The sequence below is a fragment of the Teleopsis dalmanni genome, chromosome X (genome assembly GCF_002237135.1).
Source record: "Teleopsis dalmanni isolate 2A chromosome X, ASM223713v2, whole genome shotgun sequence".
NCBI classification, from domain to species: domain Eukaryota; kingdom Metazoa; phylum Arthropoda; class Insecta; order Diptera; family Diopsidae; genus Teleopsis; species Teleopsis dalmanni.
Window position 1 is genome coordinate 24,734,121 of NC_051848.1, and position 72,089 is coordinate 24,806,209.

Sequence of the window (72,089 nt, forward strand, 5' to 3'; positions counted from 1 at the left end):
AGATTTCGTTAGAGAATTAGAAACAAAAAATTTGAACATATTTTTGTTGTTGTTGTCGTATTCCTCTATGACTTGCTTGCGAAGTCCTTTTGGGAGGCGTTGAACGGCACTTGGTCGTCTGGCGACAAGTGTCTCCGGGACGTAGACCCCACCGTTCTTGGAACCGAAACAACATCATCATCTGCAACGTATATATTTTATAATGATTAATAATAAATTTTTATAGCCCGATATATGAAATAAACTACAATCTATAGTTACATTGGAACAACGATTTTTCCCACAATTAGCGTTAACTGTAGTGACAACCTATGTATTATATACAGGTTTGATCACCCTGTATATGTTTAAAACATGTTTTCTGTTTAAACAAAGTAATCTGATATTAATTTGTAATGTAAAATATTGATATAAAATTTTTATTTAATATTTTTTATTTTGTTGACAAATGCGATATCCTTTCAAGAATTACAAAATTTAACAGCTTTTTGGACTGACTGAAATTTAAGTAATCTTGAACCATTTTTACCAAATTTTGAATTGAGCAATTTGATAGAATGTGGGGTGCGAGTGACATTGATACTAAAGAGAAGCCACATCGCCAAACCTTTCCTATGCATAGGGAACTATCTGGTGATGCTGGAAGTTTGAGGATTATTCCTGCAAGTCGGCCGATCTTTACAGAGGAACGCTTAACAGAAATTATTAAATTAACCCAACCTAAAAAGTACTTTTTTAGTGCGTTGAAAGGTAACAACTTCGTTTCCATAGTAAATGAGGCAATAAATAATAATAAATAATTTTCGCAGAGTTAGCTATTTTGACATTAAAGGTGTTTATCGTAGAGCCAATCACAAAGATATTTAAGAGCATATATCGGCCAATAGAATTTATTTGGATGGTAATGGAAAGAGTGGAGCAACGCGTAGAGACCATCGAACGCCTTGAGCGCGAAGCTGAAGAATATTACAACCAAATACACGTAAGTTTAGTTAATAATTATTTTATTCTTTGATTGAGACTATTTAAAAACAATTTTTTTCGATTTAAGTTACTCACACAACAATAAAAAGAAACCTTTCCATTATGCATATATACCTTAGTTATATATGCATAAACTCAAGATAATACTAAATGCCGACTTTCACACAAAAACATGGGACTTTTTTAAACTCTTCTATATTCTATATTAAAAAATAACAAGTAAGTTGATATTAAAGCATTAAAATTAAAATGTTAATAAATAAATATGGATAAAAATATATATTATATATTTGATTAAAAGAGTCTATGCACCAACAAATCGTTTCAGAAATAGAACACCACAAAGGCTCCTTTAGTTGAAAATCAATATGAATTAATGGATATTATTGTAGAAAAAAAAATGTGGATATGTGGATATGTGGGTAGGTCCATTCGTGGCATTAGTAGAATTAAAATAAAATCTTCCATTGCAGGGCTTCTAAAGTATAAATAATTGGAGATTAGATACTATACATTTAAATAAATTATTTGTTTTGTGAAGATGATGCACTTCAACTTTGACATACATTTCTTGATGGACTAAATTAGAAATATTAAAGTTTTTATTGGCTCTAATCAAATATATTTCGGACTTGGATTGATATTCTTTAAATGTGACAAACTAAAAATAGAAAACTATTTACTTCTTGTGGAAGAATATATTTTGGATTTTTAAGACAATGATATTAAAAAATGCTATGAAAAACATTATTGTATATATATATAACTGTTCTCAAAATATTAATTATTATAAAAAGATAAAAATTTCATTAAAATGTGCGAAGAAAAATATCTATGATTTTATATGTGTGTGTAAAATATTAAAATAAATTCGAAATAAAATATTGAAACTGCTATTTTTGCTAATATTATTTAAATTTGCTCTAGTCGAGTTAGAAAAAATTATGTCATTTTTAAGAAATGATTATTGCATTAAACTTACATTCCTTATGTAAATCATAATTGGTTCCAAAAATAATAAACGTGAGATAGCAAAGATAGCCAAGCCAACTGAAGCCAATTATTTGCTAATGCTATATCCAAAATAATACATACTGCCTTAAGTCAAGGGAAGCAATTCTCAACTGGTATAATACAGATGTCTTCCGTTTAAAGCAAAAAAATACTTTCATTAAAGTAATTAATATCAAGAAATAAGTTTTTAGGTGGATATTTTTTTGACAGTTTACCAGACTGTTTATCGGTAATGACAATAGAACTATTAAATTATCAATATTGGACGAGATGGATGTAGTCTATATTCTTTTATCTTAAGGGTTCTTACGAGGGATGTAGTGGCAAAACGGCGAAAAATGGTTAATTGAGGTACATGAAAAGTTATCTGATTGCAAGAAGTTATAGTTTAAAGTCCAACCTTTCTATTCTGTTAAATTGATTAGTCAACTTTAAACTTTATTGATCGACTACTCTAAATAGCAGTTGTCAAAGCTATACTCTAAAATACAAACTTCCTGTTCATAGGTATAGTTTGATGATCCAATCCATACCTTTTTAGAAGAGTTTGTTAACCGAGCAGTTATTAGAGGTAATCAGTGTATTATTGTTTTAGTTCACGAAGTTCTGTTCAAAGACTTGATATAAAATTTTAATAGAGCAAAATCAATCCAAATGGATTTGAGGAATAAAGTATTACTTTAATCACCGTATGTTGAGCATTTTTTTTTCTGTTTTTTGTGATTACAACATTTCGATTTGGTTCACAGCAATGAAAATTCGCAATCAGCAATTGTCAAATAAATCCCCTAATAAAATACGACCACAGATTAAACACGCAATCATAACATAAAATACTTCCCAGAACGACCGCAATGTTGGCATAATATAGCAATTTCATTGTAAATCATTCTAATTGAATTGATTGGATTAATTGAGATTATTAATTTTTTATTACTATAATATTTAAATTAAAAACTAATAAAGTCACTTCATTACTGTAATTACTCTGCAATATGCTATATGTTTTCCCGCTTGATTCGAATAATGCAATTAATGAAATTAAGCATTCTTCACATTTTACGAAGATATGCCTCAACGATCTTTTTAAGCAAAAGCAGTGCCATATAATATCATTATTTCAAATGCTTAATTTTATTGTCAATAAATTGACACTTCTTTAAATGTTCCACTCAAACATCCTTCGACATCATGCTTTTAGGGTCTAAACTGTTCTGACTATTTGAACATTCGAATATGCGAAAAATGCTTGTTCTGTTGCACAATCTTCGAATGTGAATAGACTAAATAATGACCGACTTCGAATGGTGAAAAATAAACACATTAGAAAACAATTTTCATTTCAAGAAGAATTAATCAAAACGAAAGGGTTTTGTAGGTGGAAAGTATCGATGATCGCAGTGTGAGACTTGAACCCACTAAAACCCCCTCTTAGGAATGAAAATGGAAAATTGCAGCCGCCTGTAGCGGATGGAACCCGATTTCAGTAATCAAGTGCAAAGAGAGACCAGAAAAACTTAATATTTGATTTGATAATTATATCTCTGGAGAAAATATTTCAATATATATGTTATAAATACAAACCTCATTATAGTTTTAACCAATATCATATCTCTTGGATAATTGCAGTTAAGACTATGTTATAGAAATTATTTGCAAGAAAATTGTTGAAATTAGCTCTCGTTACTAAGCAAGTTTTATAGGTGCATACTTGATCTTCAGCCATTAGCTCACATTTTGCTATCCCTACCAACGGGAGTTTCCAATCGAAAATTGCCGTTGGCGTACAGTTAGAAAAGAAAATAGAGTATCCGAATCCGAAGAGTGTTAGAAATTGTTTTAAAGGATTAACATTTTCATTATTACACATAATGCTAATATTAATGGAATGAAATTCATAATGAAATTTAGGTATTAAAAATAAAAATATAATTAATTAATATAATTATTCTTCAGTTGGTTTATGATTTCGTTTCCATTAGAATAGAACACGATAAATGAATTCAATAAGGAATTTTCACAGTAAATTAACAAAACTCTAAGTTAAAACATATAGCTCAACTACGATTTTGGGTCATTTCGATAATGAACACTGACTCTGAGCTTCAAATTTGACAGGGCATTCCTCAATTACTTACTATATTAATATCTACATAAAACTCAAAACAAAACAGAATTCACTAGTTATCACTACCAGAAAGTTATTTATATACGTATATCACTTATAACGTAATACTCAAAAGTGATAACAAAAAGCAGAAAAATATAATTTTAAAGCTAATTTTTTTTTCTCATAATTAAGGACGGATCTTGACAGATCTAGAACAACAGTGAAACATCGCATATATTCACTTCGTATGTATATAGCTTTCTATGCATACCCGTATACTCACATGACTTCCATTTACCTTCGGCTCAAAAAGTATCCGGATTTTGTTGTTTGTTACTACTCCTTACGTAATAGACCTTTTTCAAAAACTATTTTGTTATGTTGGTACACTCTTTCTTGACATATGATACAAATTTGAACGGCATCTCATCAAACACTTACCACTGTCATCGTTCAGGCACCATATTCGCCAGATCTGGCGCCGTACGACTTTTTCCTGTTCCCGAAACTCAAATTGCCCCTTCGTGGTAAGCGTTTTGAGTCGATTAAATCGGTAAAAGAGAATTCGCTGAAGAAACTAAAACCCATACCTTCACGGGTCTACGAAAAATGTATGGAAAATTGGGTTAAGCGTTGGCATATATGTATCACTTCAGAAGGAGCATATTTTGAAGGAGATAAAATAAATTTGGAATAAAATTTATATTTGTGTGTTTTATTTACAAAATCCGAGTACTTTTTGAGCTGGAGGTATTATACTTTCCGCATTTATACACTGTTTTGAAATGATATTTTAATAAGATTTAGACTTGACTTGAGCAAGTCAAGTGTCACTAATACTTGCACTATTAACAATTGTTGCTGACTTAGAACTTCAATAGCTGGTAATGTTCGCATCTGCTAATTAAAGAACTTTTTAAGCCGCACTATTTGTTAGCGCAGAAAAAGTATTTTTCATTTTTATGAGAAGTTTTCAGTTTTTCACAAAAGAAATTTTTATTTCCTGGTGAACTTAAGCCGCATTTTTAGTTGTGTTCTCTTAATGCTATTAAAAATTTCATTCTTACCTATTCAAACTAATATTCTGCTTTTAACTATTTCACATGTTGGAGTTCCCATGTTCCAAGCAAAGACTTCTCAGAGAATAAAACTTCTTTGTTAAATTGAATACAATTGAAAAATGTTTCGTAAGTTTTTCATGTAACAAAACATTTCATATTTTCATCACTTTTTATTTTTAAATAAGTAGTTTTACTTAAACAATGTACTTAATACGTTGAGAGAAGACAGATTTTTTATGCTGCTGAGTGTAGTTCTTCATTATTTCATTATTCAAATGCAAATATACGAAGAAATAAGTAGAGAAACTTACTTCTAATAGAATAAATAATACTCGCAGCAAATTAAAATGGCTTATTGTGATCTATATGCTAAGAGTCCATTTTCTGAAATAATCATATTAATGTATATCACACTTGTCCACGTCTAAATTCACCAAATTATGGTGACAAATGACTTAAGCTGTTTAACTTGGTTACCTGATGCGAAAATTCTGGGAGATCAATAGTGTACAAAACAGCAAAATGTCACCAAAACACTCAACAAGTTTCAGAGACTAGCGTGTGTAAGTATAACAATGCGAACATGTCCTACATCATCAACGAAAATATTTTTAGAACTCACACCTCTACACATCCATGTGCATTCACAGGCGAAGAGGGCTGTTCTAGAAGTAATTACAAACAAGATGACAGGTCATAGGCCCAATAGTGAGAAACTTAATATTCTGGCTAAACAAATCCCAAAAGCTGAAATGCCAACAAACAGGATATACTTAAATTATAACCTTAAAAAAAACTTCAAAACTAAACAGAATTGGGAAGGCTTGCCTAAAAACCAAATAATGAAGAAAAAGGTGATACACAGACGGAACTGGATCTGGTGTATATGGACTAGGCAAAAGATACTCGGAAGCTTTAGGAATAAATGTAACCATCTTTTAAGGGGAAATATACGCGTTAGATAGATGCGCATGCTTCAACCTTTAACGCAACTACCGGAATCGTAGAATTACAATACTGACTGACAGCCAAGCAGCTTTAATGACACTCATGTCCTATCAGGTGATATCCAAACTGGTATGGGAGTGCATTGACAAGCTGAACATACGTGGGTAAAACAATCGGGTGTACTTAATATGGATTCTTGGGACTGCTGAAATCCAAAGCAATGAAATAGCAGACAAACTCGTAAGCATAGACACGGCTTTAATAATGATAGGCCCAGAATCTTTCTGCGACCTAGGCAAAGAAATTCTATTGCTTTTTATGAATGGCGCAGAGGAAAAGGAAGAAGAACTCTATTGGAAAGACCTACCGAGACTATCACAATCTAAAGTGCTTTTAGGAACTAAGAACAAACAAAGAATAACATAATAATTATTACTGAACTACTAAGCGGTCACTGTAGATTGAATAATCACCTAACAAAATCTGGAATCCAATTCAACTCAGACTGCAGATACTGACAGATGAGAGAGAAACTGCATACAAGCGAAAGAAACACCTAGGGGGGTATTTTATGGAACATAAGGATACAAGGCTACGGAAAATAGGCTGTATATTGTATTTCTTAAAGAGATCGGACTTGGAGAAACACTCTTACCCGACTAAGTGGTAAAACACATCTTCGTTTTTCATAATAATAATATAATGAAAAAGGGACAGACATTTATAAGAAATATACACACTACACTTGATTAGTGGCTTGATTAGTGTTTTTTTTTATACTCCATAAGGACATTTCTTTTATAAGTCTTATATCGGGTGTTTATCAGCTACGCTTTCTTTGTATGGTGACAAAAAAGCTTTATTTAAAATTTAGAAAGTTTTTCGAATAGCAAAGAAAGAAATAAAGGACAAACACAAAAATTTTTATTTAATTTTTATTGAAATTTGGCTGACCATACAACGCTGTTTCGAGTATTTCCAAGTACTCTTCATCAGTGGTCTTAGGAAATAATCGAATTTTTATTTAATTAGTTTATAGCAGGGACCGTAACAGTTATCATAAAAAAAATAAAAATCATCTTATAACTGTTATCATATGCATTTTAAAATAAAACTCAAAAAATAATAATTAAATAAATAATAATTATTATATGCCTTTTATTTTTTTCGCGCAGCAATAACTCTTAAAATTTGCTTCTTATTTTAAAACGCACAAATAACTGGTATACTTGCGTTATATAATATAAAAAGCAAGAGTATCGCGCAAATTCTGCGCGATATTTTTAAAATGAAAATATAAAATGCAATTTTCATACAAGGTAGTTTTTGCAATTCCATAGAAAATGTTTGAAAAGGTTGGTGCAGGTAAAGATTTAGTTCAGTTTTTTTGTTTTTGTATTTTGCATTTATATTTTGTATTTACATTCGTATTTTGTAGGAGAACAAATTTGTATGTAAAATACAAAAACAAAAAACTGAACTAAATCTTTACCTACACCAACCTTTTCAAACATTTTCTATGGAATTGCAAAAACAACTACCTTGTATGAAAATTGCATTTTATATTTTCATTTTAAAAATATCGCGCAGAATTTGCGCGATACTCTTGCTTTTTATATTATATAACGCAAGTATACCAGTTATTTGTGCGTTTTAAAATAAGAAGCAAATTTTAAGAGTTATTTCTGCGCGAAAAAAATAAAAAGCATATAATAATTATTATTTTTGATGAATATAATAAAAATCAAATTTAATTATTATTTTTTGAGTTTTATTTTAAAAAGCTCATATATAAAAAGCATGCATAATATTAAGGATAAAAGTTATTAGAATGATAACTATTTACTTAAATAAGAGTTTAGACAACTTTTTGTTGCTGCTTTTTTTCATAAAAAATTTTAAAATAACTGTTATTTTCGGTCCCTGGTTTATAGTCCGTATATAATTTGTTTGGACTGCAAGTGCCAGGCTTAGAACTCGTGCCTGTCAAATTAGTAGCGATGACTAATCGTGTTTATATATGTAAATACATATATAATTAATATATAATCTAATATATTATAAATATATTAATATATTTAAATATATATATGTTACATATTATATAAATTAAATATATAATATATATTATATATATTAATATGTAATTTATTATTATGTTGAAGTTGTTTGAGCCAGTGCACTTGAACACTATCACTCTTTCTTAACTCGAGGTATTTTCAAAACCCCTCTTAACACCTTAACTACATTATTGTTTATCACTTCATCACACTAAGCAATAATTGACTGCAGATCTGCATACCTCGCCGAGTAGCAAGCATTTTGTGACCATTTCGAGATTTGATAACGCGATGTTGGTAAGTCTGGCAGTTTTCGCAAATAATTTCAGAGCACTCTCCTTTATGTATTTTTTGATGGAATCAATCTTGATGTCTCTGAGGATGTCATTCGTCCTCATACAATTTTCTATTGTACGCAAACTGAACTTTTTGTGGTGATTAGCTATGGGTTTCAGTGTTTTAGAAAGTTTTTATAAAACTTTTTTGAATTTTATTTCACATTATATTATAATCATTATAATCATATACATTTGGACTCTTCCAACGGATTCCCAGTTCAACATAGCATTAAACTTTAATTTGTCAATGAAATCAACTTTCCGTTGGGTGAATCGTTGCAGTTATTTATATGCATTTGCGTCAGGTTAAAGGTGAAGAAGCACTTAAATGCAAATGTCAGGCAATCATAACTCAAAGTAGAGCTTAACTGTTGACATTTGACATGCAACTCAAAACATGAACACATTAAAATTATACGCAAACACACACAGGCAAACACACACACACACACACACACACAGACACACATTTGTGCACGCCTAAATGTAGACATCGGAAAGCAAACACACGGCCCCACTAATAAGGACACATTTCAATGCATATTTGCTGAAGTATTACAAGTGCATTGCTACTTCACACAAGGAAGCAGAAAAAATGTAGTAAAAGGAAATAATTTGCATTTACAGATTTAAAAATTTAGCTTTTAATGGTTCTCTCCTTGCCTTGCCGGCTTGTATGTTTGCTATTTGAAAATGTTAATTTTAAATCATAACAACTGCACGAAGCGTTAAGTTTATTTAGTGACGGTAAAAGCGTTAATTTAAAGCCAACTCAAAAAATTTATATGAGAACCAAAAAAGAAAAAAACCAACTTAGTTAAAAGTAGAATTTCATATTTTTTTATTGTTTATTTTTTTTTTTTCATTTTTCATTTTTAAACCAATTTTACAGGCCACTGCTTAACAAGGACACTAATTGGCACTGCATTACAATGTCTAAGTGAGGCTGAGTGTGTGTGCATTGGTGGGTTGCGATGGGTCATGGCGGATTGCGGTGAACTGCTTATTTCACAATTTTCCAGGTTCGAATGTGCACTGGGGTTGAGTTACTGTGAAAGTCTCCAATATGGAGGTCTCATTTTCCATATATATTTTTTTTTTCGTTTTGAAATTTACGTCAATATTTGCGTGACCTTTTTTGTAAAATGTGTATAATTTCCCATATTTATTTTGCTTTAATTGTGAATTTGAGAATAATATTCTTAAATGTGAAAATATCTAAAAACAACAGATTTTAAAATTTACTGAGAACAAAGGTTCTCAGTAATAATATCGCATAAAATATATTTGTTGTGCGTTGAAAATTTAATTCATTTTTCAACAAACAATTTACCTATCAATCTGAAGATCATCACCATCATCCGTCCATGTAGGACCTTTATAATTGGCTTCTAGCTTTCAGTTGATGACACTTAAATCGGTCAACTCTTTTCGAATACGGTCACTCCATCTCTTTCTTTCCTTCTCTTTGTTTTAACCTCACTCTCGAACTTGTCCTACCCACTTCAAACGTTGCTTTTTTATGTGCTTGATTATTGTGTCAACTTTCATCATTTGATCGAGTTCATCATTATATCTTGTGTGATATTCTTTGTTTTTTTGCACTGGTTTAACTACTTTTGTCATAATCCTACTTTCAAATACCACCAGTTGGTTTCATTCGTCATCAATTAATCTCCAAATTTCACTCTCATAAGTGTCTACAGGCTGTATAATTCAAAGATTAAATTGGACAAAAAATGCACCAGCCCACTGCTTCAATTAGACGTAACATGATTAGCACTAAGGTATCGGTGCTGACGGGTCAATGCATGATAGGTAGGCATGCTATGAAACTGGGTATATCCTATAATAACTTTTGTCGAGATTGTGACTAAGCGGATGAGAGGGAGACTGTGTTTAACCTTGTGTGTCGGTATTTGGGACACCTTTTCTCATAAACCTAACTGAGCCATCTTCCTGCAAAATTAGGGATTTAGCCATATTTATAGAATTGTCACGTTGATTTATCTCTACCTAATAGGTAAACCGTACCTTTCGACGTTGCTCGTACACTGATCTCTAGTCTACGTATATATAATGTGCAATATAGTGTGCCAATAAGACGATAGAATTAAGAGGCTGACGCAGGTATAGTTGTAGTAATATTGATTTATGTTAAATCGTGATCCTGATGATGACTCTCAAGAAGAGTCGAAAAATATAGTATAATAAAAAATATTAAACGTTGAATCAATATTTTAGTTTCTCGCTCATTGCAGTGATTTTGATTTATATACTCAAAGATAATATTATTAAGTCGTAAAGGATTTTTTATTAAAAGAAATGATAGAATATACTAAAGTAGAAGAATAATTAAAAAGTTTCTTTTCCTGTTAATTTAATCTACATTTACCTTATTTTGCGATTTCTTAAAGAAAACTTTGGAATAAAGCTTGAATAAAATAATGAATTTAGTTGTGAAATTAATTATGAAAGACATAAAAACTTACAACTCCCACCATTTATGTGCTTAACTAGTATTGAGTGCAGTTAATACATAAATTTATATAGAAAAATAATAAATTTAAAGCAATTAACTTTTTTATCCTGCAACAGCAACAGTCGACTAAAAAACGTGGGAGGATTACTTTTTAGTTGGACCGTCATATCCACAATTAAGAGCTATAGAAAAAAATACAAGTTGAATGAAAACAGCAAAATATGGAAAAAAAATTCTTAAACAACTGGACCTAGCACCTAATACGTTTAAAAAGGGTTCTGATCTTAAAAATTAGCAACTGCTAATTTCGCACAGTGTGGTATCATTAAAATTATACGATTAAAATTCAGTATTTTATGAACCAGTAAAGATAGTTAAATAAAATTAATTATTAATAACCATATCTTAAAGAACTTAAAAAATCATCATTTTAATGTAGTAAAAAGTAGTAAACAATTAATAAAGGTTTGCAGTTGGCCCACTTTTCACAAAAACTTGATTTCGCTAAAATTTCATAAAATTGCAAACAATTTAAAACCTAAGAAGCGGACTATATCATGTTCACACTGCAGCTAAAAATGCATTAGTATGTGTGTATTAGAAAAGACATTATAGCCCCTTTAAGCTCTTTTAAGTATACGTCATGTATCGACGTTAAGGCCCTTATTCTGCCCCTGTAAAAGGATCAGAATCCTGAAAGTCTCTATGATCTGAGAGTTGGGAAAACACCACACTCCGATCCGTGAGTAAGATATTTTAGTTTACTCTGTGGCGCACAATGAGGCTCGTGCCAATTGAAGGCTGCTCTTCTTTCATATGTTGAAGTATTATTTGTGTTCATTTTTATACCCACGAGTAAGGGAGAAAGTCGGTCCACCGCACCAATGTCACCTTGACGCAGTAAGGCACTTGTTAAAATAGGGTCTTGCCCGGGCATCCCAAATTCGCATATTAGTGACAAGATATCCTCTAGCCATTCATCCATCGGTATTTGCTGTTCCACCTTAGATTTGGTATTTGTGTAAAGTTTTCTCTGTTTGTCCAACTATATTAGGCACGCTCTCCGCAGAGACATGATCAAGGCTGAAAAGCGTGTTATTGGGGAGCACCGCGTGAACGTCGTACTTCAATTAGCCTAGCAGTTAGGGTACAGAAGTGATACAACCACTGTGTTATTTCATATACATAGGCTAATGACAACTTATAACATATATAGGTACATATATATATTTGTGTAAAACCAAAAATAATGTTATTATTTTTGTGTTCATCTAATATTGTAGGCTAGGGTAATAGATATGTATCTTATTGTCGAAACCATGAGACTTTCAATAAAGGGTTTCTCTTCGCTATGACTTCCTACTCCATTTATCAAACAGAGTAGAAGTGGACTTAAGAAAGCACATGAAAAGTTAAAAGCGCAACTAAATTACGCGACAAACCTACTTAAATAAGAAGAAAATCAGAGAAGGGTCTCACTGCGATGGGTGAAATTATGTAAAAAATTAGAGAGAACACATTGTGAGTATAGGGGAAGCCAGCATTATTACAGGCACTTGCGATTATATAAACGTTTTGCTTTGTTTTTGTTATTGTTTTTTTTTTTTTTGTAACTATGTCTGGCAAATGCCATTCCAGTTTTATATCCGTGGTACGAACTGAAAGAGCATGTGAAAGGCTTATTAAGTTCACATAATAGAAACTGTGAGAAACGTCTAAACACTGATGAAGCCACTTCAGCTTTTGTGCATTTATGCAATTTCGTTTGTGTATTCTGCATATAATTTGAACCCACAACGAAAAAGCCCTCAAATCCTTTATGCCTCATTTTTTTTTTTTGCTTATTCAGTAACTGTTTTATTTTTAATTCAGAGCTGTAATTTTATTGTTATGAGTTGTCACTGTCATTGTTGCTACTTCGCATTAGTGTAGGTGGAACTGACAGCAGCTGACTGGAGTTTTTATAAAGAAATTTTTAATGTAAACTTTTATTGGTGCAGAATTCCGAAGTAAAGAAAACAAGAGGTTGGAAATTACAAGGAAATTCACAACATCATGAAGAACTAAAGACGTAGACAAATGATATTATTCAGAGAATTAGACTACAAAAACAAATAATTGTTAATGAAAAATAATTATAAAAAAACTATTTCAAAGCTATAATCAATATAATCGAAACTGATGCTGATATTCATATTTTCTAATAGTCTGTTTTCCAGAAACTGCTGACTTATTTAATCGATTTCTATTTTCATATCAACATTCAGAATAGCATTGGACACTAAGGGTACACTTTCTTAAGAAGACACCTTAATCTTAGCCTTATCTTGAAAGACGACACGGATTAAGTTTAACTGTCTCTTGGAAAACATAGCATATTAAGTTTAACCATCTCTTGAAAGAGGAGATACTCATTATGTTTACTCGTCTCTAGAAAGATGAATCATATTAATCTAATTTAATTAGCTCCATTACTCTTATTGTCCATTACTTCATTACTTTATGCGGACAAATATTAAATAGTTTCATGTTTCCACTGCAGATCAAATTGCTTATTTTAATGAAATTAGGATTTCATCGTTTCCATTGACATAAGCTGATTTATGTAAGTGAAATTTAATTTGCTTCTCTTAGCTACTAAAGTCGTTAGTTGTGCTTATAAGTTTGCAGCTCACATTACCACACATTTCTTTCAAATTTCATCTCTTTTCTTTTAGCTGTTACTGCAGCGAATAATAACCGCTTTGTGTGCGGAGTAACTGACCGCACATTTATACGTTGCAAGTGTGTTCGATTGAGTTTGATCACTACATAATCATGTATGGTTCTACGTACAAACTGTTTTGTTTGATATTATAAGTTATATGTGAAAAGTTGTATTTATTCCATATTGATATAATATTAAACTTACATATAAATTATTAATTTAATTTGTTTAATAAGTTTATTTTGTTAATGAATTGTTAATATTATATTGTGAATATATTGTTGCCTAATGTAATATATCATTTTTAATTTAAGCATATATGTTCAAAAAAAATTTTAGAACGGCCGCACACCCTTCAAGATAGGGTACGCGTCGTCACTGGTGCCTATATAACAATGAGAATCACCTTCCATTAGCGAAATGATTCTATTGGAAAACCAACAACATGTAGATACACTATCTTGTGTGATTTGTATGCTCTATATGTCACATTTTATTCAAATTTCAAAGTGTTCAGTAAATACGGCAAATTTTGTTAAAGATAAAGAACCTCATACTTTAAACAACATTGGCGTCCTTTAATATACATATGACGTCAATATATTAATCTAATTCTAAGATCTAATTATTTCTATATACGCGTCTGCATGTGACATGAAACCAAAAAAATTATTCATTAAAAAAGTCCTTAAAAGCAGTAATTCACTTTACTACGCTATTTTATAGGATAAATCAAATCAAAATGCAGTTTTTATTTATTTTTTTTTTAAATATATATTTCATTTGTTTTTTCACCTTAAAGCCATTTTGCGGAATTCAATGTTTAGAAACATTAGTGCATTTTTAATGCGATTTACTACAAAAGATTTATTATAAGCAAATAAGCACAGATAGTATGAAAGCAAAATAAACCTTGTAAGTGTTAAGAAAAATAAAGCGATTAAGGTTTTCCTTGAATTATTTCCAACACTGCTTTTCTTTTAATATTTTATTATCGTTTTTTGAAATTAAGTTTCAAGTGTGATGAAGACATCCTACTAAGTCGACATTGTACTAAGTCAGCAGTTTTCTGACTATTCTTTAATCAGTGTGCAGGGTAACCTGATTGTACTTCCAACCAATAGGTCAATTTCCATATGTTGGGAACTGATCGCAACATAACAAATACAAATACATATATTCGAAATATATTCGAAAAATTTCTTTTTTTTTTGTGATCGTATGAGTTTTGACTTCAAATAAAACAAGTATATTCGAAATACGTTCGAAAAATTTATTTCTATTTTTCGAATTTCATAAATTTTGACTCATAAGTTTTTGACTGAAATATATTCGAGAAATGTTTAATTTTGTTGATTTCATGAATTTTGATTTCAAATAAAAAAATGTGGCACTTGCAGTCCAAACAAATTAAATAACGACTATAAACTAATTAAATAAAAAAATCGAATATTTTCTAAGATCACTGGTGAGCCAAATTTCAATAAATTAACTAAATTTTTGTTCTTGTCGTTAATTTTTTATTCAAATCCGCTTAAATTTTAAATAGTTTCTTTTCGTTGTAAAGACGGATCACTATCGGCAAGAAAAAATTGACATAAAAAATATAATCGTGGTATTCTAAAGTCTTGACTTTATATATAACAAGTATATTTTAATATAATCTATATTTCGACTCTCCTTGAGAGTCATCATCAGGATCACGATCTAACATAAATTAATATTAATAAAACTATATAGACGTCATCCTCTTTATTCTCTTATCTATATGACTACATATTCTAAGCCTCTATATATATTGAGTGCAGTATAGACCTTAAAATAAAAAGAAAGAATTTTAACCAGAAAAAATATATATAAAAACAATTATAAAAAACAGATCGATAAATAAATTCAAAAAACAAGTACATTTAAAACAAGTACATTTTAAATTTATTCGAAAAATTGTTTAATTGTTTAATATAAAACATACTATATTCGATATATAATCGAAAAATGTTTCATTTTTTACTGATTTCATCAGTTTTCACTTCAAATAAGAAAAGTAAATTCAAAATATATTCGAAGCGTTTCTCATTTCTTTTTTACTGACTCCATGACTTTTAACTTCAAGTAAAACAGGTATATTCGAACTCAATTCAAAGTTTATTCGAAAATTGTCTTACTTTTGTTATATATTCGAAAAATATATATATATATTTTTGCTCATTTTATAAGTTTCAACTTGAAATAAAACAAATATACTATATACAAGATATATTCGAAGCGTTTCTCATTTTATTTTTGCTGATTCTATAGATTTTAACTTCAAATAAAACAAGTATATTCGAACTTTATTCAAACTTTATTCGAAAAATTTCTTATTATATATTTGAAAAAGTTATATATATTCTTGCCCATTTTATAGGCTTTAACTTGAAATAAAACAAATATACTATATTCAAGATATATTCAAACCATTTCTCTTTTTTTTCGTGCTGACTCAATGAGTTTTAACTTCAAATAAAAAAGTATATTCGAACTTTATTCAAAATGTATTCAAAAAATTTCTTATTTTTATTATATATTCGAAAAAGTTATATATATTTTTGCCCAGTTTATAGGCTTTAACTTGAAATAAAACATAAATAAATTTCCAAAAACTTTAAGCTCAATTCGATCACCCTGTACTTAATCTAAGATACCGTGGTAAGGGGTCGAGATATGACACACAAAACATACGAATATTCTTGTAGTTGCTTAAGTTGTTGTTCTCTTCGCCGTTAACATAGAATTATAAACAACAACATTAATTTCACTTAACAGCTAAGAAGGAGAATGAATGCATTTGTTGGTGCATGTGTGCCTATAAACGTATAACCTCTTCTGACAGCTGGTTTTATCTCCTAATGCCTTTGCCGAGCGAGGCTCATTTACTGCACAAACAATGACTTTGACTATAGTTTCTTTGAATTTTATGAAAGCTTGTGTTGTGTTGTGTTGTGCTGTGCTGTGTTGTGTGAAGTGGATTTTTTGCAGTTTTGCTTGCTAGTGTTAAGGCGTATAAAAAGTAGTGGGATGCTGCTTCTTGCTCTTGTATGGGTTGCTTATGATTATTTCTTTTATATTATTGTTTTGTATTATTTTTCATATTGCAAGCGCTGTTGTTGCAAATTGCAATGGTGTTGTTGTTGTTGTTGCTGTTGTTGTTGTTGCTGTTTTGATTTTATTGTTGTTCCCTGTAATCTATTTGCTTTGGTTGTAATTGATGCTGTTGGTTTGTCGGTTGTTTGTGCCTTATTTATTGTGGTTGTAGAAGTTGTGGTTGTTGTAGTTGTAGTTGTAGCTGTACGTTGTACGTTGTACCTGTTTTTGTTTTTGTAATTCCGATAACTGCAGTAGAATACTCATATTGTATTGTTGTTGTAGCAGTTGTTATTGCAGTTGTTGTTTCGGTTCTTACCTGTACATGCATTGTTTTGTATTTCGATTATGATTTTGTATTGTTACTGTATTTTGTTTAGTTTTGTTGTACATTGCATTTCCGTTCGCATGATTAAATCAGAAAAATATACTTCTGTGCCTTATGTTTCCGGATTTGTTATTTTAAGCTAGTGTTATCCTTACTGCTTAGAGCTCAAATAACAAATGTTATATACTATCTCAGTTTAATGGTGTTGACGTTAGGTACAATTATTGCACTTTGCTCTTGCTTGCATAAACCTCTGATATTTTGATTTTTTTTGTTTTTATTTAAAACATACAATTGCAAATCTACGAATGAACTGCACTGGAAATACAAGATTTGCGGATTTCAATTTCAAACAAATAATTGCAACGTCATTGCTGTTGCTGAAAGCAATTTGAATAAAAATTTTTAGTTATAAAACGAGCTATTTGAAATATAGCAAATTGAGTTTGGATTGGATTTTATTAGGAATTTCATTTCTTCTTTCAACCTTTGTAGAATACAAATTCGCTCCACATTCATTGATCCAAACCAAATGCAATAATGCTGTTCAAATAAACTGTTCAACCATACGTGCGGATTATGAACTTTTTGCGGATTGTTAATTACAAATTATTAACGAATTACGTTAAAACAAAGTTTTTTGATATTTATCTAATGAAATAATTTAAAAAAAAAATTTTTTTGTACATTAAGCAATTATGTTATTTATTATTTTTCAAACAAATGCATAGGAATAAGAATAAACATGGTACCAGCTCCCAACGGAGCGGAGCACTGCGTTCATCGTTAATCTTTTGTGCTACAACAGACCCTAACCGAACAGAAGACATTCCGCCTTCCGAATGAAAGTTAGAATGTCGCTGTTGAGGATCTCCTAATGTAAGAAGGGCAGAGAAGTTCTCGACTCAGTGACCTCCTTCTGTCCCAGATCAATTTCCCTGCGGAGAGGGGAAAAGAATACTCCCGCGATTAGGATGGCCTGTCGTAAGAGGCGACTAATATCCCCCAGTGCCAGTCTGGCACTTATGCAAGAAGTGCGAATGGTAGTAAGTTGTGGGCGGCAACTTGCGACATCTGACCAGAGATGATACTATGTGGTACTTCGGGGGTCAGTGGCCCGACAGCTTCGGCTGTGCTGACCATTGGTGTTGGACTCGAAGTGGTTGTGGTTAATACCCAAAATTACGCGGAAAGAATGTTTTGCTTGTCATTCATTCGCCGTAGTGTGCGTTTCAAACCGGGTTCTGCAGCCCAAATTGTAGCAGAGGTCAGTAGGTAGGTCTCACATCTTACCAAGGTGGAAGTTATAACTTGCATGAATTGCTTCATTGGTACCGGCGGAATAGAAGCAGACTATTCCAATGGAGCGTTGATTGAGGCTTAAATTAATATGAGTATTGAGAGCACCGTGATGTTGAGCCAATTAGACAGGAAATCACGTAATACAAAAGAGACATCTGTTCCAGATCAATGCTGGGTAGTCACAAAGAATGTGACTGCAAGTTTCGTCTAGTTCTAAGCAGAGTCGACAATCGACAATCTAACGCAGTCCATGTTGACCCGTTAAATATCCCACTAGTATAGTAATATAGTAAATTATTATATACAATACAATAAGAAGCAATCTAACCTCAGTAGCGATATTTAAATATAAGTATAATATCTTAATTATGTAAAAAAAATTAATTTCACGAATCTGAATTTAGATTTTATTAATGAAAAGATTTATGATTCCAATATTTCTGTTTTAATTCTTACACTACATAAGGCCTCCACAAAAGAATAGTATTGAAGTTTAACCATTGAAAATATAATTAATTAATTTGATTAATCTAAAGCTGGTTTATTATTTCGTTCTAATATAAACACAGTTTACATATTGGCAAATGGACACTGACTCTGAGCTTAAAATTTGGCAGGGTACGAGTTTTACATTTCATACTTGCAATCTCAAAAAACTATTTACGAACATTTTTTTTTCTTGAGCAGGTGAAAAGCATTAAAAATCATAGTATGAGACTTTAAACTAATAAAACCACCTCTTTGGAATGGATATGGAAGACTACAACCTCATATAGCGGATGCAACCCAATTCCAATAATCAAGACAGAGAGATTAGAGCAAGAAGCTTAATATCTAGCGGACTAGGTTCATCTAAGTCAAAAAGCATGGGCGTGAAGCAGGAAGATTGGGGGGTGATAAAGATGGGTGGGGTTATCGCGCAAGCGCGGGAGTGCTTGTGGTGGACTCTGTGACCGCGATCACGAAAGCCGCGATTGAAGGGAGAAATGATGAAAGGATCGAAGTCCCACTCATCGAAATAATGGGAAAGATGTAGGGGGCATGTGACGTTAGGCCTAGGCAAAGTCCGCAGAGAAGGTGCTGGTGGCTGCTTATTTACGAATAAATATATATAAAAAATAATAATAAGACCACTGAGGATGAGTATATACTCAAGCCATAGTAAAAAAAATAATAAAAATTTTATTGTTGTGATATAATACTATTCGAAACATTTGATTTCATATAAAATCTTTTAACATTATTCATTTTTTATGTAAAACTAAAATAATTTAAACTTACATCTGCAAGGAGTTGATTAACATCGACTCAACCCACTGAGTTTCTCTAAGCTCTATTTCCTAGGCCTCCCAAATCCCTTGCTCACTACTACGACCGGTTAACTCGATTTCCCCATTCCATTCCGTTGTGCAATCGCGAATATTGTAACCAGCTCTTAAACGGGGGAGGGTCCCTTTCTCTAGACAATACTCTCTACAGTTAACGCTCACTAAGTTTTCGCCTCTAGCTTACATAAATTTATAACTACATATGTTGAGCTCCTTTTACCTTTTTGTTGTCATCCACTTAAAAAAAAAAACAAATAAAACAGTACAATATGCTATCTATTATACACAGTACCACACTATCAGCAGAAAAAATGTCTCTGATCTGATTTAGTTTAATTTCTTTTGCTTGTTGAAAATCCTAAAATAGTTTCGCCGAATCCAAGCAGATGCTTGGAGACGTTTATTTTTTATGAAAGCAAAAATATTATTTTAAAAATCATTACATTAGTCGAAATTTTGTGCCCCTGCAATGGCCTTAATCCGTTCAAAGCAATTTCTTCTTCAAAATTTCTCATAACCTCCACATGAGAATATGGCGTGTAACCATATTCTCTTCTTATGATTGATTGTAATTGTTGCAGTAATTGCTTGAAGTTTTTAAGATATTACAAGTTTATAAACCTTTTAGGAAATTATTATAAAATTGTTATTATTCCAAAAGTACTTCTACGTTTCTTTATAAGTGCAAATAGACGGAAAATAACCTATTTTTCTTAAATTGACCAAACTTCTTTGGACGTCATATCAATTTCTTATACATGCTTTGATGTTTTTGTCATTGTTAATGTTGTGGCTTTTGTGGCTTTTATGGTTATATACTTATTGAGATTTTGTGCTGATGTTGCTGATATGTCATGTACAGCAGCCACAGCCATAACAACAACATTCCAAAAAAAAAAAGGAACGGTAACACTGTCAACATGTACGTCATTGCCATTACTACTGAAATTGTATTGGATTTCTCTAACAAAGTTACTTCCGATTTTCTGCAACGTTTTTGTCAAACAGCAATTCTCCTTAAAATGCAATTTTCAAGATGTCTGTCTTTTTCCTACTTAACTCCTTTTATGATTTTACTCCTTTTTTTATTAGTTGTTAGCTTTGATTTGATTTTAGGTTCCAGGTTGCTAACTAGCTTCCATCGTTGTCAGTTCGGTTTGGTTTGGTTTGATTTTTCCACAAGTTTGTTTATTATTTGGTGTCTCTTAAGTGGAAATTTGTCCACCAACGTGTGTGTGCATATAAGTATGTCTCTCTATGGATTTTCTAAAGTTTAGGTATTTGTACGTTTACAGGTATTTCATGCATCCATTTATTGTATCTGCTCCCTCAGTGGAGTTTGTAGTGTGTTTAAGAGCTCCAACGTTCAATGGCAGTTTTGCAGGTAATGCGCTACTTGACTAAAATGGTGTGTGAAATTTTATGCTCAGTATCTTCGTAGTACTGTGCAAGACAATCACATAACATTTTGCCATAGTCGTACTGTACCTAATATGAAACGATGTGGAAAAAAGTGCTGATGTTATCGTTTTACAAAATTCAAAAAGGATTACGGTTAAAGCTGATTTTTATTATATCGGTCGGTGCAGTACGAGAAACTCGAAATAAAATTAAATTAGCCTTGGTTTTGAAAATATTTCAATAGTGTCTACTATACCATAACTATCTCTACACAGATAGTTATATATATTTTCAATTAATTATTTATTATTTATATTTATAATTTATTTTTTTAATTATTTTCTTTCAAATAGTCAATGCTTTTATGGTCAATACATTGTTATATTATTTTAAGAAGTGCATTTATAATTTCAGGAAGTGGGAATTCATGAATCATATCTTCAAATACAAATAAATTTGAAACATGATTTCACTGAAAAAATGTATCATTACTTTATTTAAATATGAAAGTGAAATAATAAAGTCAATAATAAAACCAAGTATTTTAACTATAGAACAAAATTTTCATATAGATATAGATATTTTATAAATGAAATGATTAATTCAACAAAAAATATAATGAAAAAAAATTATGAAAACAAATACTAAAAGACTTGTCCTGATATTGAGCTTTACCGCATATCCTCCCAACGAGCAGTGTCTCGTAATAATTCACACTATCTAAGATGTATTTTGCACAGGATAGGTTGATTAGTAACCGTAATCTTTTCTTACCAATTTCTGGCCAAAAATTCTCAGTTTTAATGCAGTTGGTCACTGTTGACCATCTTCTCCTAAAGATACAGTGTACCCATTTACCCAATTTTATTCGATGTCGATAGAAAGCAAGTGGTATAACCACACTTTCTTTTCCTAGAAGTATTTGTGCAGTCGTGACATGCCTGGCTAGTTCATCTGCCTTATAGTTGTTTTGCATGTCTCTGTCTTCAGGAACCCAAATAATTTATATTCGAAAATATTCAGCCATCGCCATGACTGATGTAAGACAATTTAGTACTAACCTCGAGTTTATGGTCGATTAGTTTAAAGAATTTATAGCTATCATGTTATTAATACGAGGGCGGTTTGAAAATGGAAAAAAGTGAATTTCGTATGCTGATTAAGCATTACTGGCCAAAATCCACGAATTGGGATACAAACTGCTACCCCATCCAGAATATTCTCCAGATTTAGCCCCCTGCGACTATTTTCTGTTTCCAAACCTAAAGAAATGGCTGAGCGGTAAGAAATTTCAGTCGGATGAAGAAGTCATTACCGAAACAGAGGGCTTTGAGAAAACCTATTATTTGGAGGAAATAAGAAAATTATAAAAACGCTGGACTAAAAGTATCAAGTTAAAAGGTGATTATGTAGAAAAATAAAATGTTTATTTGCCGAAAAAAATTTGTTTTATTCAAAAAGTCACTGACTTATTAACTGACCTCATATATTCTATGTAAAAATGTGCCTTATTATTAGCTACCAGTGATATCAATTACTATATAAGTATACTTAAACCTTGATTAATATTCAGTAAAAAGTGTTTTAAAATAAACAGAGAAAGAGAACAAAATAATATTTTATTATAAGTAATAAATGTTAAAATAAAAACAAAAAAACTTATTCTTTAAAAAAAGTGAATTTTAAGAGTGTCAAGATTTTTTTGAAAATATGCATTAAAATATATTTATGTATTTTACACTCCTTATATGATAAATGCAATTATTTTGTTGTTGTTTTAAAATTTAGTGGTTTGGTTTAATAATTGAGTTTCCGCCTCTTGTCCTTAAAAATATAATTGAGAATTAAACATTGTTTCTAATATAAACAAGACACTTTCGGTGTTGGTGTTCGAGCCTTGAGAGTATCTTAAATTTATGAAAATCAAAGGTAAATTTTGTGCATTTTACAGCATTTTAAATATGCAAATCTGCAAAACATTTTACAATTTTATGTCGTTGTCAACAATTGAAATTAGGAATAAATTGTTTAGGAATATTTACATTTACGTACTTACACACAACGGCACATGCAATATACCCGCTTGAGTATCTACAACACAGACAGTGGGTAAATTGTCGAGTATAAATGCATTTATTTGGTTATTTGTAATGCAATTTCTCACAACACACATGAGTATCTGAAATTTATTTTTATTGCATTTAACAATTTAAAATAATTTTACTTCTACTTCTTTATAGAAGAAAACTTACATTTTCCATGAAAAATTAAATTGCAAGCTCCAAACTTAAGTGTATAATTTAGGTTTCTTATACATAATATTATAAAACTTATTTCATTAATTATTTTCATAATTAATTAACCAATAAAAAGTAAAAAAAAACTATTTAATATAGTGAACATAAGGAAACATAACCTACTCATGTTACATTCACAAAGAGAGAAGACACCTGCCCGAAAATTGAACCTAATTATAAAATAATTCCGCAATCAAATAGCGCGACGTCTGACATCTGAAACACATATTTTTAACAAAAGAAAATCTTCTAGGATCCAATACCGAAAAATGTTTTGGCTACTGAATAACAAATCTTCAGTATTTTCAAAAAATAAACTTATTTTATACAAAAGTGTGCTAAAACTAGTATGGACCTATGGCATTCAACTATGGGGAACAGCCTTAACATCCAACATAAAAATTCAAAGATTTCAGTCTAAAACTCTACGAGAAATGATAAACACTCCATGTTATGTAGCTAACATTCAAATCTATCGGCACCTTAAAATAATCCCATTAAAAGACGAAGTAAAAAAGGGACCATAGCTAGAAAATACCATGAACGAATACAAATTCATCCCAATAGTCTTGCTTCGAATTTGATGTCCTGAAAAGAAAAAAGCCGCTTCAGATATTATAATTAAATCTTCATTTAAAAGACTTAAATACTAATTTATCAAAAATTGTAAAATGTCACAGTGTTATGTGACAGAATATATATTGATTTTAAATTAAATAAAAAAAAAATAATAAAAATAATTCATAAGGAAAGTATGTATCCTTTTCCTGATTGGAAATAAATTTTAAAAAAAAATGTGCTTTCCCAATATACTCACAGAGCATCTTTATAGTAAAATCATTTTTACTAATTAATGAGAAAAATAGAAATAGTATCTATTATTTAGAAAAAAAGAAAATAAAAAAAAAATAGAAAATAGAATAATAAAGAAATAGAAATATAGAAATAGATAGAAATAGAAAAATATCTTACAGATATGGGTGATAGATGTAATACTTAAGCAACTCATGTTTTTCTTATTTAAGCATCAACGATAAGTTAATTCTACATCTATTTAATCAATTATAGCACGCTATAGCAAACAAAATCATAAGAGATAATGATTAGAAATTTTTTTCAATTTTACACATATATAGTTGAATTGGAAAGAAGTCGAACTTCCTCAAATCGCTAGAAAGTATTTTTGCTTTTACATAAGGAAAGAGCTTTGTGTGTTATGAACAGTCTTCGAATCTGAATTTAGCAATCCTGTGATGCTGGTGCGAAAGCGTGATGAAACACCAAGGCTACACACCGATTATAGAAAAATCAACAAAGTTATATTTAAAGATAGATTTCTATTGTCACTTATTCAATATCAGTAAGACGGATTTTCCACGGATACCGAACGAAAATACTGCAGTTAGGAGCTTTAAATTCTAGCTGTTATCGAAGAAACTAAGAAATTCGTATATAATTACTAGGGATAAATTTTTAAATTGTGACGAACTATGACTCTGTCACTAAAGCGCTTAAAAAAAAGATCTCTATGGGTACTCCTGTTGCAAAAATATAATTACGAGGTTGAGTATCGATAAGCTGCTTTATTCATAGAAGATGACTTGCTAAGGAGTGTCCGAAAATATCGAATGCAAGACGAGGACTCAAATACAGTTTGGGAAATGCTTGAAAATGAAATGCCGTATAAAAACTTTCTCTTGAAACGAATCGTGTTATTCAAGGGTAGGGACGGGATTGCATTATTATTATTATTATTACAATTATTATAATTATTATTATTATTATAATTATTATTGTTATTATAATATTATTATTTGTAATACAATATAATATAATTTATAATTTAAAAAAACAACATATTGGTCAAAAAACCTTATTATTAATTTTTATATATATTCTTTTAAATCGCTGACAACTTTTTAGTTTATAAAACAAATTTAAGTATAAAATATAGAATTTATATAAAGCAGATGAATAATACTCACACACTTGGTAATAGTACTTCTGTTTATATATGGAAATATCTTCATACAATTTTCTATATATTTAGTCTTGCTTACATCCTCAGCCATCCAAGAAGAAATTTTTCCAGACTAAATCTCGTAAGCATAACTTTTGGTGAAAGTGCAAAAATCAAAGCCAAACTTATGCCAAGTGGCGGATACGAGACAACTGAAACAACAGATTTTATTGAATTTTGGTTTTGTTGTGGCTTAAGTGCCACAAGCTCACACTCAGATACAGACTAGCCCACGCATATCCCTGCTCACGTATTCATTTACGCCATAACTCTCATACGTGCATCAACGCAAACGTTGGAAATATGAATAACGTGCATTTGGTAGGAAGATTGTATCTTACAAATGTTGTATGTCAGAAAGATAGAAAAAAATTGATATTGAATCATAAAAAAAAACAATAAACTTGGTATACGCTTATAGGCTCTGCAACGCACACACTCGCACATGTCTATCGAAGTCAACATGAAAGCCGGGAAAAATTCGCCAATAAGTCCCTATAGAAAATCGTAACTGTCACGCTACACATGCTGCATATACTGCATAGGTGTACGAGGCACATAGGTGTCTGCAGTTCGCGCGCTTATAGTGTTGACAATGCAACCAACTTTCAACTTCATTTTCAGATTTCGGATTTTGGATTTCGGATTTTACAATTTTGTGCTTTTGCGGAACTGTGGCCGCCGCTGCATGAAATCCCAAAACTTTCAGTTCCGCTCCATTGACAATCTATTTACCTGTAGAATATTTGCAAGTTATAAAAACTGAAGTTAAGCCCCTGAAGATGATTTGGAGTTAGTGATGGTATGGATGTGGGAGAATATGTCGCACAAAAGTACACACCTCACTTTGCTGCGCTGTGCATTCTGCCTTGTAACTTAACTGACAGTCCCACTTTCTGTCTAAATTGGTATGTAAAATTGACGTTTTATTATTCTAATTCTTATTAGTATAGATATAATGCTTGAAACATGTTTCAAAATATTCAGCACTATCTTATGCAATCATTATTACGTACATATGGTAATCATTTTTTAAATATTATTTTTAATTAATATATTTTATCTATTGCAGTTCATACATAAATAATGTTTATCTGCAAAATGTTCATGAAAAGCATACTTGAGCTACCTTTAGAAACATATTTCAATGCATTCGTTTATTACAAACATTTAGTGAATTCAATGCTAAAAGCTCAAAGAAAATTCCATTAATTGGAATTCAAAACTCAATGGTTGCCTGAGTAATCATGATTATCTATGAACTCCTAAGTGTACATTTGGGTATGCAAAAAGAAACAGGAAATGTTCACATCACTAAAGTAGTAGTACCAGAACGAAAGGATTAGCAACATGAAGGATGGACACAAAGCACGACATTTGGACGTAAATATGATATGGCAAGTCAACTACGGATAGCATTGTTTATTGTTGTTTCAGTTGGATTTGCTAATGTCATTTGCAGGAGGTAATACAGTTGGCATTGCAAGCATAGATCAAAAATAAAAAGCACAATTCCAAAGTGCTGTCAACGTCAATGGAAACGGCTTAGCGTTTGTCTCACATGTGTAGTTTGTATTGGAAAACCAATAACCTAATAGCTTTTTGAGGACCAAATTCAAAAATGTTGAATGCAGAATAAAGCATATGGTATTTGGATTAAAGGAAAATAAATGGAAAAATACCCATAACAAACAACATAGTAGAGCAAGTTGAATTAATTGTTAAAATAAGCAATATAAACAATTTCAATTCTACTAAATGCTTTAAATGCAATACTAAAAATTGTTTAATATCTAAAAAATGTCTTAATATTTTAAAATAATTCACAACAACTAAATCATAAATTAAAAATTATCTTGACACTGCAACGTACGCATACGATTTTACCAAAAAAAAATTTGCTATCGCAAAATTTTAATTTTTTCGATTTCAGAGTACTTAAGAGTATTTAATTTCCTCTTTTGAGTTTCGTATAGGAACCCTCATACATTAAATTAGCAACTGCAGAGAAAATTATTCGTCCGAGTACACAGTTACTAAGCTTTTACAGTAACTAAATGAACTGTGTTGGGCTTTGAAAAATTACTCAATCATTAATTTCACTAAAATTTCAAGAATTTGAATTATTCAGATTTAAATAAATTTTTGGGGTAGCAAATAATTTTTTAACCCAGCAAACGATCTAGCTTCTCAGCCAATCTCCAATCTTCAGCACCTTCAAAGTGAGACAGTTCATAAGCAACGAAAGGGCGTAAACTGGGCAATGCGAGTCGCACTCGCGGATTGCAACAGATGAAGATGATGGGGGTCATGCATGCATATAGTCTAAATATGACGGATGTTCTCCATGTTAGAGGCGGTCATAATATGTTAAGCTGGGCTCGTCTGTACTCCAATAGAGCGGCTGCAAACTACGTCTGCTCTTCATGTTAGAAACGATGGAAATTAAAACGGATCCTTGAACTAATAACTCATAGAATAAATTGCTCAAACGACTTAAAAACCAGTATCAAAAATATGAAGGTGTGAAATTCACTTTATTATACAAACCTAATTAATTAACTAATTATAATTAGTGCTGAAGGTGTAACGCCAAAAAGTTTATTGTCGCATATTCGAAGACTTGAATTAAACCAGCGAATTATTGATGACATCCAGAAAAGTGTTATAATTGATTCCCGTCATATTACTCGGAAATTTTTAAATATTAATTAATTTGAAATCAATCAAATCAAATACTAGTTAAAATAGTTTAAATAAATATATAGATGATGTGTTATATTTTGTACTGGCTTAGGCCACCAAAACTTACCAAAAAACCCATTAAGGAGAATTAAATAAAAATAAAAATAATAATAATAATAATATAATAATAATATATAATTGTTAACTTTTAATTTTTATAATATTATTTAATTCTAATGGGTATTTTTATATAATTACGCGTGATTATATTACATATAGCATTCAAACTCATTAGAACGTAAATGTGCCATTAATTTTACAAAGACTTTGTTTCATTGATGTGTTTTCACTCCGTTTTCTTAACAGAATTGCATGTAAGCTTCATAATTCACTTTTAATGTGAACAAAAACAAAAAAAAAATAAACACACACCTACCTGTGTGATAGTGTGGATGTGTGGCTTGTTAGGAGATTACAAGATGGCAACTCATTTAAAAAACACTAACTTACATGTGTGAGTAAATGAACAGGGACATATACAGATTTATTTAACACACATACGCTCGTTCACAATCAAGCAACTATCCTTAAGCTGTACATCCTGTCAACCTAATGACAACACGTTAGTTAGCTGGTTAGCACAGTGTATCTGTGATGGTTCTTAGCTATTTTAACGAGTATTTCAACTTGCACGGATAAAAAGAAATCCTTGAAATCCTTCAACCAACCAAACGACCATTAAAATAAAATTAATTTTTTTCACAATTTTTCCATTTCATGTTCCTTTTTGCGTTTCTCCGAAAGCTGCTACAAGCGGCAGTTTGAAATTACAAAAAGATTGACTTTTAAAAGGATAAAAGATAATCTTTTTCGAATTTGTTAAAGAAAAGTACAGGCAAGTAATACCGAAATAAGAGTGGAAAAAAAATTAAATATCCAAGCCTTAACAGTATAATGCAGAAGAATACAAAAAAAGAAAATAAAAGAAAATAAAATGAAATAAAATAAATGAAGAGACAATATAAAAAAAAATTAAACTCAAATATGGAAAACGTTGCCATATTGAAAAATCAGTCCTTCTGTACTGGGCCAACGATGCACGAGTATTTGTTTGTTTGTGTGTGTGTGTGTGTGTGTGTGTGTGTGTGTGTGCAATTGAGCTCGAGTTTGGAAATTGTATTTGCGGTACAAAAACGGAATCACATTTTCGGAAAGTACACAATACTCTTTTGTGTAAACTAATTTTTTTCCTTAAATTTTAATCATTAAAGTAAATAACGGAATTCAATTTGAAATCTTTTAATTTTTTAATTAAAAGAATCTGAAGCACAAGGCTAGAATAGCATAGCAAAGCTTTATTAAAGAAAAAATTGGTAAATATAGAAGTGCTTACTGCAAACTGAAATGAAGGTTGTTCCCTTACGATATCCAAAAATGTTTTCTTTTCTTACTTGCATTGAAAGATATTAATTAAAATCAGAATATTCCATTTTTGTACTTATGATTACAATTTAATCCTTGTTAAGGAAATTTTAAAAGTCGTTAGATAACGTAATATATATATAAAACCACCGGTAGTCTGCTGTTAGTTCCTATATAATAATATCACACGCAAGTAATATTTATTCTCTACTTTCAGTATATAATAGCTTTAGTTAAGGAAAACGATTAGGTAGGTCGGTACGTTAGAGTGCCCACTTTGGGTCCATTGTTGATGGTCCATTGTTATACCACAGGAATAGCACTGGTACGTACGTAGATTTAAATCAGTATACAGCTAATGTCACAAAAGGTAACGACTGCCCCATTAGGTGAAGGAAAACTAACCTGACAGAATGACAGGTCAGTGAGATTGGTTTAAAAAATGGGATCCAATGATTTTTAATCTTCTTTTAGCTAAAGAAGAATGCCATTGACACATGAGATGGAGCACGGTCTCCTTCACAACCTCAACAAAAATCATTATAGGCTCGCATAGCATGCACCCAGTCTCATAGCATGCCTTTCACCTTAGTTGCAATAGCTGACTAGTTCGTTTCTTATCTAAGTTAGACCAAGTCAACCTAAATATCTGACAATGACGTTCATTGGCCCAGTATTGCTTGGCTATGCTCTGGCATTTAATTTTCAGTTTAACTGTAGCAAATGAAACGCGTAGGGAAACGATTAAAGTTATTATATTTTGAAAGCTTGAATCGCATCTCAAGTCATATGGTAAGTTAGAGTTTATTTTGTAATTATAAATCCAAACCTGTTTTTATAAGTTTTATATATATATTTATATAAATAAAATAGGTTATAATTTTAGAGCTTTATTTTGAAAAGCGAGTACATAAGATTTCTTAGTTGATTTTTTTAAAATTAATAACGGTTATTTATAATAACTTAAACATTTAAATATGGTATATACATTTTGCGATAATATGATAAATATTATCATACATGATAATTGTCTGTATGAGAGATGAGTGAACATTTTTGATATTGAATATATTTAAAATAACTTTACTTGAAGAAAAATATTCAGTCAAAAAACTCCCATGTCTAAGAAACGTTCGAAAAACGTATGTCTAAAAGCGTATCTCTCCTTACTTTTATCTCTACTCAATTTTCTAATTTTTCTAATGCCAATGCATTTAAAATAAATTTATGATTTATGCTAATCACTACAGATAAAGTATCTCTGAAATATTGGAAGTTTTTGACTATATCTTTTCAGCGTAGACTTACTTTAAAATCCTACATTTTATTCTTATTGCAAATGGCTTCCAGCGAAGAACAGTGTATGTAGCGTGTAGAATAAGTATTAAGGGATGCATCTCCTAATCGTTCCGCATCAGCCCAATTGACAATAGAATCTATAGATAATAGATTAATAAAAAAAAACTGTTAATAAAGTATTTTTTAATATATAAAGACCCTTCATAATACAATTCTGGTTACACCGCCACGACTGGCAAACTAAAAGCCATAACGATCGATAACTACAAATAATGTTTGTAGACACTATTTTTGTAAACACTATTTTTAAGAAATTAGAAGAAAAGTCAATAAATAATATATATTAACTTAAAAAACTATATATAAATTAAATAATAAATATTTTTCATTTTTTGATTAGGCTTATCGGATCTAATTATGTATTTCGCTATAGAGTAGAAAAAGTCGCTAAGAGTATTTCAAGTTCGGGAAATCATAATCATAATCAATAATAATTCCCAAATAACTACACATTCATAAAATGTTAGTATTATGAACTATTATATATTGTATTTGAAGGTTTTAAACATCTTTTATTTATCTCCAATCATCTATATCATCTTATAAACCTGTAGGTGAATATATAATTTTTAAAAAATCTTTTATCAACTTTATTTAAGTCCATCGGAGTTTCGATAGCACACGGAGTTAATATTGATTCTTTCTCAAATAGTTTTCTGTTACAGGAAAAATAGTTTACTTAAAAAAATTTTATTTTATATTATTTTAAAAGTTTTTAAAAATCTTTTGTGCACCGCCACAGTTGGACGAACTGCTCAATACTGCCCAACAAACATGGCAGAGCGGATTCTTTGCCAACAGTTGCGGTTAAAAAGTTTCCACTTTTCTTCATAAAATGGGAAAAGTTTAAACGACGTTGCAGTTTGCAACTCCGCTTTCTGCTTTCAGCTGCTCATACGTTCATAGGACGGGTATCGAATGCTTTGCGAAACTCGAACCTATGGAAAGAATATATTTTCATTTTCATATCAAATCTAAACTCAAAAGTAAAATTGAGAGGAGAATAACTGAAGTAAAATTGTTTAAAAACCAGCGCCACCAAAGATGATGGCTGCCAATACAACAAAGACGACATTTTTGCCGGTTGCAGTAGCAGATTTGGTTAGGGGCTGACTGATGCGGTCTTAGCGCTGCATTCCCAACGCAAATAGCTGTTAGGAGGATAGCAGCTGGAGCTATCGGAATATTTCAAAAAAGCTGTTAAAAATATAAAAAACTAAAAATTTGAAAAGTTCATTTTGGGATTGACTTTGCGCGATTTTGCGAAAACAAAGTTTTCATATTTTCAGCTCGTTTTGTTTAAGTCTCAATGGACTTTTCAATGAAACACTTTTTCTGAGTTGAATACGAAATTTCATGTGAAAATAATTTCTTAACTTAAAAAATCAAAACATAAATGATTCAATGAGCGAATAATGTACGACATTTAACTACTAGATGTATATCTAATCGAAAACGATTAAATTTTACGAAATAGATCGGATTGAAGATAGAATAGAATTAAATGAGGCAAATGGGATTAAATCTAATTAAATCAAAAAAATTTAATCAAAATTGGCAAACAGGTGGCAACGCCTACAAAAAACCAATTATATTGTGTGTATACGGCATGTTTTAAACGACAACTGTAAAAGTTTTGACTTCATCAGATATTTGGTTAGCTTTTTGTAAATAATTGATATAGAGCACCTTGGTGATTTTTTATAAAATTCCTCCATTTCAAAAGAATGCACAATGATGCAATCAAATTGGAAATGGTTTCTTTTTACGGCAACCTTGCACTATCGTTAATAACAATAGAATATTGCAAAACTGAATTTAAACGTGGTTGTACGGGTCTTTTTGGTGCAGAGCATCCAGGTCGTCTAAAAGAAGACACAACTGGAAAAATCATTAAAAAAAATTATGATATTGTGTTGGATGATCCTAAAAATAAATTGCATGAGTTAGCAAAGATTATAAACATATCATATGAATGTGTATCGAATATTTTACATAATTATTTGGGTATGAAAAAGCTGTCGGCAAGATTAGTACCACATACGCGCACAATGACCAAAAACGACAACAACTTCATTATTGAAAACATTGTGTGGAAATGTTTATATACAATCTAGCTGGCTTGCTGATTGTAAGCGTCGAGTAATGACAATTTATGTAATACGGATCTATTACCTTACACATAAGAAAAAACAACAAGTCCGTGATAAAGAGAAAGGATAGAGTCCGGTAGTAGTGCTTCCAAATGACCTCGAACTCAACAATCGACTGGAAATGTTTTGACTTTCGTCTTTTAGGACTTAAGTGGAATAATTTTCATAAACTATTTGGAAAAAGGAAAAACAATAACAACTATTGCATATTACTGGACCGATTGAATAAGGAATTGCGGTACGAACTCATTCGTGCTACTTCATCCACCGTATTCTTCAGATTTGGTGCCCAGTAATTATTATCTGTTTCCAAACTTGAAAAGATATCAGAGAGATTTACATTAAATGATGAAGGGGAATGGGAAACTGACGTATTTTTTGAAGAACTTGATAAATCGTATTATTTAAAAGATATTCAAATATTGAAAGATCGTTATACTCGGTATATCGAACTAAAATGTAACTATATTAAAGCATAAAATATAATTTTCCAAAAATCGTTGGACTCGGTGTGTCGAACTAAAAGGGAACTACATTGAAGCATAAAATAAAATTTTCCAAAAAAAAATTTTTTTCTTATTTAAACCGTGTATTTATGAATCCACAGAGTATTTGAAAAAAGATTTTAACTCAATTTTATAAATCATTTCATAGATCAATAAACAATATATTCAATATATTAGAATTATATTGAAGAAACTGAAGTTAAATAAATCACTAAACTAAAGATAACTGCTGAGTCGATTACTTTCCATGGATAAGTTATAAATCTAATGAAATAAGTAAGAAATATGGGCACGGTGAACTAATTAATCTTAACGAAAGCACCTACAACTTGGTTCAGTTTCTATTTATATAACTTAAATAATTTTACATAAATTGGAAAAACAATATAGTTTCTCAGTTTAAAGTCAAGACTTAACGAAACAAAATATTTTTAATAAAAAATTTTTAATTTTGGTAAAGATGGGGTAAAATGCTTTTTAAACGATCCAACCAACCGTCGTTGGAATGGTGTACCTGACTTTCTAACACATTAATATGTTTACAGAAAAAAACACCTGTTCTTCGAAGAGGCTTGTCTCCACTGAAACCGCTTTCGCATATCTTCGGGCACAATCTCTTTTATATTGGTGTGTTGGGACTGATTTTTAATCTGCGTTCAAACCTTCACTTATCATCAGTGGTCTTTGGAATTTTTACTCATATTTAATCAAATATTTACTACTGAACAACAGAAAAGTGTCTTATCATAACCAAAGCTTTATTGAAACTTCTAACTTGTTCTCATTCTGAAATTTTAATTAATACTGAAAACAGGAACAATTGCAGATGATAGTTTTTATAACACGACCCTGAGATGTATCAAGTTCACATCAAGTTAGTTTTGAATTTCAAAATAATATAATATAGCAATTTTTTTCTTTAATGTAAATGTACTAAACCAGAAACTACAGAGCAGCAATATTTTTATTTTTTTAACACGTTTTATAATATATATCCGAACCATTTTCTGCAACACAATGTCAGAATCAGAAGATGTGAACACTGAAGTTGAAAGTGGCGATAGTCCAGTAGACTTGAGGAGTCGTCTATTACAAAAAGCACAAAAATTGCATCAAAATGAAAATTATGATGAACTATCAGAACTTTTGATATTTGCAGCGAAAATAGTTCCAGAATTCTCTTCTGTCGAACATAAATTGCTGATTTACACTAACAAAAAATTAGCACAGGATCAAGTTTGCTCTTGGCGTTTCTTGAATTCCGCTAATTTTCAAAACAGGCTAGGCACTAAACCGGAAGTTTTGAATATCAAAAAATTAATCCGAAACAGATTGCGTACATTATGTAGGGAAGTCTTCGAGGTCATACAGGATTACATATTCTGCAAAGCTGTCAATCGTAAAAACCGCTTTCGTTATTATGAGCTTAAAGGAGATTTGAGTCGTTACCTTGCAGAAGTTGAAGATGGTCCCATTGGTCAGAATATTGCCTTCGAATCATTGCAAGCATATGAAGCAGCCATCAATATATTGGCAAATGCGTTACCAAAAGACCATTCGCTAGTAAAGGACCTTCCTCAACGATTTGAGAAATTTCTTTCGAATTGTGAACATTTTCCAAATGAAACCTGTTTGGAATCAAAAAATTTATTAGACAGAATACGCATTGAAGTCAAATACGTGGTTAGGAAAAATACTAAAGCATGTCAAACTGATGCCAAGTTAATGGTTGTTAATGAGGTCCCTATTCACCTTACGGTCTCGAAAGAGAAACATACTCAAACTTAACGAAAAATAAGAAGACACGTGTTTAGGTATGGCTGTTACTTTTCGATTTGCTATTTCAATGAGTAATTTAAGGGAATTTTCGCTAGCATTTGATCATCATTTATTATATACAGAGATTTTTATTTTTGTTACGGTGTTCAATTTTTAAAATAATCATATTTGACTTATATGCAAATATTTCCTTCAACTTGGTTTTATTTCTTGGTTTTTTAGAGATAAGTACAACCATTCTGAGGTTCAATAACACGATATTAATAAGCCTCTACTATTGGTAGGCCTCTATCTTTTGTATATTTTTTGATCGGATCAATCTTAAGGTCCCTGAGTGTGTCATTCGTCCTAATGTACCATAATACCTTGAAAAGTCTTCTCAAAGTCTGGCTATGTGCAATTTCTGGCTGGTGAGTAGTAGTGTTTGCGACCTACCCATCCATATAGAAGTGACGATCGAATAATTTGGTTATATAACAGCTTCCTGTTCATACCATTGAGATATACGAGCATAAAAAAAAAACATTATGGATTAAAAAAACCAGGTCGAGAAACAAATTCAAAATTTAATTTGTCCAAACTTTTTTTACATATTCACATCTCTTACTAAACTTCTTATTTATTTTATTATAATATTTTAATATTCTAGAGCAATTCAAGAACTTGACTTAGGCAAATGTTTTACGGTCAATTGATGTGTGCTTTTTGCCAAGTTGGAATTGATTTCACAATTCTGATTTAGCATTCTTTTGCAAAGTTTTTTTGAGGTCTTTAAACTTTTTAATTTCATTTAGGAAAAAGTTCGGCCAGCACAAGTGCATTTTTTAATGCTATTCCGTTACGAATGCCATACTTGTATACTCCATGTAGTATACAACACATTCACTCCAACTACCTAATTTTTATCTTCTTCTTTCATTTGATTTTTTTGCAATTTATTTAACTCAACATATGAGTGACTTGAGTGAAAACACTTTTAGTTGCTTTAAAAGTAGAACAAAATTGTCCTTTAAATAAAAGTTTGTGTTATAAAGGTTCATTCAATTGAAACTTTGGAAGTTCCATAATCAAATATGGTTTAGTTCGCAACTCACATGTAGTTCGAAAAATTGTTTCCACTTTAATTTTATTTAATATTCTTTTTACTCGATAAGAATTCTGTAATTTCGCATGAGGGAAACTATAATAAATTCAATTTATGCAATAATTTAAACTGAAAAAAAAAATAAAAAATTCTTTGTAATGTCATCATTAAATCAGAAGCCTTCGGCCTACGTTGCGTATGAGTAACATTAACACAATTTTCATTTTTTTTTTGTCCTGTCCTCACAATAAAATTTCCTTTCAAATATGTACGTTGTCACATTTCTTTGTGGAGAGCTCAGTTAAAGTTTATTTTTTTTTTCTTGTGGTTGCCTTACATGCACAACTTTTAATGTAAAATTTAAAAATATTTTTTATTTATTTATTACATTTTCTTGCTGCATTGAAATATAAACTGTTAGGGAAGTTTTTCAACAATAATAATTTATCATTTTATAACCGAAAAGAAAAGTTGCTTTTGCTTTTGCTTTTGTAATTACAATTAAATTAATCTTTGCAACATTTTCTCCCAAAAACTTTATAGAAAACCCTCATAAAATGTAATTTAAAGTTGCTTTTATATATTTTGTGCCCGATGGGAGCATAAACGTAACCATAAGTCGCATATGACCACTGCTGAAATTAACTTTGACTTTAAACTTTGGTTATGCGCACTCATGCAGCAGGAGACCGCAATTGTCGACATTACTTTCGAGATAATTTATCGTCAACATTTGCTTGTCATTATCACCAGCAATTTTGTTGCTTTCTCGACAATAAACTTAACAATTTAACGGCACTTTTGAAAATTTTATATAATACAAAATAATTTTACTTTATTTGTGCCAATTTTTTTTCTTTTTCTTTTTCTTTTTCTTTTTTGTTTTGTTAATATATCATGACCATCACATATACCATACGTTTAAAATGAAAGCAGGCATAGCAATATAACATATGTATTTATATAGGCGTAGCCCAAGGGAGGGACCCGGAACGCTGTTGCAACGCTCTATAAACATGTGCTAGAAATAATATTTTATTTCTTGATCAAGAGCGGATACATGGCGTAATAGCACTCCTCTTTGAAAAAAAAAATATATTTACAGAAAAGTTTATAAATCTATATTATAATAATAATATAAAAAAAAAATTATTTATACGGTTTACGGTACTTAATTTCGAACGATTGTTTTAGATATCTGGCAGAGATAGCCTTCACGTGTTACCATATCACCCAAGTACAAAATATATATTTAAAACCATATAATAACCATATAATAAATCAAATCCAATTATATTTAGTGCAGTATATAGTATATAGTAATAGTAAATAGTATACAGTATATAGTAATTGTATATAGTAATATAATAATTATTTTTTTTTTCTAATTTGCTTTAAAAAAATGCTATGGTTATGGTTCTAGAAAGTGAGAAGTTAGTTGAAACTAAAAAATTATGGGATTGAACAACGTTATACTTTAACTAAGTAGATAATTATGGTCAACTTTAGTTTGTTCACATGGGAGCTAATGTGTTAGTCCCATGACATATATAATGAATTTTAATACATAATACCTATAATGTAGTACTCGTGGCACTACATTTTCAGTAAAGGGTGCAACTTCAACAACATTTCTTAGGTAGACATTTCTGTTATTGTTTTCTCGTATTTGATAAAAATAAATATATGTTTCACTCAGTGTACACTGTTCTTCTTTCATCTTCGCAAAGTCGCAGGCCCCGCATCTACTAGATCTACTTAAGCACATTTCATGTACAATACTGCTAGGAGATGGTAGATGCCCGAGAGCTTTCACGAGTAGTTATCTATTTAATAGGTTTCTAGGTATCTATATATATTTATATCTATATTTCTATACATCTGTATATATATGTATCTATATATCTCTATAACTATATATCTATATGTCTACATATCTATATATATTTATGTATATATAACTATACATCTTAATATCTATATATATTTATACATCTATATATTTACAGATAGATAGTGAGGTTTGAAGTTAAGAGGTGTTGATTTGGTTTTTCCATTTTAGTCCGTGATTTATAATATTTCATCGCTTTCTTCATGTGAATGAAGTTTTGATGGCGTTGTTTAGATATTTTGTTAATAAGTTTTTCATAAATGGATTTGAAAGTTTTGTTCTTGGCAATCGATGTTTCACTTTCTTCTCAGTCAGGTGATGTAACAGTGACAGGGATGTAATATGCTTGTATTTTCTATATTTATAAATAAATATTTAAATCGCGTATTACTCGAGATATAAGGATGACTCATATATTTTATTTTTGTTATTTTTGTTAGTATATTATTATAGAAAAATTGTCTTATTTTTAAAAATTTACATTGCAAAACTTTAGTTGAGAGTTCCAAGTTATTTTTCGCACTATTATAAAACAAATTAAATTATTAATTATTAAAAGTATTAATTTTTAATTTATTTGAAGTAGCAATCTATTAAATTTAATCAAAATCTATAAAAAAATCAACTTCCTGAGAGAGGCAAGCATGTGTTCTTTCTGATCTATTCAAACTTAAAGACTACATCCACCGATAGTTGAAGCGTTGAAGCGGTGAAGCAAAAAACTGCAAGTTGTTGGGTGAACAGCATAAACTTTGTAACTGAAATTCACATTTTTCTGAGTAATTTACCAGCTGAAGGACTTCGTTCACAGGCATTTGCTGTATGTGTTTATAAGTGTTCAGAAAAATGCGACTCTTTATGTGTGGCTGTGCGAAGCAGATAAGTGTGTAAGTTAAATAGAAATTCTTGCAAAGTTATAAGAATCAAAAACTTTTCACATTAAAATATATTGCAATGGTCCACATGAATAATTTCTTTTTTTTCTACTTAAGTATGATATGCACAACGCATAAGCCTGCGCTTTCCATATTCAATGTGCGTATTACATGTTTTTAGCCAAACCAAAGGACAATGTCGTTTGAATGTCGTTATTTGGCCTAAATATTCTTAACTGCTGCTGCTTAAGTATTTATGTAAATATACGAAACAGTACAATGACAATATAGAGTGCGATTCCGATTCCGACACTACGAATAACCTCACACGCCATCTAGCGACAACTAATAAATGCAAATTTTACATTTTACACCAGTGGCAACAAGTTGATCCAAATAGTTGGAAAGTATTGGAGAACTAAGCTTCATCGATGTATAGGAAAGTGGAAAAAATGCCGTAAAATCAGTGACTCTATTAAAATACGTCAGAAAAAACGAAATAATGTCCAATTTAGATACAAGTAGGTGGTCTTTTAAGTCTTGCGTTTATGCAACACTAAGTATTGCCAGATGAATTGTTACAATTCAAATGTGTTCTTTATATCGGTTCTAAATTTAGTTTCTTATACCATATTATCTAAACGATATTAATTAAATTAAGTTAAAAATATTGAAACAAAATAATCAAGTTAACTTTGAGAAAGGTTAATTGTATAGATAAGATACAACAGTAAACCAGGTTGCATATGACCACTTATAATATTATGACTATTAACTATCAATTTTCGGCAATAATGTATGACCAATGAAGCTTATGAACACTTTTGCTGCAGTTATTTCTTCAAGCCCTTATATATATTATTGTATTATTATGAATATTGGTTTAAATACCAAAGGCTATTTGAGCTTCTCAAAAGCCTACTGTATAAGGTGCATTAATTATTGAAGAAAAAAGGATTTTGAATGAAATACATCTCCTCACAGTTTCGCTGGAAAACGAGTTTTTAATATATAAGAAAATTCTTTATTAAAATTCTTTAGAGCATAAGATCCATAATTGTTTGTCGATTGACTAAATTAAATTTCAACATTTATTTGACAACTTCTACAGATATTTTTTAAGATTACAGTGACTTCATTTATTGCAATATGCTTTTCATTAAAAAATAATTTTTTCTTATCCTCTTTGTATTAAAAATAAGGGTTTATATTTTTCAGGATTGGTTTTTTTTTTTTATTTAATATAGTTAATTTTTCTTATACGAGTTCTAGCTAAATTTTAAATTTATACTTTCTGTATGACTAAAATTATTATATATATATAGATAAAAATGTTTCGTTCAGTATTTTGTAAAAATATTTTGTTAATAATCCAAATAAATATTTGACTGTGAATTGCAAAGTTTTTCATTTCCAATTTGTCCCAAAAAAAAATATATATATTATATCCACTATATATTTGAATTCAAAAAGTTTGTAATTTTCCTCTTTCAATTTGTTCAATTTCAAAAATATTCATCAAATCCAAAATGTGTTTTGAATCAAAAAGTCAAGAATTTTCTGTTGCTAATTTGTCCCAATAAAAGAAATTTACATCAAATCTGAAACATATATGATTGCACAAAGAAAATAATTTTCCATTCTTAATTCATTTGATTAAACAAAAAATGTTCATCAAATCTAAAATGTATTTTGAATCAAAAAGTCAAGAATTTTCTCTTGCTAATTTGTCCCAATAAAAGAAATTTACATCAAATCTGGAATATATATGATTGCACAAAGAAAATAATTTTCCATTCTTAATTTATTTAATTAAAAAATATTTTCATCAAATCTAAAATGTGTTTTGAATCGAAAAGTCAAGAATTTTCTCTTGCTAATTTGTCCCAATAAAAGAAATTTACATCAAATCTGGAATATATATGATTGCACAAAGAAAATAATTTTCCATTCTTAATTTATTTAATTAAAAAATATTTTCATCAAATCCAAAATATATTTCGAACCAAAAAGTCAAGAATTTTCTCTTGCTAATTTGTCCCAATAAAAAAAAACTTACATTAAATCTGGAATATATTCGATTGCACGAAGTAAGTAGTTTTCTATTCTTAATTTATTTAATTAAAATAAAATTTCATCAAATCCAAAATGTATTTTGTACTAAAAAGTAAAGAATTTTCTTTTGCTAATTTGTCCCAATAAAAGAAAGTTTTATTAAATATGGAAGATATTCGATTGCACGAAGTAAATAGTTTTCTACTCTTAATTTATTTAATTAAAAAATATTTTCATCAAATCCAAAATGTATTTTGAATCGAAAAGTCAAGAATTTTCTGTTGCTAATTTGTCCCAATAAAAGAAATTTACATCAAATCTGAAACATATATGATTGCACAAAGAAAATAATTTTCCATTCTTAATTTATTTAATTAAACAAAAATGTTCATCAAATCCAAAATGTAGTTTGAACCAAAAAGTAAAGAATTTTCTTTTGCTAATTTGTCCCAATAAAAGAAAGTTTCATTAAATATGGAAGATATTCGATTGTATGAAGTAAATAGTTTTCCATTCTTAATTTATTTAATTAAAAAAAATGTTCATCAAATCCAAATTATGTTTGCCCACAAGAAGTAAATAGTTTTCCGTTTTTAGTTTGTCACAAATTAAGTCCGAAATACATTTGATTAGAGCCAATAAAAACTTTAATATTTCTAATTTAGTCCATCAAGAAATGTATGTCAAAGTTGAAGTGTATCATCTTCACAAAACAAATAATTTAATTGAATATATAGTATCTAATCTCCAATTATTTATACTTTAGAAGCCCTGCAATGGAAGATTTTATTTTAATTCTACTAATGCCACGAATGGACCTACCCACATATCCAAATATTCACATTTTTTTTTTTACAATAATATCCATTAATTCATATTGATTTTCAACTAAAAGAGCCTTTGTGGTGTTCTATTTCTGAAACGATTTGTTGGTGTATAGACTCTTTTAATCAAATATATAATATATATTTTTATCCATATTTATATTAATTCTTTAATTTGAATGCTTTATTATCAACTTACTTGTCATTCTCCGATATGAAATACAGAAGAGTTTCAGAAAGTCCCATGCATTTGTGTGAAATTCGGCGTTTAGTGTAAACTTGGGTTTATGCATATATAACTAAGGTATATATACATAATGAACCGGTTTCTTTTTATTATTGTGTGAGTAACTTAAATCGAAAAAAATTGTTTTTGAAAAGTTTTAATCAAAGAATAAAATAATTATTAACTAAACTTACGTTTATTTGGTTGTAATATTCTTCAGCTTCGCGCTCAAGGCGTTCGACGGTCTCAACGCGTTGCTCCACTCTTTCCATTACCATCCAAATAAATTCTATTGGCCGATATATGCTCTTAAATATCTTTGTGATTGGCTCTACGATAAACACCTTTAATGTCAAAATAGCCAACTCTGCGAAATAGGTAAATTATTATATATTATTACTTATTGCCTCATGTAGGTTCTATAAAAGCGAAGTTGCTACCTTTCAACGCACTAAAAAAGTACTTTTTAGGTTGGGTTAATTTTATAATTTCGGTTAAGCGTTCCTCTGTAAAGATCGGCCGACTTGCAGGAATAATCCTCAAACTTCCAGCATCACCAGATAGTTCCCTATGCATAGGAAAGGTTTGGCGATGTGGCTTCTCTTTAGTATCAATGTCACTCGCACCCCACATTCTATCAAATTGCTCAATTCAAAATTTGGTAAAAATGGTTCAAGATTACTTAAATTTTAGTCAGTCCAAAAAGCTGTTAAATTTTGTAATTCTTGAAACGGATATCGCATTTATCAACAAAATAAAAAATATTAACTGAAATAAAAATTTTATATCAATATTCTACAATATAAATTAATATAAGATTACTTTGTTTAAACAGAAAACATAATTTAAACATATACAGGGTGATCAAACCAGTATATAATACATCCTTGTGAAGAAATACCTTAATTGGTCGTACTGCAGGGACTTCCAGCATTTTAAATGTGGGGACTTTTTGTTCGTAGGCATGTATGACTCAATTGAATTGTGCATGAATCGGGCATGCAAATAGTACGGTCCATTTGTATCAGAAGAAGATTTTTCCTGTAGATTCGATACCCAAAAAAACCCACTACAGTTAACGTTCATCAAGAGAAAATTCATAGGAAGAATGTAACTTTAGATTGTAGTTTATTTCAGATCGAGCTATAAATAATGATTAAATAATAGAAAATATATACGTCAGATATGATGAGTTGTTCAGGTGTTGTAGTTGTAATTTTCTTGAGTGATTTAATGAGAAATACTTCATTTTTTCGTCGATATATAGTTGTTTTATATAAATAAATTTTTTGCTTTATGTGATAGTTAATTTTGTTCTTTTAAATCTGCAACCTGTTCTTTGTTAGACATATCGATCTGTAGCAGAAGAGATTGCATTTGAGTTACTATAGCGTTTGAGAGAAAAATGTTTGTTTCAAGAAATACGTATTCGGATTTCGTGTCCTTAGCAAACTTCCTATGAATAAATAAGCATTTTTACTTTTGACTTTGTGTAGTTGTTAACTTAACATTCAATCTTCATCCTGTTGGACTAGAGGTCTTTAACTGCAAGAAAGATATGGTACAAAGATTGAGAGCTTTCTTCTTGATTATGTTAGTTATTCATAATAAACCTCCTGTGTTCGGTCGCCTCATCCCACTTTGGTCAAATATTTTGTTGTTATTTTTTTATTTGCATTTTTATTGATATTAATAGAAGTTAGACTTGAATCCTCTGAGTAATGAATGGAGAAGATTTCCACAAAATTGAGGAAACTTCATTCCAGTAATCAGGAGATAGATATGTGAATAGATAGGCTTGATATTAATTAAAACTTTTAATAAATTTTATCACAATTACTAGTGGTGAAATAGATCAGTGGAAGCAAAAATTTTGTATTTTTCATTAGTTTTTATTAAGTTTTAATTTATTGGATCCTTTATTTTATTTTATTTTATTTTTTGACTTACAATAATTTTTCAAATCTTAAAATTAATTTATTATTTATTTTCTGTTTTGAAATACAAAAAAAAGGTTTAATTACAATAATGATATAGATTTATAAGATGTATGGTGAAATAAATATACGATATATTTAAATTCGCTTTAGATTTCTGGGTGCCAGGACATACTTTCGTACGCGGAAACGAATACGAAAATAAACTAGCCAAGGGTGGAACAGCCATACCGATAATGGAGGAAATACATTGCAAGAAGTACAGTGTAGATTTTAATATCGCTTCTGCTAAGGTCAAGGATAGCATCAACTGTGATGTGTTTAGGATCAATGAATCTTTTTGACTGTCGCATGCCAGTTGGGCTCTCCAGTGTAAAAGTAGATGTTATTTGTGAAGCTCTTTGTTACGCCGTAGAAGGGCTCTGGACCAATGAAAGGAGTACATGCACCCTTTTTTGCCAAAGTCGAATAATTTTTTTTAAATCGTAGATCAGGATATCGGTATAGGCTTTTTGTATAGATTCTGTGTTAAAACCACTTTCCTTGTCGCATGGCGTGAAATAATGTCAGTAGTGTTAGTAGCTGAGCTTATAAGTGTATGTGAATGCCAATAGATTGGTGTTTCTACATAAATATCTATTTTTTAATAAATCCTTTTTACTTTCTCGAACAGGGTGCGAAGTATACAATATTTCTTTAAGTAAAGTTTTAACACAGAAAGTGAAAATTAACAATAATTTCAAAGGAAATGTGAATTAACAAATTTTTATTTATTTAAGTATCCTGCAGAATTTATTATTTATATCTGGATATGTAAGTCTGTTTGTGAAAACTTTTAAGGACATTGTCATCTTGAATAAATAAGAGAATGGCAAACAAGTTAACGCCAAGGTGTGCAAACTACAACTACAAAAGTAAACGTAAAGTTTTTAATTCCCTCGTTCGAAATGCAGAAGGATAAGACAAAGGACTTTTCCAGCTTTGCTTATAATTTTTTTGCAGTTTTCTTACATGATTTTGTGCTCATAGTCGTTGTTGGTTTTACTTCAGTTTTGTCTACTTTCAAACAATATCGACCTGATATATTACTTCGGATTAATGTGCACAGCGGTCGGGGTACGGGTGATGTGCGGTAGAGTACCTTGTTAACATTGTTTCGTTATTTGTTGATCTTTAGCTGAGTACACTTGTACACATGCAGGGAAGTAAGTTGAAGCAGAGGTGGTGCGGAGTCGGTGTAGAGTTGAAGTTTTGTAAATCATTTGAGACCCAAGTTAAACAGAACTGCCAAAGAATTTTTCACTCTGAGCAATTTTCTGCAAAGCTGAACGATATGCGGAAAACACATTCGTCCAAAGGGAATCGAATTTAAACAATAGCTGCTATAATGAAAAAGGAAAACTTACGAGAAATTGAAAAAATTGTTAACAATAGCGCTGCATTGCGACGAATTGATATTGTAAGGATACATGCAGGATGTCAAAATTTTCTTGCTACTTTTTTGCTCTTAGTGATTATAGTGTAAAGTGCTGTTAAAGTTTAGTTCAAATAGCAGCTATATAATTCAAAGTTAAGTACGAGACATTATTTGCTTAAAGAACTTTCAAACAATCCAACAAAAAAATTTAATTCGTAAAACTATCCCTTAAAAAAACAGAAAATAACTTCAAAGACTTTTTAAGACTTTAGTGAAATAAAATTAATTGAAAATGTTATAAGATTAGTGACATTTTTTCGTATCAATTTAATTAAGTAAAAAAACAACATTAAGTCTGGTTGAAACAAACTTAATGCATCAATTTTAAAATATTTACGAAAACTGGCAAACTTACCAACATCGCGTTATAGAATCTCAGAATGGTTACAGGCTCCTCGGGGAGGTATGCAGATCTGAGTTCTATTAATGCTCAGTTTGATGAAGTAATAAACAATAACCCAGTCATGACGTAGAGACGGGTTTTGAAGAAACCTCACAATTAATAGAGAGTAAAAGTCTTCAAGTGCACTGGCTCAAATAACTTTAACATAATCAACTATATATTTTTAACATTGTATAACCTCTTTATGAAATATACTAAGTTTCTATTAGTCATAATAGTCATCTGTGTGAAAAATTTGACGTTAAATTTCAACTTATATTCACAAAATATTTGTCTCGTGCGACTCGTGGAGTAACTGTAACTTGACTTTCTTAACATTACTTTCCTAGATTAAGTTCTACACATAAGAAAAAATAAATCATGCAACAAATAATGCCTCTACAAACAGAATAGTATTAAAATTTAACAATTAAAAATAAAAATATAATTAATTAATTCAATTATTCTAAAGCTGGTTTATGTTTTCGTACTAATATAAACACAACAAATAAATTTGTTAATGAAAGTTTCACAGCAAATTAACAAAACTCCAGAAAAATGTGCACACATAAAGTCAAGTACAGCATTGAGTCAGTTGGTTAAGAAGCTCTGACTCTGAGCTTCAAATTTGACAGGACACGAGTTCAACCCTTAGTACTTGCAGTCTCAAAAAAGAAAAATTATTTACGAAAACTTAAATACAAGAATTGTTTTCAAGACCACTGAAGATGGATATTTGGCAATACTCGAAACAGCTGTATGGTCAGCCAAAAATACAATGAATTAAAATAATATAAAAACAAATTTTTGTTGTTGTTCTTCACTACTGTTCGAAAAAACCCCTTTATTTTTAACACATGTTTTTGTTGTGTTGTATACAATATGAGATGTGAAAAATTGTAAACACTAAAAATTAATTAATTTAATTAAAAGAAAACAAAATAAATATTAGAAAGGCAATGGTAAGCAGTTATCTTTTATATAAATTCAAAGTTGCTGCTGCCGAACGGATTTATACCTGCAACGCAATGTTAATGATGTGATAGATTTCACATTGCAGTGGAAGTTAAAAATATTTCCTTTCATACAATCACCCACTGTTTAAAGTAGTTATAATCTCTTCATCTACTTGCGCCACACCCATGCTTTCTACCTTAACCTAGCCCACTAGGTATTAGGCCTCTTGTTCATAACTCTCTCTCCTATCTTTCCACTCATTACTGAAATGAAGGTTCCACATTGCTGTGGCCAACTTCTCCATTCATTTTTAAGAGGTGATTTTAGTGGCTTCAAGTCTTAACCTTTGAGTTTTGATGTTTTCCATGTACTGCGAATTTCATTGATTGACAGTTTGAACCTCAGTTACGACAACAGTGACTATTTTACTTAATCGAAACTATTGTATTAAACAGAGAGGTTTCGAACAATACTGAATTGCAACAACAAAAATTAACTTACAATTCGTTAAACTTGAGTTTCCAAATAAACCTGTAGTTTATAAGTTCATTCTAATTTAAAGCATGGCAAGTGCTTTAGTTAGTGTCACTTAAGAAAAAAAAACAAAAAATGTGGAAAAACACAATTAGTCATCGCTTTTAATTTGACAGGCACGAGTTCTAAGCCTGGCACTTGCAGTCCAAACAAATTATATACGGACTATAAACTAATTAAAAAGAAATTCGAATATTTCCTAAGATCACTGATGTTGAGTACTTGGCAATGCACAAAACAGCGTTGTGTGGTCACAGCCCAACTTCAAGAAATTAACTACATTTTTTGTTGCTGACTTTTCATTACTATTCGAACTCTTCTAACTTTTAAATAGTTTCGTTTCGTTGTAAGACGCGTCATTTTCGACAAAAAAAATTAATATTGAAACACAAAACTTTTTATTTATTTTTAATTAATTGAATTAAATTCGGAATTTGACTAACCATTCAGTGTACTGTTTGAAACCTCTCTAAAAAATCATTTAATATTTTAGTTCGTTTTTTTTATTATTATTATTATAAATTTTATTTAAACATTTTTGGGTTTTGAGTTTTAGATTTGAGATTTTTATTTCGGAACTGTAATTAGTTAGAAGCGATTAAAAAATTAATCTACTAAACACAGATGTCCAATATATCTCTGTTATCTTTAGTACCCTTACTTACTATGCTCAAAAAGCAATTGAAAATTTTATGCGACAAACAATAAAAAACTATGAACTCGAAAGCAATGAAAACTTATTTGATTTTTCTCACGAGCTCGACAAATTATACACATGAACCCCAACAAAAACATAAAACTCTTGTTAAACTAAAACAAAAAATAAAAAAATAAAAAAATAAAAAAATAAAAAAAATGCATTAAAAGGATATAACGAAAATTCCGAGCTCAAAAAAAACTTTTGAAAATGGCAACAAAGTACGGAAAATTGTGAAATTAAGTGTGTTAAGTTGAAGAACTGAAACAATGAAAATCTAGTAGGAAACCTTCAAAACGCAAGACTACATACAAAAAGGACGAAAAGGATATATACCAAGAACGCAAAAAACAAAAAACAAAAACAACAAAAAATTGATTCTAAAAAGAATGGTTGTATGGCAGGTTGTTGGCAGGAATAGACAACATCAGCAACAAAATGTTTTAAGTTGAAAACTTCTACCGCATATTCGACTGAATGCGCTTAAGGTTGCCGCTGTGATGAGTATTGCGTATTTGATGACATAAGTTTAAGACGAAATTTTTACTATTACGCCCCGAGGACTAAGTGCACAATCCTTGCCTTCATTGTTTTAGTTCTGCCGCCTTTTTTGGCGGCAGCTTCAGGTCTACGTATACTTCTGCTTTGTTTTCGGTTGTTGAGTTCTGTATTTTGCATTTGGCATTTGGTACCGAAGCATCAACCAAAATAAATGACGGCAATGTCATTTCACGAGACACTTACCTATGCTTAATATTATTACGATTATGATTATGGTTAGTATTGTTCAGTGCCTTGCCCCCGAACAGTTTTTTTCCTTTCCTTCTGTTGTTAACCGTTTATCGTCAAAAGGCTTCTTGATTTTCCTAAGTATTTATGTGAATTAGAGATACTTTTTCTAAGCATTTGCAATTTGGAATTTAGTGAAGTCTTTTGCAGTCGTTTAGTCCATTTCAGTGAGATTTTAAAAATCTTCAAACAATTTAGAGCAAAATCAAGAAATTTCTTTCTGTGAAATATAAATTTAAAATTAAACAAACATAAGAAAAGGAAACAAATTACAAATTAATTAAATGTACACATATAAACAGTTATGATATATACCTATATATATATATATATATATATGCATATATGTATACATATATTACTGATGGTCGCCACGAATGAGTCTTGAAAATACGAAGTGAACCGACCGACGAGTAAATAGAACGACTTGCTTTTTTTTTGTTATTAAAAGTTTAGACGTGAAATCGCCCAACAGTCGGTACTGCGGCCAGAAGAGTCCTATTGTACCAATTCCACTATTGATTACAGAAAGCCCCTTAAAGCTTTGTGAATTACCTTCAGAACTAAATCAAGAGTAGAGTTCTCAATCTGTTCTAGTTACAGAAATTCCTTATGAAACAAATTTCTTCTGTGCGTTATTAAAGCTGGACAGTCACAAAAGATATGCATAGTAGTTTCCTCATCTTCGAGGCATAGTCTGCATTTTGAATTAGCAAATAAGATCCTGCCACCATATTTTGAGAATTCTACATAAACACTTGTTAACAAACACTAGCATCTTTCCTTCTATATGTATGGAGTGTTTCGATGTTTTTTAGCCGAAAAATAACTAAAAATAATTAATTCAATTAATTCTACAGCTGGTTCATGATTTCATTCTAATGTAACACAGCAAGTTAATTTGTTACTCAAAGTGAGAACATGCAAGCAAAGTATGGCTTTGGGTCAGTTGGCTAATGAACATTGACTTTCAGCATCAAATTTGGCAGAGTTTCGCACCATTGGTAGTTTTACTCTCAAAACAATTATTCACTAAAAATTTTATATAAAAAAAATTTTCAAACGCAGGCCACCGATGATAGGTGTTTGGCAATACTCGAAATAGCTGAGCGATCACTCAAAAAAAAGTAATTAATCAAAAATAATAAAATTTTTGTTGTTTGAATTCAATACTGTCCGAAACTTCTCAATTAACACAACAGTTTCTATTAAGTAAAATAGTCACGGTCTTCATAACAATCCTTTCTCACAGCTAAATGATAGTACATAATTTAGTTAATTAATAGGATCGTGATTAATAAGTTAATGATCGTGATGATTATGTATACAGGAGAAAGTAATGCATAAAATTCGATCTTGGATTACTCGTATCAGTTTTTGCACAATATCATTATTTTCTGGCACAACAACTGATTTTAGACGACCTTCACGAATTTCAGTGTGGTCAGTGAACGAACTGTAGCCACGATTAAAATCATTGTAGCAGCGTTTCACAGTGGCAAAAAATGGAGCTTCATCGAATGGAGCCAAATGTGAACGCAAGTTGATCGATGCACTTTTGTCTTGATAATCCAAGTCGAAAGTCGTCGTGCGTACTAAATCATCGCACGAAAATTTTCTTGCTAATTTGTTTCTTCCTCTCATAAAAATAAAAGAGAACCAGAATAAAGAGGATTACTAAGATAATATACCAGGATTAAAACAATCCAAATCACTTATTGCTATCGATAACAATAAGACATACCAGGATTGTATGAACCTATTAAAAGAAAATCTTAGAACCATCACAGAAATTCTAACAGGGCACTGTAAAGTAAAACAACACCTTACAAGACTGGGTGTACTTACGGATGTAAACTGTAGATTCTGTGAAGACAATGAGGAGTCAGTAACACATGTGCTGTTAGAATACCCTGCGCTAATGCACATACGAAATAGGCTCCTGGGAATGTATATTCTTTCGAAAGAGGCAATAAGACTCTGTAAAGTGTGTTCTATACTACTTTTTGTTGACTCAAAAGAACTTAGAGTGCTACTCTAAGCCCAGAAGGGGGCACAAAAGACTCGACGGTCGCAGTGCCACAACATTTATTTTGTTGTCTTACTTTCATATAAATTTCAATATAAATTTTGATATATGAACTAAGTTAATCCAAAAAGTTTTATTAAATTTCAGAAAACGTTCTAAGCGCAACAAAGTGAAAAAAAATAAGTTAACGGCTTAAGCGAAATGATCAAACAGAAATTTCCTGAAACGAAAGTGAAACTGCTTTTCTTCATCAAACAAAAAAAAAAAAAATAAGGAGATAAAATTTTATAAGCAGACGAATTAGAAACTTTTTTGTCCTCTTTCCCATGTTCCCTTGCAAGTTCTAATGAAAAAGTTTTCCGCGCTTTTTAGCTTCAAATAATGAATTTATTTACAAACAAATAATTAAACGTACCAAAATATCTCATCTCGAATAGTACACAGAGTATATGGTATCTAGCCCAGCGTTGGAGAAGGCTAACAGTGCGACAGGATAATAGAATGAGGTGTGGTAATTATAGAGGAAATTGTCGTCTATAAAGTAATAGATACGCAAACAAATAAAGTTGGCAAAGTTGGTAAACTCGAATTAACCAAAAGCCAAAAAATACGAGCAAATCAAACCTGGAACCGATCTAGTCCTTGATTTTATTACGCTTGACTTGAATAACGCAAATTTAGCCTTCAGTAAGCAAAAAAATCTTTGCAAATAAAGAAGAATTCTATTTTTATTTATAAAATAAAAGAATTTTCAATATAAATCTGTTGAAGATAAAAACACACAAAATAAGCAAAATATTTTTACATATATATGTTAAAATAAAATAATTTATTATTTTGTTTGTTTTATAATTAATTTATTTTCTTTAATTAAAATGTAAAGAAATGTAAAGAAATGTTAAGAAATGTTAAGAAATGTAAAGTGGAACGCGTATACTCCTTCAGTTTATCTTATCAGATGCAAAGCTTCTCTAAATCAAGCCATGCCAAGGCAAGTCAAAGCAAAGCAGATGAAAGGAAGGCAGCACAAATCGCATTCTCTAATGTCGCAAGCGAGAGATATACTATGCCAGCCGGCGTGTTATTTAGTATTTATGTCAAGGAAATGTCACCAGCACAAACAGACAAACAGTTCCCTAAGCACTAAACAGTATAGCAGATGTACAGCAAGCAGTGCCACTGCCACAATCACCGACACCATCCCCATCACCACCACGACTACCACCACAATCACCATCACCAACGCCATTATCATCATTGTCAGCCATAGCAGCCATAGCAGCCTAACTATAGCCAAAATAGATACTACAGGCGTGCAGTGTTGGAGCAGAGTGTACCATTGCCTGCTGTATCCTGGTGACTATTATTGTGTTAAGTTACTGGGTATTTTTCAGCGTCGTCACTGGTGTCAGTTGTTGCTGCGCTCCTTCTTAATATTGGCGAAAGTAGACATTTATGCAAAGATAAAAATTTTAGTTAAGTCACGAACAGTTTTTGAAATGCTATGGAAATTATCTCAAGGACGTTTTTCGTATAAATTAAGTGTGGCGAGAGTAAGTTGGTACTAAATGGAACAGAGAAGTATACACAAATGCTCACATATATTTCGAAAAGTTTTATTTCATTTTAACTTTAAGACTTTAACTATGTTGCGTTTTATTTTGTTAAATGAAATGCAATTTAAAAACAACATTTTAATTCAAGTTTTAGTTACTGAATGCAAATGGTAAGTAATGTAAACTCTCTAAAATTGAGGGTCTGTATGGAAAAAGTATCAGTTCATTATATACATAATAATAATTAACTTATATTATGTTCACAAAAAATTTAGTAGTAGTAGGAAGTGCATAATTTGGTTATGTTATTTCTTTCTTATAGAGTATAATACATTTTACTTATAAACTATTTAACATTTAAAAATATTTGTAGAATTATTTTTTTATTTTATTTTATTTTATTTTATTTTTTTTATTTTATTTTTTTTTTAATTTCTTCTTTTATTTCATTTTCTTTTTTTATTAATTTATTTTTTAATTTAAGTTTCATATACCCAAATAGAACTTAAAAAAATAAAATATATGTATACCGTAATTTAGCCTTAAATATTACTCCCTCTCCCAACCACAAACCCCGCTTTACCACACCATAAAAAAAAATAAATTAATAAAACAAATAAGCTTAAGGCCTAGTAGCTATAGTTTCTGTAAATTTAAGTTAGATTTAATTTTTAATTATGTTATAACTTTCTTAATAAATAAATAAATAATTTAAGTTTTATTAACCAGATACATCAGAACTCACCAGACTTTACAACTAAACAAAGGTATTGTGACATCTACGTGTCTGAGCTACAGCATAATCAACTTGAAAATCGCCTTCGAACATCTCGAACATAAGAATAGTTGAAATAAGAAATGTGAATATTGTAAATAAGCACCTTACATAAAGTTACACTTCCTTCTGTACCTGCACAAACTCCCGCCTGACATCTCAGCCCCTAGCACCCTACCTGCGAAGGGTGGGATTGTCCACAATACCTAACCCTTTACCACGATGAGTGGCAATCTCATTCTTCCATCATCACTCTCTTAAACCACTGCTCTCGTGACTCTGGTCACAGTGTCTATCGCTGATACACCCGCGTTTACGCAATGACCCCGCCCCTTCACTAATACCCAATTTCACAATTTTACGCCTATGCTTTCTGACTTAGATGAACCTAGCTTGCTACCTATTAAGTCTATTTACCCTATTTTTACGCTCCCTTCTCTACTCATTGCTCATTGCTGTGGAAATCTTTTCCTTTCATTCCTAAGAGGTAGTTCAGTGGGTTTAAGTCTCACACGGTGGCTTTGCAAAATACACTTCCTTCTGAAGTGTAATCGAATTACATACTATATTAAACGTACTAGTATTGTCTTCGAAAGTACCTCCAACTTTTATAGCTTACAAAAAACTATCAATGTTATCTATATCAGGGCTCTCCCAAAGCATGGCCCACAAATTACGCAAATTTTCTTTTGGTACGAGTATATTATATATATTCAGATTTATCAACACATATCCAGTTTTGTATCTAAAACAATTGTTCGAATTAAAAAATCGTGGATAATCTTTGGATTATGGATTAATGTGAGATTTCTAACTGCTGTTTTCATATACATCCTTCAATACCTCATGAAGTTTAGTATTTGGTGGATAATAGCATTAGATGGTCAATAGCATTTGATGAATTTATTGCTATAGCGTGAAATATTTACTTTAAAATTACACTTCAAGGTAGTTTGCCCATTTTTGAGTATGGATTATATATTACACAAGTTTTATTTTGTTGTCATTGTATTAGATGATTTTCAAGATCTAAAAATGATTCGTATTTTATATTTCTGTAGATTCCTGAGCACTGTATCACCCTGATACCCTGTCAAGTATCCGGCAAAGCCGTACATAGCATAATCTTATCGCACAAAGTATGCGATTTATAAGCTACGTGCAACTTGTGTTAAAATGGCTTAACGCTTACACGTGTATGTGGAGACAATGGCAACTTTTCTTTTAGTTTCCAGTTCGTCCTTTAATATTAGATAAAGAAATGATCATAGATGAAGCGCACTGTCTCAAATTTCTGAATTTAAAAAATATATTTTTAACACAATTTTTTGACTGTGACCGATTTATACGTGGAATTGAAACTGATTTTTTAAAGCTCGTGATGATAATCTGTATGTTAATGATTTCATCCATCACCTCATTTTATTTTGTCTTGTTATGGAATGCTTTTCAAAAAATATTTATCTCTGTTTTATTTAATATTGAACGCGTGATTAAGTGCACTCAACATAAATTATTTTTTTAATATAATAACCAAATATGGTACATGCATGCTTTACTATAGCACTTTTATTGTCTAGACAGTGAGTGTAGGAATATAAGCAAAACTTGTTAAAACATTAATTGAATAGTTTTTAATATAATATTGAACACAAAGAGTAAGAATGCTAAGGAACATTAAGCATAGGCGCCTGGTTAAATAAGCAAAGTTTGTTGATTTTGAATTTATGAAAATGTTTGCTAACACCATTGAAAGAATATAGTTGGAAAGATGTACAAAAAGTATTGTAGCTACTTCGATTTTCATACCATTATTCCCTGAATTTATACTTGTTTGATTAAAAAGATTTGAAAGGTCATTCTATAATTGCAATAGAACAATATCTTTCCATTGCTAAAATTTTAAACCTCGTTTATTGTTTCTACTGATTGAATGAGGTACAGAAGATATAGAACAGTGCAAGACTTTTTATTCATAACAATTTTGTTATTCAAATAATCGGACTATACATACGTAGTAAATATCTTTTTTATCAATTTTTTTTTTTGCATAAATGTATTATTATTTAAAACTAAAAACCCATTTCGAACCAAATTTTCTTTTACTTTTTGCAGCCTCTATATTTTTACTAAATCAATACATAAAATTATATGAGTTCTATGCTGCACAATTACATCTATAAACAAATTCAATTGGATAATATAATAGTATTTACAATAAAGTTCGCGGTTCAAAAAAGTACAATTTTCTAAAAACGAGTTCCAAAGTATCATATGGAAAAAAAGGTGCCAATTTTGATTGGCAACCGTGTTTAAACATAATACACATTTGCTTTCGAACTCAAATCTTGCCAGAAGTTGGCCAATGTAGACGCTTAGTAAATCACAGGCTAAAGTCTTAACCACGCTTAAATTCAATTTGTTTCTGTTCTGTCTGATCACAAAATATTTGGAACACTATTAAAGCTCTGCCCAGAAGTTGGCCAATGTAGTCGTTTGGTAAGTCAAACGGTACATTTTTAACCACGCCTTAAATTCATTTTATTTTTGTTATTATCTGAAACACAAAATATTTGGAACACTATTAAAGCTCTGCCCCTGTTACTCTGGTAACTATTTAATAGATTATCAATAAAGAAAAATTTAATTCTTTTAATTAATTAATTTTTTAATATTAATAGAAAGAAACTCCCAGCTTAAGAGCCTGACAAAATCTACAACTTTAGAAATTTGAGTAGGCGCCTTAATTTTTTCCTCTTAAGTTCCAGACACCTTTTGAACAACACTATATTTCAACAATAATTAACAGGTACCGGTACACTCAGAAAAATAATTTAATTGATTTAAACAGATTTTAACTAAATCTCTGGTCAAAGTATTCTTGCAACATGCTGGTTTAACATGTGGTATATGTATGTTGGTTTTTATATCGTCTTTACCCAATGAGCAAAACTTTTTCATGATCAAGCCAAATGATCAGGCCAATTTAACTAGTCTATGGTTAGAGCACATTTATCTGAATATAGAATTAAAAGCAACATAAGCCTTAAAAGAGCCTTCAAATGGTTTCATTTGAACCTACAAAAGGTTCTGTGTGGTATCACTGTGGCTCCGTCGATTTGAGCCTTTTGGTGAAGTGGTTCGACTGCAATCATAACCTCAACTAAGTACCTAATTATTTTATATATGATAAAGCAAATCACTAACATTTTTTGGTAAGAGAAAGTATTGCATATTTTTATTTTTTTTGTGGACTGAATGATGGAATAATTGCACGAAGTTCAACAAAGCAAATAAAATTTTAAATTTTCACAATTCAAACATTCAAGTTCCGAGTGTTGGAATACCGCATGCGGTGCTGCTCGCCAATGTAAATATCCTGGCCAATGGACAAAACTATTATAATTTATTTTTTGAACTTCTACTGTTAGCTGTGCAAATGCCATTTCACAGCCATGTAAATGCTAAAGCAAAAATTTTAAGGACGTCGTTATGTGGTGGCGCTCGTAGCGTTTCAACTTTTCTGCTCGCAATGTCACTTTTGTAGTCCTTTCACGCTATTTTAATTTTTGTTTTTCGTGCGTCCTATGAACTTTAATAAAAAAAATAGCAATTTTGGTACGTATACCCGCTGTTATTACTTTTTTATTTTAATTTCGTTTTATTTCGTTTTATGAGCGTTTTTATTTGCGGTTTTAAATAATATGACAATAAAATTGTCATTTTGGTCAGCGCAGCAGGCGGTTGATGCTGCTGATTGTTTACTTTTTTCTTGGTTTGCGGCTATTATTATGAAGGATTTTAGTTATTATTGATATATATATATAAACTGAATACTAATATTAGTATCAACTGCGTTGTGACCACACAACAGCTGTCATTAAACAATTTTAGCCACATTCATGGAATAAATGATTTCAAACATTTCAATTCAACATTCAAGAATTCATAAAATGTTTAATATGTTTTTTCTGAAGTTCTGTATCCTTCATACAAATAATTTTATTACGAATATATCATTTATTAATTTTTATTAACTATTTATTCACTAAAATTTACTTATTTGGGTAGTTTTTCCTTGAATAAATAAATTTCTAAATATAGCAAGAAAATTATTCGACATCATTTCCCGATTGTAGTAAGAATAAGATTAAAATTCTTAGAAAATCAGACTACCATCTTACTATCAGACTACTTGAAATTTTTTGATTTTTCATACCCAAAATCTACGTTGTAATTTCTGGGTACTAGCTTCAACTAATCTTCTAGTATAAAGTACAAATTCAATCGTAAAATTTCTGAAATAAAATTCGACATACAGTTCTGGCACTGGCTTTCTGTCCATACATCTCAAGTCTTCAAATAATAAATTTTAAGAACGCTATGGTAGGTCAATCTATATTGTGTGGAAGGCTGGTAAACTTCAAGGCATTTCTAAATAATGTATATTTAATAATAGAAATAATTTTTATAAGAATTAAATGCAGATATAGTAGCGCTACTTGCAGGTTAGTACACAATAATGTGTTTCTTATTTTCTAGCGAAGTATCTCTACAGCGTTGCTTAGATATTTCCTCTTAATTAATGCGTTAGACGTGGTCCTGGAAATTTTTGATGTATTATTATATTTTTGCGACTAATGTCTACAAAAAAAATTCTTATTCATTTGTGATTTATTTCTGTAAGTAAGAAGACAAATGTCTACAATTCAGTTATTATATATTTTTAGTATAAAAAAAAAGTTTATATTAAATGATATTTTTTTTATACTTTTATATAAGTTGTTACAAGTATCTAGTTGCGTAAATTATGCTTTTATATGCATGTATGGTTCGCAGAGTTGGCTATTTTGACATTAAAGGTGTTTATCGTAGAGCCAATCACAAAGATATTTAAGAGCATATATCGGCCAATAGAATTTATTTGGATGGTGATGGAAAGAGTGGAGCAACGCGTTGAGACCGTCGAACGCCTTGAGCGCGAAGCTGAAGAATATTACAACCAAATAAGCGTAAGTTTAGTTAATAATTATTTTATTCTTTGATTGAGACTTTTTAAAAACAATTTTTTTCGATTTAAGTTACTCACACAATAATAAAAAGGAACCTTTCCATTATGCATATATACCTTAGTTATATATGCTTAAACCCAAGTTTACACTAAACATCGAATTTCATACAAATGCATGGGACTTTCTGAGACTCTTCTGTATTCCATATTGGAGAATGACAAGTAAAAAATCAAATTAAAAATTAATATAAATATGGATAAAAATATATATTATATATTTGATTAAAAGAGTCTATACACCATCACATCATTTCAGATATAGAACAACACAAAGGCTCTTTTAGTTGAAAATCAATATGAATTAATGGATATTATTGTAGAAAAAAAATGTGGATATGTGGATATGTGGGTAGGTCCATTCGTAGCATTAGTAGAATCAAAATAAAATCTTCCATTGCAGGGCTTCTAAAGTATAAATAATTGGAGATTAGATACTATATATTTAATTAAATTATTTGTTTTGTGAAGATGATACACTTCAACTTTGACATACATTTCTTGATGGACTAAATTAGTAATATTAAAGTTTTTATTGGCTCTAATCAAATATATTTCGGACTTGAATTGATATTCTTTAAATGGAAAACTATTTACTTCTTGTGGGCAAACATAATTCGGATTTGATGAACTTTTTTTTGAATTAAATAAATTAAGAATGGAAAACTATTTACTTCATACAATCGAATATCTTCCATATTTAATGAAACTTTCTTTTATTGGGACAAATTAGCAAAAGAAAATTCTTTACTTTTTAGTACAAAATACATTTTGGATTTAATGAACAGTTTTTGTTTAATTAAATAAATTAAGAATGGAAAATTATTTTCTTTGTCATATATGTTTCAGATTTGATGTAAATTTCTTTTATTGGGACAAATTAGCAACAGAAAATTCTTGACTTTTCGATTCAAAATACATTTTGAATTTGATGAAAATATTTTTTAATTAAATAAATTAAGAATAGAAAACTATTTACTTTTTGCAATCATATATATTCTAGATTTAATGTAAATTTCTTTTATTGGGACAAATTAGCAAAAGAAAATTCTTTACTTTTTAGTACAAAATACATTTTGGATTTGATGAAATTTTTTTTTAATTAAATAAATTAAGAATAGAAAACTATTTACTTCGTGCAATCGAATATATTCCAGATTTATTGTAAGTTTTTTTTTATTGGGACAAATTAGCAAGAGAAAATTCTTGACTTTTTGGTTCGAAATATATTTTGGATTTGATGAAAATATTTTTTAATTAAATAAATTAAGAATGGAAAATTATTTTCTTTATGCAATCATATATGTTTCAGATTTGATGTAAATTTCTTTTATTGGGACAAATTAGCAAGAGAAAATTCTTGACTTTTTGATTCAAAATACATTTTGGATTTGATGAAAATATTTTTTAATTAAATAAATTAAGAATAGAAAACTTTTTACTTCGTGCAATCATATATATTCCAGATTTGATGTAAATTTCTTTTATTGGGACAAATTTGCAACAGAAAATTCTTGACTTTTTGGTTCAAAACACATTTTGGATTTGATGAATATTTTTTAAATTGGACAAATTGAAAAAGGAAAATTATTAACTTTTTGAATTCAAATATATAGTGGATATAATATACATTAAGACCGAAAAGTTTTCGGAAATTCTCATTTAAAATTCGCGCGCTGTATATTTTTCGATATTTTAAGTTTATGTAGTTTGGCAGCACTGTCCTTAATTACTATGCCAAAAATGAGCGCGATCTGTCAGACAGTTCGTTTACGGCAGCTGTTGAAACCAGTTCACCTCAGTAGGGCGTTGCGAAAAAAACAATGGAAAAAAATATTGAACAAAGAGTTTGCATCAAATTTTGTGTTTCGAACGAAATTTCGTGTGCAGAATCGTTGCGAATGCTACAAAAGGCTTATGGGGAATCAGTTTTATCGAAAACTCAAGTTTATGAGTGGTACAAAGCCTTCCAGGACGGTCGTACGACCGTCGAAGACATTTCGCAACGCACTACTGAGGTGAACTGGTTTCAACAGCTGCCGTAAACGAACTGTCTGACAGATCGAGCTCATTTTTGGCATAGTAATTAAGGACAGTGCTGCCAAACTACATAAACTTAAAATATCGAAAAATATACAGCGCGCGAATTTTAAATGAGAATTTCCGAAAACTTTTCAGTCTTAATGTATATATTTTTTTATTGAGACAAATTGGAAATCAAAAACTTTGCAATTCACATTAAAATATTTTTTTGTATTTTTAACAAAATATTTTTAGAAAATGCTGAATGAAACATTTATCTATATATATATAATAATTTTAGTCATGTAAGTTTCTGTATAAATTTAAAATTTAGCTAGAACTCGTATAAGAAAAATTAACTATATTAATTAAAAAAATAAATCTGTACTGAAAAATATAAACTCTTATTGTTAATACAAAGAGGATAAGAAAAAATTAGTTTTTTATTGAAAAGCATATTGCAATAAATGAAGTCACAGAAATCTCGAAAAATATCTGTAGAAGTTCTCAAATATTTCTTGAAATTTAATTTAGTCAATCGACAACAATTATGGTTCTTTTGCTCTATATTGTGGATATAATATAAATTTCTTTTATTGGAACAAATTTGAAAACTGAAAATTTTTTTTTTCTCGTTGTGGATAACATATAACTTGTTAAATCGGAGCAATTAGAAAATATTTTACTTTTTACAGTCAATTATATTTTATGTTTAATATAAATTAAAAGGAATTTATAAAACAAAGATATTAGATATTAGAAAAGATATTAGAAAATGCTTTCAGAAACATTTAAACCTATATATATATATAATATTTCAATACCTTTTAAGTAATAAAAAAAGCTTAAAATCTTTTTGGCACTCATGAAAAAATTTATGTTTAATGATTTGATATATGTATGTAAAATATGTAATATATATATGTACGCAATGTTTTTTTCTTTTATGAAATATTATTGTATTCAACTTCAGGTAAGAAGATGGTTTAATAGGTATCAAAATATAGCCCATGTCAGTCAGAATAAAGCACCAACAATTGAGATACTAGTGACTTTGATAAGTTTTTTCGGTATTCAGAAACTTACTTATAAACAAATTATTACGTTCATATAGTTCTATTTGCTTTGGAAAACATATATTTTATTGTAATGCAATTTAATGAAATATTTTAATGTTAATAAAAAATGTTTTAATGAGAATAAAGTAATTTTAATTAGCATTTTATATTTGTGTGCTTGTGGTTTAAGCTCTTTTGCCAGTTGTGAACAAATATTGCCGTCTATTAAAATGAAATAAATAAAATATTTTTCATTTTAAAATAAAATAATTAAAATATTTTTCATTTTATTTATTTTATTTCACAATAAAATATGACTTATTTGCTCATTTTCAGAATTTTTAACCATTCTTAAGTAAATAAGCAGTACAAATAGCAATGTAATGCACTTATTACAATATATAATTAAAGTATTTGTTACGAGTGTGGTTTTTTAATATTAAATAAAACGTTCAAAATATTAAATTATATGCACAATTTTTTCATAATTATTATATTCATTAATATTATTAATTTGAATGGCAATCTTCTGTCCTTTCTGAATCGATGTGTTCAAGCAAATAATAATATAATAAGTATATCGATGTATATGTATATATACGTAGGTTAGGTTACATTATAACAGCGATTCCAGGGAAATCCACGTAGGTAGGAATCCACCGTATTATTAAAAAACCCATGGACTAAAACCATTTAGAACCTTTGACAAAGCTTATGATGCTTGTTAAAGAGAGGTCTCGAAGTTCGCCAAGATCCTCAAAAAAGGTGACCCCTAAAATGTTAAGGCGACGCCGCGCACGTACCGAACAGAAGCAAAGCAGGTGGAAGGCACTTTCATTATCTTCACCACAACCGCGGCAGATATGATTGAAAGGAAGATGTAGTCTACTTGCATGGTTACATAGAATACAATGACCTGTTAGTAAACCTTCTACAAGACTGATATCTCTAAGGGACATTTTTATGAGAGAGTACGATTTTTTTTATTGGTATGTGGCAAAATTGCATACAGATGAATGCATATCGTAGAGTCTTCCCATCTTTTATTAGAAAGTTCAGGAAAAACTCATTACCAATTTGTATATATATGTAATTTTGAGTTTTTTGATAATTCACGACTGACAGTTGCTGTCACATTCTTTTGTTGTAGTTCAACAATGTCTGGAAATAGTGCAATGTTCAGGTGATTGGATTAGTGGGTTTATTCCCCACTGAAAACTTATCAAAACCTTCTTTGTTATTACATTTTGATACGTTCACATTTACAAATTATAATAATATTGTATTTGAAATTTTTATTTCTAAAAATTTTGTGGGTTTCCCTGGTATGGACGTAATAAGCTCATAATTACTAAATTATATGAACATATAACTACTTTATAATGATATTCACACATTAATATTTTTATGTATTCATGTACTTAAGTGCAGTAAACAATGCGGACTAACCACATGATATAGCGATTCATCAGAAAACTTTGGATGCATGTATGTTTAATAACCAACCTCGCTACTAGCTCCAAGCAATTCAAAAGTTTGGAATCAAAAAACAAGCGGAAAAAATTTTATACAAACCCACTTTGTGAAAAATTTGCATTGTGGCTAGGATTGGAACCAGAAACAACATTTTCTATAGTAGCGGAGTTAATGGCGAAGAAGAAATTATTAATAAATATATTTTTGCATTCGAAAATTAAAAAAAAAAATTTTTTTTTTGCCATATCCGTGAAAAAGTTGCAAGTTGATGGTAATAAAAGGCTTTAGACTGCAGCAACTTTTTTATTGATAATTTTTTTATTACAATATAAACCGCAATAAAAGCCACAATGCAGTTTATAAGTTCAACGATAAATGCCAAATTTATTTTAAAACTAAAACCATTAAAATTTATTAATTTATATTTTTTTCATTGTAATAATTACTGAAAAAATTTATAAACTTATTTTAAAAATTAGAAAAATAATTAAATTTGACTGGTCAAAGTTCTAAGCCTGGCAACTGCAGTCCAAACAAATTTTATACGGCCTATAAATTAATTTAAAAAGAAATTCGAATAATTCCTAAGACCACTGATGACGAATACTTAGCAATACTGGAAACAGCGTTGTATGGCCAGCCAAACTTCAATAAATTAACTATAATTTTTGTTGTTGACTTTTCTTTTTTATTCGAACCCGCGTCACGCGTCACATGTGAAAAAAAAGTTAACATTATAATTAGATGTAGTTTTATTATAGTTTCAATATGCCGCATTTATGTTATAGTAATATTTTACACTTTTATAACCATATTTATCATTGCATAGTTAAATGATATCATATAATTGAATAGACATATTGGTTGGCGAAATCATATCTATTATTGAATTGTACATCTTAAAATAGTATATTTACTCAAGACACTCAGTGTGGTTAGAATACAAAATTGCATAATTCCATAACACGAGTTATGTTCACCAGTAGTTCACTTCACTGCTTTTCAAAACCTCTCTATAATTCCATAAAACCATAATGAAATCAATTAAGTAATATAAAACTTAATATTGTTGAAATGCAAATATCTGCATCAATTAAAGATTCATCTTGGCACATAAAAAATTAAGGCAGAGATTTACAGAGATTTAAGTATCCCAAAAGTTAGTATTAAAGTTTATTGCTTAAAATAAAAATATTTTTCAATATCATGACAATCGGTTATAGGATATCTAACATTATTAATAAAGAATGAGCTCCGTAAAAGATGTAAACGGTGACACTACATCAGCCAGATGCTTAAAATAATCACATATCCGCAATGGGAAAGACGTGCAAACCAGTGTTGTACAGACAGCAATAAACGTCCATCACGTACGGTATCAGGTTTTTTGACGCCCATTTTTCATATAGATAGTATTAAGTAGTTCTGGTCAGCTGAAATCAAAAAGAGATACTAGAGAGAGATTGCCGATTACTGAATACAGTACAGAATTTTGCAGATTAACTTAAAGTGGCTTGAATATAAAATGATTTAAATAATTAATTATATATAGGATACCGACACAATGAACAATTGAACCATTCAACGACAAAAAATATTTGAGTTGAAAATAAGAAAAATGTATCGGAAAATTGTATTGTTTTAAGATGCAAAGGATATAATCAGTCGTGTCCACGCGTACTAAAATCAGCTAGGCTGATGATGTCACAAATTCAATAATACTTTTACACATCCATAATTAACGATACTAAAGACAATGTAATATGGTTGAGGGAAAGTACGAATCACAGATAAAATTGAAAGAAAGCTTGGTCCTGAGAGACGAAGATTATGGTAGAATCTAAATCTACATGCAAGGTGCAGTGAAAGCACAAATTTGCTATGATTAGTACATAACCATATCATGCTATTCTATTATCGAACAAGGCACTCGAACAAGGAAGAGGGCAACTGTTTTTAATTTCTTAGGGCTCTTGGTTCACGTTACTAATCAGTCTAAATACTTACTATATTTTCAGCAAAAATAACTAAACAGTGAATTTTAAATTTGCTTCGAAGAAATTTTTAAGCGTAATCTAAATTACACTATCAATATTTTTTTAAACAATGACTAAATACAAAAAAAAAACATATATTTTAACTTATTTATTTACTTATTTTATAGTTATTAAATAAGAATTTAAACGAAATTATTTTCAATTGCCAATTCATCCATTGAATATTGCAAACAAATGACGCAAATAATTGTTAATTAGCACTTGTTATGGTAAACAAATGAACAAACTTAATACTGACAAATAACTAACTAATTATTAATTAATTAACCAAATGGTATAATAAATATTCAAAACTACTACTCGCAACTGCAACACGTCGCAGATGACAAATATTTTTTTGTGATGCGATTTTTCATTTGAAAAAAATTTTTGAGTATAAAGCTGATATAATGCAATTGTTTGGAACGACTAAATTATAAAAGAAAAATTGAATTTCATAATTAATTGAGACAAAAATGAAAAAATACATAGATTGTCAATAACAACTACGATATCGGCAATTTACATAAAATGGGAATAAAAAAATAATTCTATTCAAGCATACAAGCATATGGAATTATTTAAAGAAAATAATTTATTAAGCGCCTTATTTGTCACTCATACGCACCGTTATACCATTAAATAAATTTTACACAAAAAGTGCCACAAAAATATTTATATTTTTATTTTACATATAGAATTTACAATTAAATTCTATATAAAAATAAAACTTTTTAGGACGTTATTGTTCTCAGAAGTATTTAATAATAATAAACAATAAATAGTAATAAATAAATAATAATAATAAATAATAAATAAGTTTCGCGTCATCTCTATTTTTAAACTGTCTAACTTTCGAAAGAAAAGTACGGGGCACTACTTTCAAAAAGGTTCATTACGACACAAAAAACTGCAGGACATGATTTAATTTGATCCTTTTGGCCATCGAAATTTAAAGCGACAGAAACATATAATATGGTATTACCACCAGAGTCTGGTGACCGGACTATAGAAGCTCTTTGTAAACTAAAACTCGTCTAAACTTAGGCAATATGTTAATGAAATCTTATAGCTTTTCTATTGACTTTTGTTTCCTTTCTATTTTTCGTTAGAATAAAAAGGTTAACTATTCTAGTGGATGACAGTATACTTACTAACTTACTTCATTGTTTGCATATAATAACTCATTATCAGATTTCAGACTAATGTAACACTCCTCTTCAGATAACACTGCTAAATGCGCCCCTTCTCTAGTCTCATACATCAAGTATGGTTAGTACTCCTCTACCATGATCACTATAACAGAGACATGGACATCTTATTTCTTCAACTACTGTTTTAAATAGCGTTATCGCTAGAAAGTCGGCATGTATTCCTACGACAGAATCAAGCCTTATTAGACGCTGGATGTTAGTTCGGTAAATTGTATTAATGTCGTAATAAATCTTGTACAGCTCGGGGCTCATACGAATACGGTAGTCGTCGTCATCTCGTATAGGACCAGAGATTTACCAGAGAAGTTTTCTCTCAAAAATTCCCACACCAGTTGTATTACTCAGTGATACCGTTCAGGCTTTTGCGCCATACAGTTAGGTCACACAGGTGGGATGAGCAATCTATAGAGCGTAAGTTTTGTAGGTTCAGAAGGTACATTACAGAAAACCAAAACAAAAACCAAAAAAAAAAAAATTTATAGGTTAATAAAAACAGAAAAGTAAAATAAAAGAAAAAAAGTTTACTAATTCAATTTTACTTAAAAACGAAAAAAATTCGATCGGAAAAAATGTAACTAAAAAAACAAATAACTAAACTCACAAAAAAATTTCGGTAATATCAATTCTATTAATTCTCAATTCTATTCATCCTATCCATTCTGTCATTTACTTATTTGATTTAATTTAAAATCCAAAAAGGTACTAACACTTATATTGAGTAGTATATAATATGATGTATATATGTTCATGTTGTATAAGAATGTTAGATATAGGCCTTTTTGTATTCATTTGTGAGCTCATCAATTTATTTTTTTATTATTGAATATAACTTCACTATGCCTACGTTTCAGTTAACATTGAAATGCAATGTTACTAACATTAAAAAATGTAAGCCTTTACACTGTTTGCGTATTTCAAATATTCCCAAAAAAAACCAAAAATAATTTCTGTTTACATTACGCCATGATATATGTAAACAGGTCGCGTGTTCATATTGCGTATATGCAGACAATATCAGTGCGAAAGCAACAAAACACAAAAATTCCAAGCAAAATTGACCAACTTTTACTACTGCTACTAGTACTACAACTACAATGCAAAAGGTAAGAACTACACATACACAACTGTTATATTGCAGTAAGTGCTCCGCATTGATAGCCATAAATAAATTTTGTGCGGTATACTGAATCAAAACGCGATTACTATGCACTGTGCTTCAATTTATTACAAACGAATATTCACTACAAGGAACATACGTAAGTAAACACACATTAATAACAGTATGTATGTGTGTATATAAGTGTATGTACATAAAATTAACTGGTTATAAATATATATGGACAAACTTTTTTACGGCTGCTGTCCACGTTGTTCTAAGCTTATTATTGTTTTTATTATTGTCTTGTTGTTGTTTATGTTGTTATTCACTACTGTCGTAGTAGTAAAACTGGAAAGTATGTAGTTTTAAGTACTTCTAAATTTTTAGCATTAAAAATAACATTAAAGTAAACACTAACACCGCAACACCACCATTTTATAATCGAGATGAACGTGCCAATTTTCTTGCTTATTAGAAAATCAGACAACAACAACAATAACCACTAACAATATCAATAGCTACAAAAACAACAAGAGCAGCAATATTAAAAAATATATAACAAGAGTGAAATAAGAGTAATAAAAGCTACAAAATTAACTAACACAAGAATAATTAAGTTTTGAAGAAATAGAAAAGAAACGTTTGTGACTGCAACTTACAAACGTTTCTGTCACTGAATAACATTAGTGGAAGAGATGCGCTGCTGCTAACATAGAATTTTATAACTATTTCTAGTTGTGGTGGCGCTGCTACAATTGTTGGCTCTTATTTGCATATAGTTCACATTTCAAAGAATATAAGATTTCATTTGTATGGAAAAATTTAAAGAATTTTCGTAAGATATTTTGTTTATCTATATGAACAAATTTATTTAGATAAACAAACGTTCGAAAAAAATAAAAGGATATATAATAATAATAAGTAAAACAATAGCTACAATTAGAAGCAATGTAACTATATGTAATATAATTAGCAAATAGGTACATATACATATACATACAATTTTGCTCTTTTTTCTAACTATCCAAACAAAAGCGAACTTTAAGAAAGTTTTTCTCTATTTTTTAAGAAATCGTGAGACTGTTATTTTACTTTTAATATTTCTTTCTTCACACTTCTCAAGTGCAGTTAACAGAGTTAGCCGCTGTTAAGACAATTTCAACGTCACTGCTTGAATTTGTAGTCTCTGTCTTTGGTAAATAGAAACTGTTTAAGGCAAATATGTACTTACACAAAAACAACAATTTTTAAATACACACAAATAAAATGCATTGCCATTAACGTATTTACCAACAACAACAACAATGTGACAGCCCATTAAATAACTTCCTTGTACCTCTATTAGCGATTTTTCTTCATTTTGTTACCACATTCCTCGCAAAAACCGCTTATATGGAAGAGTAGAGACTAAATTCATTCCGTTGAGTTTAGATAATTTAAGAGGTCTCTCGTCTTCACCGATGAACACTCTGTTAGACTGTCAAAGAAATATGTTTTTAAAAACCTGTTTCTTCTGAACGCCAAAGCCGCGCATTCACAGAGAAAATATGTGTTATTGTTTCTTTTTCCTATGGGTTTCCACAACTTCTGCAGTGAGGATTATTAGGAATACGCAGTTAATATGCGTGGGTTCCTATACATCAATGACCAGAGAGAACTATAGTAAGCCTTGCAGTGTTTACGCGATCTCTTTTGATGAGTTCCGAGTACTCCGCTTTTGTTTATTTCGTTCCCATCAAATACAAAAGTGTGATTGGTTGTGCGTATCGCTTTGGCTTAAGTTGCCTTAAGTTCTTACGCTACGTACCGACTAATTGAGTCTTTAGTGTCAGCATACACTTCAAACAATTTCAATTCTCCGTCTTTGATATACTTTTGCAAGCTCTAAATAATATCTTTTCAAATATTTTAGCTAAATCTCTATTGAAAGCAGTTACTATTAAAAATATACTATTAAATATATACTGATATAATATATAAAAATATTAAAGCCTGTAATTTAGTCAACAAAATTTGATTTCTAATATCGGAGCTGAAAGCCGTAGCACCTATTTCTTTTTGTTTTTATTTCAGCCAAAAGATTTTGTATATTGTAGTTAATCAAAATAAATAAATATTTAATTTTTTATTCATTAGCTCAGCTTTATCTTAATATTAAAAAAGTGAGTAGTTTATAACTTAAATTTGTTAACATAAATTTATTCATATTTAATAAGTTTGCTGTTGTTTTATTCCTAACCAACTATTTGGTTGATTTGTTTGATTAAACTTGCTGGAAATTATTTTACCTGTGTTGTGGTTAGCCACTATTTTACTTAGCAATACAAAACTTGCGGCTTTCACAGTGAGTATCCTTCAAGATACTTCAACTACAGTTACCACAACCAATGTTCTACTACTCAATTCCTGCTAATTTAATTGCGAGTTCAAAGTGTTTTTTGAAAGCGAATTGCAATGCGGTTTATAAACTTTACTATAAGGTAAATCATAAATAATTATATTTGTAATAGTTGAAAATGTTATAAACCTTTATTGAATGAGAATGCATTAATTGAATATAAATGCTTTTACAATATATTAATTATTGAATATCATCATACATAAATTGAATTTTGGAAGTCAATTATGATGAAAGAAAACTATTGTGCTAATGGAAGGCCTTTGTATACTAATGAATAGTGCAGTAATGAATAGCGTTAAATAACATTAAGGATTTAATAATCGAATTAAATTATTTTATAATATCCGATAACAATTTCTATAAGCTGTTACTTTTAAGCTCTTCTTAAATGCTATAAGCAATGTTACTAGAACAAAGCAAATTTCTTGCAATTTTGGCTTGTTTGCCTAATAAATGTACTATACATTTGCATCAAAGTTAAGAGGTTTAAAGTACTAAGCTTGACGCTTCCAGTTATACTTAGGACAAAACTACTCTTTCGTGATATTAAACTAAATTGTTTTAATAATAGTTTTTAGTTTTTTTTTTTAATTCAATTTTGAATTTCTTTCATACAAACTTTTGATTGTAAAAAAACATTTAAAAAAAATTGTTTGTAAAATTTTTTGAATAAAAGTCCAAAATATACAAAAAATGCTAATTCTCAACAACCCACATATCGTGAACCTCTCAGTATAGCTTAAAATTACTAAAATATTTTAGTTTTTATTTTGAAATTTGTATATAATTCTATATAATCGGTATATATATATATGTTTTTATTAAGCTATAAAGGTTATATTCACAAAATATTGGTCGCGCCCGTGCGAATCATGAAGTAACATTAGCATGACTTTCTCAGTATTAACTTCCTCGATTAGGTTCTATACTTAAGATAGAATATATAAAACATGCAACAAATAATGCCTCTACAAACAGAATAGTATTAAAATTTAAAAATTAAAAATAAAAATATAATTAATTAATTTAATTCTTCTACAAATAATGATTTTAGATTTCGTTCTAATATAAACACAGCAAGTGAATTTGTTAATAAAACTTTCACTGAAAATTAACAAAACTTCAAAAAAATATGCGAACTTAAAAGTCAAGTACGGCTTTGGGTCAGTTGGTTAAGGTGCGCTGACTTTGAGCTTCAAATTTGTCAGGGCATAAGTTCGATTACTGGTACTTGCAGTCTCAAAAAAGTATTAACGAATAATCAAATACAAAAATTATTTTCAAGACCACTGATGATATGTATTTTGTAATATTCGAAACAACTGTATGGTTAGCCAAAAATTCAATTAATTAAAAGAATATAAAAATTAATTTTTGTTGTTGTAGTTCACTACTGTTCGATAAACCTCTTTATAAAATATATTAGTTTCCATTAAATAGTGAAAAAGTGACAACTTATATTATTTTTATATATATTATAAATATATATTTATGTAGGTGGCAATACTAAAAAATACTAACAAACGGCGCCCCAGGCAAACGTTAGTAAGTTAAGAAATGTCAGTGTATTACGAAAGGAGTCAGAGTGTGTTACGATGAGTCAGAGTGGTTGCAGCTAATTTTACTTGGGGAGTTGTAGAGCCGACACAATTGAAAAATATAATTAATAAAGGACACAGGCTTAATCTAACAGAATTAGTCTTAACTGTAGTTGCTTTGATTTTTTTACATATTATCAGAAACAACTTATTATAAATGGATTTTTTAGCTGACCGTACAACATTTTCAGATACTGCCATTATATCCAGTATCAATAAACTGTAGAAATATCTCTTGGTTTAATTGTTTGTAATTATTGTGCTGGAAGTGTGTAGCACAAATTTATGATGAAGTTGACGATGAATTTGATGAAGAAAAAGTGTGTTAATCTACTTACTGGTACAAAGTATCTCTGTAGTTTATTTTCACTATAAAAACAGTATATTATGGATATTAAAACGATCACAACGAAAAGGAATGAACAGGTAAAAAAATTGTATAAAAAGTTTATTCTTTTAGTATAAAATGAAAGCAATTTTTACCTTGTCATATTATTTTTTTTTTAATTAAAATTCTATAATAAATTTTTCAGAGTCTTCCATTATATACATACATGTATAGATTTTCTTTTAAAAATTTATGATTAGAACTATGTGCGCTTTAAACGATGGAATTGTGTAT

The 72,089-nt window shown here is 29.9% G+C and overlaps 2 protein-coding genes across 5 annotated transcripts; one reads left to right on the forward strand and one right to left on the reverse strand.

The window, feature by feature from the left end:
- The first annotated feature begins 436 nt into the window (after window positions 1-436).
- Window positions 437-58,852, forward strand: LOC119689777. 3 transcript variants are annotated; one of them, XM_038104677.1, is made up of 5 exons: window positions 437-750; window positions 810-982; window positions 1,052-1,203; window positions 1,286-1,406; window positions 1,458-1,709. In XM_038104677.1, exons 1-3 carry the CDS (start codon window positions 558-560, stop codon window positions 1,067-1,069), a joined length of 384 nt encoding a protein of 127 aa, XP_037960605.1. In that variant the 5' UTR covers window positions 437-557; the 3' UTR covers window positions 1,070-1,203; window positions 1,286-1,406; window positions 1,458-1,709. The 3 variants fall into 3 exon arrangements, with proteins under 3 accessions (XP_037960605.1, XP_037960606.1, XP_037960607.1); XM_038104678.1 differs by having other exon boundaries at window positions 1,313-1,406; window positions 1,458-1,708; XM_038104679.1 differs by lacking the exons at window positions 810-982; window positions 1,052-1,203; window positions 1,286-1,406; window positions 1,458-1,709 and adding exons at window positions 58,335-58,507; window positions 58,577-58,728; window positions 58,823-58,852.
- Window positions 41,535-43,090, reverse strand: LOC119689778. Of its 2 annotated transcripts, XR_005253482.1 has the most exons (5): window positions 42,803-43,090; window positions 42,557-42,729; window positions 42,336-42,487; window positions 42,135-42,255; window positions 41,535-42,083 (listed from the first exon to the last, which is right to left on the reverse strand). XR_005253482.1 is itself a non-coding variant. In XM_038104680.1 (4 exons), exons 1-3 carry the CDS (start codon window positions 42,993-42,995, stop codon window positions 42,473-42,475), a joined length of 381 nt encoding a protein of 126 aa, XP_037960608.1. In that variant the 5' UTR covers window positions 42,996-43,090; the 3' UTR covers window positions 42,199-42,228; window positions 42,336-42,472. The 2 variants fall into 2 exon arrangements, 1 of the variants encoding a protein (XP_037960608.1); XM_038104680.1 differs by lacking the exon at window positions 41,535-42,083 and having other exon boundaries at window positions 42,199-42,228.
- Window positions 58,853-72,089: the final 13,237 nt, after the last annotated feature.

Bases quoted from the DNA above. Each gene is read 5' to 3' on its own strand.
- LOC119689777 (XM_038104677.1), top strand. From the start codon at position 558: ATGTGGGGTGCGAGTGACATTGATACTAAAGAGAAGCCACATCGCCAA. The intron at 751-809 runs GTAACAACTTCG...TAATTTTCGCAG, and splicing joins CTTTTTTAGTGCGTTGAAAG to AGTTAGCTATTTTGACATTA.
- LOC119689778 (XM_038104680.1), bottom strand. From the start codon at position 42,995: ATGTGGGGTGCGAGTGACATTGATACTAAAGAGAAGCCACATCGCCAA. The intron at 42,730-42,802 runs GTAGCAACTTCG...CCTATTTCGCAG, and splicing joins CTTTTTTAGTGCGTTGAAAG to AGTTGGCTATTTTGACATTA.